General features: G+C 31.3%; 2 protein-coding genes and 1 long non-coding RNA gene across 5 annotated transcripts; all 3 read right to left on the bottom strand.

The window, feature by feature from the left end:
- Positions 1-16,857: 16,857 nt before the first annotated feature.
- LOC150031747 (uncharacterized) lies at positions 16,858-20,669 on the bottom strand. 2 transcript variants are annotated; one of them, XR_016525169.1, is made up of 3 exons: positions 20,447-20,669; positions 18,793-20,209; positions 16,858-17,367 (listed from the first exon to the last, which is right to left on the bottom strand). It is a non-coding gene; the product is annotated as an uncharacterized LOC150031747 (long non-coding RNA). The 2 variants fall into 2 exon arrangements; XR_016525168.1 differs by lacking the exon at positions 16,858-17,367 and having other exon boundaries at positions 18,590-20,209.
- A 1,739-nt stretch (positions 20,670-22,408) lies between these two features.
- LOC120092976 (protein HOTHEAD) lies at positions 22,409-27,953 on the bottom strand. The gene is made up of 7 exons (XM_039051251.2): positions 27,814-27,953; positions 27,644-27,740; positions 27,133-27,472; positions 26,182-26,483; positions 25,679-26,067; positions 24,787-25,352; positions 22,409-22,610 (listed from the first exon to the last, which is right to left on the bottom strand). Exons 2-7 carry the CDS (start codon positions 27,723-27,725, stop codon positions 22,556-22,558), a joined length of 1,734 nt encoding a protein of 577 aa, XP_038907179.1. The 5' UTR covers positions 27,726-27,740; positions 27,814-27,953; the 3' UTR covers positions 22,409-22,555.
- Positions 27,954-30,589: 2,636 nt separating this feature from the next.
- Positions 30,590-38,981, bottom strand: LOC120092975 (SPX domain-containing membrane protein At4g22990-like). Of its 2 annotated transcripts, XM_039051246.2 has the most exons (13): positions 38,750-38,958; positions 38,546-38,634; positions 37,312-37,422; positions 36,908-37,028; positions 36,487-36,636; positions 35,963-36,274; positions 35,649-35,756; positions 35,066-35,520; positions 33,865-34,163; positions 32,888-33,063; positions 32,094-32,284; positions 31,832-31,965; positions 30,590-30,891 (listed from the first exon to the last, which is right to left on the bottom strand). In XM_039051246.2, the coding sequence occupies exons 3-13, from the start codon at positions 37,362-37,364 to the stop codon at positions 30,653-30,655; spliced, it is 2,238 nt and encodes a 745-aa protein (XP_038907174.1). In that variant the 5' UTR covers positions 37,365-37,422; positions 38,546-38,634; positions 38,750-38,958; the 3' UTR covers positions 30,590-30,652. The 2 variants fall into 2 exon arrangements, with proteins under 2 accessions (XP_038907174.1, XP_038907175.1); XM_039051247.2 differs by lacking the exon at positions 36,487-36,636 and having other exon boundaries at positions 38,750-38,981.
- Between the last annotated feature and the right edge of the window lie 33,108 nt (positions 38,982-72,089).

Raw genomic sequence — 72,089 nt, 5'->3', positions numbered from 1 at the left:
CCTACTTTCAAATTTTCTTTTTTCAGAATAATAAAATATTTATTGAAAGAAATTATAAACTATGCATTTTTTTTAAAGAAAACTATGCATTAGTTTATGTTGTTTTGAGTTGAACTCAGTGTTTAGACCTGAGGTCTAATTTTGTATACTACTGATATTTTATACCCATGTTCACTAGTGCACTCAGCTCATCATCATGGATGTCTTTGTTATCGTTTTGCCAACCACCTTTGGCGACCAACTCTAGGCACCACCTCCAGTGACTAACTTGAGTAGCCACCTCTGACGGCTTCTACTAACTGCCACCTCTAGCCACATTCGACCATAATCGTCGGCAGTCAATTCTACCAATTTTGATGACCATTATTTTAACTTAGTTTATAAGATTTTATAATAGTCTTTTATAGAGATTTAATATTAATAAAAATAACATATAACAAACCAAACAAATTTGTATATAAAAATATTTTTGAGAAAGAGTTACCGAACACATGAATTCTTATTTTAAACAGTTTTTTTTAGTCAAAATTGTTTAAATTAAAATGTTTTTTTGGAAAACATTTTTTTCCAAGTTCATGGCAAAAAGACAGGCATGAATTGGAGTATGGGAGATTGAGAGAAGTTGTTGAATATATATATAGATAGAAGATTTGGATGATTATTTATTTATTTTTGTATAAGTGGACTTGCAATTTGTTGCACATTTGTTGTGCCAACTATATAACATGGTCATTAATATATATTAGGGTCATTATAGTATAATTAAAATTTGAGGACATTCTACTTATAATATGAATCCAAATTTGTTTTGTTCCAATGATATAATTTTATCCAATTTAACTAAAAACGTCACATGTACAAGTTTGTAAATTTGATTGCTTAAATTTTTTTTTTTTAAAAAAAGTGTAGAACCAAACAATGGAAGGTTTTATGAAAATCATTTATTAACAAATCAATTTTGTTAAAATCACTCCCAAACATACATATAGTAAGTATACAAAGAGAGTTCGTTTTAGTAAACCAAAAAGCAAGTAGAAGAATGTTATCATCCCAAATTTGAACTCCACTTTTATAGTTGGTCTTGAAAATATAATTATTTCTCTCTGATCCACATATTATATATGATAGTAATCTTAATGTTAAAACGTATATTTACTGCATTATTGTGCTTGTTCAATTTTTAGAACTCATAAATTGTAAAGTTGAAACAACCCTAAGCTTATAATATATTATATACATTATAACGATGTGAAAATATTTCCATCTTATTTAACTATAGTACAAAATTATAAACTATAATTGTCCAATAAATCTTTGGTGACTACTAGAAAATTGGGATTTCATGATACTTGAATTCAACTATCATAATTAATTCTTTAATTAGCACCAAATTGCATAGGCAAAACATTGAAAATAGACTTTTCAATAAATAGTCACCAAGTCTTTCTTGATTGATGATTTTATAGAGATGGGATTAGAAAAAACATCATATTTCTTTTTATCTCCTCAAGGAAGAACATACCATTTTTAGAATTGACTTAAATTTTCGAGTCATTTCATCTTTGAAGCTTCGTTGCTTTAAAATTTTTATTTGAAGAAAAATATTCTTTTAAAGTCCGTTTGGATCTCAGACATTGTTTAATGGGTATAGATTTTAAATGTTTGGAATGATTAATATCTATATTTAGATATATAGGATAATTAATGTCCGTAAGTTAAATATGTGTGTTAAATTTACCATTTTGTATTTAGGAACTAAAATTAAATAACAAAGAGAACAATTATTATAGTCATCAAATAAATTTAGTATTATTTAATCAATAAAAATAAAAGCAAAAGGAAAACTTTTATAAACCTTCATTAACATAATTAATTAAATTATTCTAAATTAATTAGAATATTGGTAATGCATAATAATAATTTATATTAAATAGTTAAGATAACATAAAATCTTAATCATAAAGGTATTAGTCGAAATTTATTAAGTCTAATTAATGTATTTATATTTAATAATTAATAAAAATTAATAATGATGAGTAATTGATATTAATTTATTAATTAATTAAACTATATTTTTATTGGTCATCTCCCAAACATACAAATCCAACACTTTTGTATGTATTAAGTGTGAGGTTCAGTTTATGGCGTGAGGTTCAGTTCCTTATCTAGAAGCATACCTAGATATATACGAATACTGGCTTCCATACCTATCTCCGGTAGAGCTAACCGTAAGTAAGCTATTTTTTATCCGTAGATTGATTGTGAGTGAGCTTAATGCGGAAGGCTCATCGTGAGACCTTGAATGTTAGATGAGTTTTGAAGTTTTCTGATCAACAATATCTTGAGTTTTAAAAATTGAAATTATGTGAAACAAACAAGGATATTAAATGTTTGTCCCAAATTCTAGGGGAAAATCTAGGAAATAAACAAGCCTACCCAAAAAAATATATATTTATACACTTATTAGAAATTATTTCACATTCTAAACATATATGACATACCAAAATCTTATAAATTTTAATCTAAACGTTTGAAAACTAAATTAAAAAAACCATTATAGAGAAAGAAACCTTTGGGTTATAATAAGATAAGATGTACACATTATTGAAATATTAAGTTGAATATAGTTGGAAATACAATTAAGTTGAATATAGTCATGTACAGAAAAGCTTGGCAATAAAAAAATTCTCTGCAACGACCAGAAAAAAATTGTTGAATCAAACATAAAAACCAGAAAACAAAGAGGAAAAGTAGTCTCATTGTACCTGCGAGTACTTCTCAATCCAACAAAGATTTGAATGCTAATTAGGCTTTTGAGTGTATTGCTCGGTCTCGAAACACACCGTCTCCGATCGTGATCCGAATCCTGGACCTGGAGCGAACCTACGTTGCATTTATTAATAAGAAAAGATTTGAAGGCAAAGCAAAAGTAGATGAAGGGCAACTCTCCTTTGGCAGGACATGAAAGGCTAAGCCATTTTGCCTGCCAATGGAGAGAAGCCCTTCAGCTAGTTGGCTTAATCAATAATATATGAAATTATGCATAGTTTTGACTTTGATTATATATATACACTTTTATGCAGCGTCACGATTGAGAGAGCTTTAAAGGAAACTCAAGTTTTGTGGGAAGAAAGAATATTGGATCATAAGCATATGCCATTGGATATCCTTTTCTTTCCTTGCATTATATTCTCTTTCCTTCTAAAAAGCTCTAATTTCTCTTATAGATTCTTCTTCTCATACTGATTTTGACCTATCATCATTCTCATCTCTCTTCCACCTGAAAATTTAGCGGCTAAAGTGGGCAGCTGCCAAAAAGAAAGTTATGGAAAGAAGATAGATGCTTTTCTTTACCTCTATTAACCTTGAATATCCTATCTCATATTCTTTTTCCTTTCCTCCCTCTTTTCACCTTTCATATTCCACTCAAAATTATCTTGTTTTTTTAATGCTAATGCTCCATGGTTCTTAACATCTTGTAAAATATTGTTTTTGGCTCGAATGTTTTGGTTCTCATCCAAGTGATTTGTTATTAACTACGAGTTTAACATATTGTAATTGTAATTTCAAAAATCGATGTGGTTTAATCCCACCTTGCAATTATTGAATCACTAGTCCTAGATACACAAAGAACATGCTCTGTTTTACCTTCATGTTAGTAAGTTGCAATTTCTCTGTATATTTCTTACTTTGATCATGGTTTGTTGGGAGGAGGTCATATGTATATTAGCTCACCTATTTATTGCAAACAAGGAAGGAAAGTCGAGGAATAGGATGAATTTGCTTAGAAGAACTTGATGATATTATTAAGAGGAATACCAGTATTTATACAGAATGAAATCCCTTGAAATGGGAGAGCAAAAAATAATACAGAATATAAATCATAATACAAATGGTACAAAATGATTGATATGCAACAGGTTTTGTTATTGGATATTCTCCTCTTGGGCTGATGTGGAGTTTGCTCGATGGACTTGACTTGTATGACATGGACGTGCTGAGTGTGTTGGTTTTGCTGACATGGTGTGTTGTCTTCTTATCCTTGACATCCCTCTCAAACTGGAGAGAAGAGCTATGACTCCAAGTTTAGACCGTAATAGAAAGAATTGAGAGTGAGTCAAGGTCTTTGTTAACAATCCGCAATCTGATTGAATGAAGGAACATATTGCACATCAAGCTGTCCTTTAAGAATCCGATCTCTTACAAAATGAACGTCAATCTCTATGTGTTTCGTTCTAGCATGAAATATGGGTTAACAACCAATGCACCAGCACTTAAATTGTCACACCAAAGTGTTGGAACACGTTTTCTTGGAACCCCGATCTCACTGAGTAGTTGCTGCAAGCAGATTATCTCACTTGATGTGTGACCTAAGGCTCTATGTTCAGATTCTGTACTTGAGCGCGCCACAACCGACTGCTTTTGGACAACCACAAGACAAGGTTTCCTCCAATAAACACACAGTATGCAGCTATTGACTTTTTGTCATCAATGTTGGCTACCCAATCTGCATTAGAGAACACTGAGATGGATATATCGAGGTTGGCTTGTATGTTTAATCCATAGTGTTAAGTTCCGATAATATACCGTAGAACTCTCTTGACGGCTTGCCAGTGTACATCAGTAGATTGCTTTAGATGCTAACTAAGTTGATTCACAACATAGGTGATATCGGGCCTGGTGTTTGTCAAGTATTGTAATGCACCAATTATGCTACGATAGGTAAACAGATCCCTAAGAGGTGTACCATAATTGAGAGACAGTTGTCTGCCTACTATACTTGGTGTAGGTGCTGCCTTCAGATCATGAAATCCAAGCCTATGAAGTAAATCATCAACATATTTCTCTTGGTTGATGATAACACCACCATTGAAGTAATGTATTTGAACACCCAAAAAATAGTTCAAGATACCCAGATCTTTGAGAGCAAATTGACGATCAAGCACCTTAACTAAATCAGATTCCAAGGACTTATCATTCCCTATGACAATCATATCGTCTACATACACTAGCATTAAGATCAAGGAAGAACCATTGTGAAAAATGAAAAAGGTGTTGGATTTTATGTCCTAGAACTTGTGGTTTGTAAACAATAAATTCAATCTGTAAATCAATAAATTTGTTATTGAATGCAGAAAAACTCATGGATATGTGATACCTAAGGATGGGTATGTGATACATAAAAGAAAAACCATGGGTATCTGATGCCTTAGTTTACTGCATTTCTCCGTAAAACTAAAAAACCCAGCATTATATATTCATATGTAGGTTACCACTAGAATTTTCGTCCAAGTGAGAGTTTGTCGGGTTTTATGTCCTAAAACTTGTGGTTTGTAAACAATAAACTCATTCTGTAAATCAATAAAGTTGTTATTGAAGTTTGATTCAACAAAGTTGTATTGAATATATGAATTACTTATTTCGTTTTAGAAATAAATCCAATAAACTAAAAGATCCATGACTTGAGTACTTGAACTTTATATGGAGACATAAGAGTGGATCAGGTTCGAGTAAATAGTCTAAATGATCTATAGTATATGAAGAAGGTTGGGTGCCTTATTCTGGTAACACTATCCGATGCGGCCCACTCTGTAGTTGTTACAAGAAGTTGTAAAGTGCTACAGACGAAGCGATCCTGATTCGTACATGTAGTGATATGAAGAGTGGGGGTGTCATGTGTAATGAGTTTGCACAAGATCGGACCAAGAAATAAGTCACTCTTACTTTATAACATTGTTTACTATTCAAGATTGACTATTTCAAAAATGATGACCTAGGTAACTTGACTTTAATCCTGAGCTAACTATGAACCACTGTTTATTCGGGATTATCCTTAGATTTTCATAGGTGAGGGTTGGCTCAACATCGCCGGCCCAATAAGCCTCCCACACTTCAGAGGTAAGACTGGGTAGATAGCTGAGGACATAGGGTGCAAGATGGAATTCACTCCTACCCGCTTTCAGGAATAGTAGAGAGGTTGTTCCCTTAAGTGCTGACTCCGGGTCTGGAATAAGGGGCCCCACCCTCTCATTGACCCGAGAGGGACTCAATTTGATGATCGGATCACAAACTAATTGTTCATTAGAGGATCAATGGGACTTAAGGAATAAGAGGTAATCTCGGGGGGTAAAACAACCATTTGACCCAACCGTTATTACGAACAACCTGTGAAAGGTTAACTTACTAATCATGGTTACATCGAGTGGACACAATATATGAGGGGAGTGCAACTTTGGGCTTTAGTGGAGTGACCCAGTAGTTAACGAATGGGGGTTAATTCGATGTAAAGAGTTTAGCCGATTAATCTCGTATCGTTGGAGCTCATGATCTGTAGGTCCATTAGGTCCCCCTACTAGCTCATAAATGGATTAGCCGTAGAATAACGTGGTAAGTTGATTTGAAACGTTCGAATTAGAATTAAGAAAATTAATAATTATATGTGATATAATTACACGTTTAATTTTGGAATTAAACAAAATTGGAGAATTGGTTAATATTTAAATGTGATTTAAATATTAAATTAATGAATAGGGATTCATGGTAGTAGAATTGGTGATTAATTAATTTGATATTTGATATTAAATTAATTAGAATTAAGTAAATTATTTAATTAATTATTAATTATTAATTTTATTAGAAAAATTAATTATTGAATTAATTTTTGTAAAATAAAAAAAAATAATTTTAATTAAAGAATTAAAATTGAAAAGTTAATTTTAATTTTAATTTTGGAAAAGTTTCATAATTGAAATAAAAATTGGAAAAGTGGAAAAGTGGGAATTTCCCACTTCTTCACCTAGTAGATCATTCACGGTTCTACTATTTTTACAGCTCAAATTCTCAAGCTTGAGCTGGAATTCATGTAAAAGGTTTGTTGCTTGAATGTCATGCAATATAAACTTCAGTTTTGTAGTGGAAATGGGTGATGCATTGAAGAGATTTTTGTTGAAAAATCTGGTTGAAGAAAGTCTTCATTCTATTGAAAATCTGAAAACCTTTCTCCTCCATTTTCCCAATTCAACCTTATTTTGAGTCCCATAGCTCAATCTAAGGTATCAAGAGAGTAGTAGGGAAGACCTTGTGATGGTTCACATTCAAAGGAAAGGAGGATTGCAGCTGAAGTTCGTGATTCAAGAGGTACTTCAAAGGTTAGTGTTGAAACTCTCTTTCTAGTTTGAGCATGCTGAATTTGAAGCAAAAATTAATGAATTAGAATGCTTAATGATCATATTTTCTTTCGCTGCTTGCTTCTTTAATACAATACTCGATACTAGATTTTCAGCCACTACCCAATACTCGATGCTCGATGTCCCATACTCGATGGTTTTTTGTGAAAAACTCGATGCACGATGCCATACTTGATGAGCAACTCGATGGTATTTTGTGAAATACTCGATGCACGATGTACTCGATCCTGATCCTGATGTGGATTTCCTTAAATCCTTATCAGTCTGAAAATCAGAGTCGGTCTATCCTGTAAGGATCAAATCCTTAGCACCATACACAAGCATATAGTTTCTCGTTCTCCTAAGATACTTGAGAATAGCTTTAACTGTTGTCCAGTGATCAAATCCTAGATTGGATTGATATCTACTGACTACTTTGCTACATGATAGATGTCAAGTCTGTTGGGGTTGATGCCCTAAATCTCGTAGGGTCTCGTAGTTTGTAAACATCTGTATGAACAAACAGTTTTGTGATATATAATATGAGATATTTTATTCACTTTAGTCTATCAAATATGAGATATTTTTGTTGCATTAACCACAAACCAATAAACTAAGATCTCTGGTTATCGTTGTAACTCAAGTATGTATGTGGAGACATACAAGTGGATCGTACTTTAAGTGATAATCTAAATGGTCTGTAGTATATGAATAAAAAAGGGAAACCTTATCCTAGTGACACTAGTGGCTCACTTTGTAGGTGTTACAAGTGTTGTAAAGTGCTATAAATGGTATGATCCTGATCATTCGTGTATTAGACATGTGAGCGGCGATACTCTATACAAAGAAGTTTGTATAAGACTGGACCACAAAATGTTTAGTCTCTTTATATAACACCGTTCATGACAGGGACTTTCATTTCACTAAGATGACCATAGGTAACATGACCTTAATCCTGAGTGAGTTGTGAACTCCTGCCTATGAGGACGGTCCTTTGATTTGCATGGGTGTGAGTGGCTAAATCGCCGACCCAAAGCTACTACTTTGGGGATTCGTCTGATTGGGGAGCTGGGAACTCAGCTACACAAGACGGAATTCACTCCTTCCTTGAAGTAGGGGTAAGTAGATAAATTGTTCCCTTAAGGGCTGATTCCAAGACTTGAACAATGTAGCGCCACACCTTCTCTTAACCCAAGAAGGGTTTAGTTAGTGGGACTATGATGTATTGTTCATTAGAGGAATCAGTGGTACTTAAAGAGTTAGATGTAACTGTAGGGGCAAAACGGTAAATTGGCCTATGTTGTTTGTCAAAAACTTGTTGCTTTGCGACGGATGCAATGGCATCACAAAGATTGATGATATGTTATATGCGTTATTCAATGCAATATCTTAATCACGCTTCCAGATAATATATGCGATACTACAAAATTCACTGTAGAATGCGTTCATGTAGTTTATGCGTGTCACAAGTTTTCTTGCGTTGAAACCAAGTATAATTCCACCGCAAGTTTCTCAGAGTGATCCAAGGTCGAACATGGGGATTGCGATGTTAATGTGACAATGATGTGATATATGCGACTGTAATCAAATTAATATTGTGAGGTGTTGAAAAGTAAAATGCGCTGATAAATGAATAAACAGGTAAAGAGTAAAATGCAATGGTAAATAAATAAGCAGGTAAATAAATCTGAAGTTGTGCAAAGTGTGTGTGAAGCAATGCGATGACAAGTCTTGTGGATAGAATCAGAGTGAGAATGGGTTGGGGAAAGAACATCGCAAGTTTGTCAATCCTGTTGAGGACGCAACTAAGGTTCCGTCTTCCCTCAGCTTACACCTCTCGGTGATCGCCTGCATCACCATATCTCTATGATGATCAGGGATGAATGTTTGTGAACGTAAGGTTGTTTCCATCTCTAGAAATACTTCTTGCTTTAGTTAACGCATTCTATCAACGTTCTTTGAAAAGGTGGATTAGCGTCTTCACTTCTGCTCTCACAGGTGAAGATGCCATTGAGCATGCGTTAATTAAAATTAGCTGACTTCTTCAACATGGATTGACTCACTCATTCAATCCTTCCCCCGCAAACTTGAGGTTTAATTACTCATGGTGAGAGAAATGGAAGATGAATGCGTTAAGGTGAACAAAGAGATGAACATGAACATGATAATGATATTAACTGGTAAAGATAAAGCGTTTGTTACAGAGATATGAATAAAAGACAAGAAATGAACAACAATCGATGAACGGAAAGTAAGAATAAATAAGAGTAGCGTGTCAATGTCTTGGCACGGATCCCAATCGGAGCTATTTTGCTTGGCGGCGTGATGGAGGAATGAGGTGGAGAACTTCCTTCTTAGGAGAGTTCTCGAGGGAAGAGTGTCTCTTTTTCCGTGTGTTTCTTTCTCTATTTTCTCCCCTATTTTCTTCCCCCCTTCTGAGTGTTAATGTTTCTATTTATAGACCTTAGCACCTCCTACATCAATGGTCCCACTCTGAAAAGTTACTTTTTCCTGTCGAGGCTTGGTGGGAATGTCCACTCTACTCCACGTTCAATTTGTCAGGTCGTACATCAGAAAAGTTGTACAATTTCAGAAATCCCTGAAAATGTGTTGCTCTTTTTGTCCACGAACAATCGTCGCATGCGGTGATACAAAATCCCCGAGAATGCGTTGCTCTTTTTGTCCACGAGAAATCATCGCATGCGGTGATACCTATTACCTGCAAAACAAAGATTTGGACATCCTTTTTGCCATCACAATGCGGTCAACGGGTGTGTTTCCGATACTTTTACAATCTTTGCGTTTCTAAGTCAATTTTAATATGTTTGACACAACTTTTTCTTCCTATTGCCGCATATTCTAAGTAAGATGAAATAAATAACTTGTATTTCTACAAGTTATCAGCCTAGCTGTACTTACGAGCGATTTGTGAAAAGTTATCGTACTGTTGATTGGTTATATTCAATGGATACAAAAATATATTTGTAGTGCGAAGAGTGCAGCTGTCAATCTTTAGTGGAGTGCCCGATAGTTAACGAATGATGAATATCATGATTAAAGAGTTTAGTCAGTTATTCACGTACCGTTGGAGCTTCAAGCTACAGGTCCGTAAGGTCCCCTTGGTAGCTCAATGGATTCATGTTGAGAATCAGTTTTTGGGTTAGTTTGAAGTGTTCAAATGAACAAGAAGGAATTTGATTATATATGATATATTTCAATTAATTCAATTATATGTGATATAATTGATATAATATATTTGATACATTATTTGATTGGATGATGATTTATATTAAATGTCATAAAAGAGAAAAAGAACTATGGTTTATATGTTACATATGATGTAATATTAAAACTATAAGTTATAAATATAATATGATAAATTAGTTATTATATTTATTTAATTGGTTTTAGTTTTTTCCTCCAAATAACCACCTTAGTGGGAGGTTTTAATTAGTTTATGGCTTTTAATTCTACGCGAAAGAGGATTAAGTAATCAGATTACTTGTTGAGAGAGAAAACGATAAGAGTGTCGAGTAATCTATACGATAGTTACTTGCTTGTTAAATGACCGCGTACTCAAGTCGATACGATAGGCTTATTCCTACTCCCACTTACTCGATCGTCCAGTTCCTCCATACCTCTACCCAAAACCATATAGAGCCCACACCTCCTGGATTTTCACACCAAGAATACTAAGGTAACCGAGTGGTGGTGTCAAGTTTCCGTTCGAGGGTCGAGGATCGAGTTTTACTCGATTGTGATCGAGGATTTTCCAGTGCGTGTTGTTTGCTGAGTTTGCTCATTGGGTTCGTGCTAATCAACACGTTCGAGTTTGACTGAGGAAATACTAAAAGAAAGGGTTCTTCAAAGGTATGTTTACTCAATCCTTTGTATTTAACCTTGAAACATGCTATAATTTTATCTTTGATGCATAACTATTCTGTTTGATTGTAAATGTTTATGTTTTTTCACAATGGGATTTGGAACGATCTGTTTCCACTCACTGATTCTCTTGATTTAGAGTTTCTTCATGGTCTAGTACACAATATGGCATACATAAGGCTACCCACTGCAGATGTATAAGGAATCTGTCTCATCTCCTCAAACTCTTGTGGTATCTTAAGACACTGTTCCTTAGACAAGATAATTCCATACCTGAAAGGTAACAAACACTTCTTGGAATTTTGCATCGAATATCTGATAAGCACTTTTCAAAGTAGGATACTTGAGACAAGGCTAGTGATTTGTTCTTTTGATCCCTTATAATTTGGATCCCTAGAACAAATTGTGCTTCACCCAAATATTTCATTTGGAATTGAGTAGCTAGCCATTCTTTAATGGTAGTTAGGTAACCTATATCATTCCAAATGAGTAGGATATCAACCACAACAACACAAGAAAAGTTACCACACTGTTGATGATCTTCTTGTAAATATAAGGCACATCAATATTTTGATCAAAGGCATAAGATTTGACTACAACATCAAACCTTATATTCCAAGATCGAGATGCTTGTTTCAATCCATAAATGGATCGATTAAGCTTGCAAACCTTTTACTCTTTTCCTTGTTTAATGAATCCCTCTGGTTGAGTCAGATGGTTTCATCAAGATTACCATTCGAAAAGGCATTCTTGACATCCATTTGTCATATCTCATAGTCATAATATGTGGCAATAGATAAGAGAATCTGGATAGACTTAATCATAGCAATAGATGAGAAAGTTTCTTTATAGTCTACTTCAACCTGGTTATAACCCTTTGCTACTAGTCTAACCTTAAATGTTTGCCTTTCCATCTACACCCAGTTTCCTCTTATAGATCCATTTGCAACCTATGGGTTTAGCTCCATCTGGTTGATCTAAAAGTTCCCAGACAGAATTGGAGTGCATAGACTTTATTTCTTGATCCATGGCTTTGATCCATTTATCTTTGTCAACATCAACCATTGCTAAGATGATGGATCCTCAACCTTATCATCTAATAAGATAGCTTGAGTTTTTGTCAAACCCAAATAGCGAGTAGGTTGGGTTACAATTCTCCCACTACGTCAAGGCTCTCTCAACACTTAAAAATGATGTGTTTGACTAGATGAAGCAACATCAACAAGTCTTGTTGAAGTGTTCGCCTCTTCAACAACTCTTGTTGAAGTTTCAGTAGTTTCTTTGAAATTTTCATTTAACACAATTTGGCTCCTTGGCTTATGTTCTCTATGTGGTTTTCTTCTAAGAAAGTAGCATTTATCGATACAAATACTTTGTTTTCTTTTGGATTGAAGAATAGACCACCTCTCGTTTATTTAGAATAAGCTACAAATAGGCATAATTTTGAATGTGGTTCCAATTTCTTTGAATTTTCCATAAGCATATGTGCTAGACATCCTAAAGTTCTGAGATGTCGTAAACTACTTTTATGATCTCTCCATAATGCAAAAGGTGTTCATGTAACACTCTTTTATGGAACCTAGTTTAAAAGGTAAGTTACAGTCTTTACTGCATAACCTCAGGATGAGATAGATAGAGAAGCATAGCTCATCATAGAGCGAATCATGTCCAATAGAGTTCTATTTATCCTTTCTGATATACCATTTTGTTAAGGTATACCAAGTACTGATAGTTGAGATGTGATAACATGTTCTATCATATAGTTCTGAAATTCAATATCCATGTACTCTCCACCTTGATCTGATCAAAGTTTTTTAATCTTTTTACCTAACAAATTTTCAACTTCAGCCTTATACTCCTTGAACTTTTCAGTTGTATCAGACTTATGTTGCATTAGATAAACATATCCATATCTTGAATAATCGTCTGTAAAAGTGACAGAATAGTCAAACCTTTTTCTTGCTTTTACACTCATCGGATCACAAAAGTCTGAGCGTATAAGCTCCAAAGGTTCTTTGACTCTATAACCTTTTCCAGTAAAAATGTTGTTTTGTCATTTTTCCTCCTAGACAAGATTCACAAACAAGTAAAGAATTTTCTTCTAACTCGTTTGGAAGTCCATTCTTAACCAACCTTTCAATCTTTGAGATTAATGTGACCTAGCCTTAGATGCCAAAGATGAACACTATCTTTAAGCAAAAATTTTATTTTCTTAGTTTTAGTGGTTGCAGTGTTGAACGTTTCAATATTGTGAAACATTTTAGATACTAACGACCTTCGTACATATAAGTTACTTTCTTTTGTTGCAGAAGAAATATCAATACTATTTTTTGAGACAAACACTTTATCCCGAATAAAAGATACATTAAAAGAGTGTTCTAACAAATCAAGTTCCTTTTAAAATTAGGAACATAGTAAACATTGTCTAACAACATAAACTTTGATTAAAAATATAACTTCAAACTTCCAACTACAACCGCCGAGACAATCTCTCTTGTTTCAACCCGTATAGTCATCTCTCTCGCTGCTAGCTGTTTCCAAGAACTAGTTTCCTACAAAGAAGTGAAAACGTGGTTAGTGGCTCCTGAATCAAGTATCCAGGTATGGTTATAATTTTCCACCGAATACGTTTCCATAACTAGTAAATCATATGTACCTTCTTTTTCCTTCTTTTTCTCGATCAAATATTTTTAGCAATTTCTTTGCCAATGCCCATCTTGGTTGCAATTCTAACAGGTTCCTTTTACAACTTTGATCTTCTTGCTCGTTCAGGCAGCAACAGTAGTGGTGGCTTTATTCTCCTTTCCATTTTTCTTCTTTTTTCACTTCTTCACACCAGATGAAGAGGGAGGCACAAATTTAGTTCTAGAGGTCGAACCTTTAATGAACTTTTTTTTGCTGGAGAAGGAAACATTTACCTCCCCATTATTTTTTTTGGCTTTTATTAAAGACTCAAAAACTGTAGCTCGTTAAGGAGGGTGGTGAGGTTGTAGTCAATTTTGTTCACAACACAGTTGCTACGAAATTGCAGAAAGTTGTCCGATCGCGATTGCATGATAAAGCTCACTTGACTGGGCTCGTTTATGAGACTTCCATTCATCTTACTGTATTGAAATGGTTCCTCGTGTTAACGATATGTTCCCTAATAGACGATCCTTCAACCATCCGCGCACTGAAGATAAACTAAGAGAATCATGCATGGCTTGTGAGGAAGGTTTTCCAAACATATCATGCAATGATTCCATGATTTCCGACCTGTGATCATGGTCTAATGCTTTTTGGCCAGAACCTCAGATAAACCTGCCAAAATATAGACCTTTGCCTTATCATTGGCCTTGTTCCACTTCTTATAAGCATCATGAACACTTCATGATGTGTTGTACCCAGGGGCTAGAGGGCGTTCCTACGTGAAAACGAATTTGAGGTCATTCATTACCAAAATCGTATTCCCAAGTTGTATAATTTTCTCCAGTTAATTCTTTGACACCAAGCAAAGTAACGATTGAGCTAGACATGTTGATACAAAAATAAATTACTTATATTAGACACTTGTGCAAAAATTCATTTTTCAATTTAATCCAATCAGTTTAGCAAAAATTAATGAACCATAACATCATTGAATTTTTCAATGATACATTTAGTGATTTGGAATAAATGAACCCTAACATCATTGAATTTTGCAATGATACATTCAGTGATTTGGAATAAATGTCACCTCATGGTGTATAATTATTTCTATCACTGAAGTGAGACACTCTCAATCAAATATTATCCCATAATAACTCCTTATTCATATAATTATATATTCATATAATATTTGTTCTTATGTATTCATATAATATTTGTTCTTATGTTGTTTTGATGGACATATGTTTTGTTGTCATTTCTGAAATGTAACTAAGATCGCTTTTACTAGTTAAAGTCATAGTTTATTGTGCCACTAAGTCGTATTTGCATAATAACAAGGTTTTAAGCAGGTTTTATTGGTAAGTTGGACAGTAAGTGCTAGCAAGTAGGTCGGTAACTGCTGCCTTCACATCCCGATACGGTTTAAGAGGGTAAACTGGGAGGGGAGGTGTGACAGTGAATCTGTGAAGAGTTTTCAACAATTGATAGCAAAATGGTCGTTTATGGCCCACTCTTTTGCAATAGTGAAAAATTCATCTTGGTCTGTAAATTCTATTAGATTCCCGAGTTGACTTTGGAGGATGTACCCGTAAAGCCATAAGACTCTGGATTTTGAGCTCTAACGAACTCAATCTTTTTCTTTCCTTTGAACTGTGACTGTTTGTTATGCTGACTTTCACCTTTGGAAAAACTTAGCCCAAAATTATCATTAGTTGTTGTTCTCAATATTTTCTCCAGAGACTAGGTACTAGTATTCAACATTTTGACATTTTTGCATACAAAGTCTTTCTCAGCTCTAACCTGATTAAGTTCTCGCCTCAGATCTACAATAGTAGACATAAGTCTGTTATTGTCAACCATCAAAGTCCAATTCTCTCTTTTTGCACATCAAGTACCTTCAAATCATTTTGCCATTTGTTAAAGAAAGCTTGATAAGCATGATCAGCAGATACATGTTCGGCAATGTTGTTAACATTTTCTAAATACACATCATATTCAGAGATCTAACATGATGAGGTGTAAGATGAGATGTTAATGATAAGTGTTTTGACATCCTCTTGTAAGTCACTACTGTTTTCAAATGCATCATCAGATAAAGTTAAAAACATAACTTTTACCTTGTTTCTTCAAGAAATTAGGACATTTTTCTTGAAAGTGTCCATAGCCTACACACTCTCTGCATTTGAATGACTTTTCTTTTTGAAAATTTAAAACCCCTGACTTGTCAGCTTCCTTCCTACTACTTTGATTTTTGACTTGCTTGAGAGGAAGATAATCACCAGACTTATTATTTTTAGAATTAAAATTTTTAGACTTCTTTCCAAATAATTTAAAAACATGATTGAATTTTGAAAGCAATGAAATAGATTAAGTAAGGGATTCCTCAGACCCTCTGTCCTAATCATCATGCTCTTCAACTGAATCCTAAGACTCTCTATCTGAATCATCATGCTCTTCAACTGAGGACTTCACTGCAATTCCTTTATTCTTCTTCTTGGGCTTACCATTCAAAGACATCTCAATTGTGAGCAAAGAGCCAAATAACTCATTTGTTTTCAACTTTGTTATGTCTTGAGCTTCCTCAATGGCAGTAACTTTCATGTCAAATTTCTTAGGTAAAGGTCTAAGCACCTTCTGAACAAGTCTTTCTTCTGAAATTCTCTCTCCTAGAGCAAATAAATCATTTATAATATTCAGTAATCGTACATTAAATTCAATAATTGATTCATCATCGTGCATTTTAAGATTCTCAAACTTCAAATTTAACAATTACAGCCTTGTCATTTTGACTTTTGAAGTTCCTTCATGAGCAACAGATAACATATCTCATGCCTCCTTAGTAGAGACACATGTATTAATCAATTTGAATATGTTGTGATCAACACCATTAAATATGGAATTCAAGACACGAGAATTTCCTAAAGATGCTTCGTCTTCAACTTCAAACCATTGTAGTTCAGGTTTCAAAACTTCCTTTCCATCATCAATTTTGGTCGTTGGTGAGACCAACCAGTAACTACAGTCGTCCATATATTTGCCATCAATCAACTTTAGCAAGGCAGACATTCGAGCTTTCTAGAATGAATAGTTTGTTCCACTTAGAATAGGGGGATGAGTGGTAGAGCTACCTTCTTTGATTTCGTTCATGATCGAAGCATCTAAGATAAAGGTCTCACCTTAATACCAATTGAAAAAGCTATAAGATGACTTGTCATTCGAAACACAGATGTTAAATAGAAAACACAGACAAGCACTATAACAACAAACTGCAAGAAGTTAAATAAAGACACACAAGAGTTGGTAACCCAGTTCGACGATAAACGGCCTACATTTGGGGTGGTAATATGTCCAGGAAAGATAATCTACTAATATTAAAGAGTCAAGCAATTACAACGAAGTGACTCACATAGAGCCTAAGTCACAAGTCACCTAGGCTCTCCCTAGACATGAGACTCCCTCTCGATTGTACTTAGACTCCCACTAAGTGTGATAATATTAGTGTTCAACACTTCGACTTCCGACAGTGTGTGAGACTCCTCTTCGCTTGATTATATTTCTTGTAATTCAATGAACTTCCTTCACTGACGAATCTTAGGTCCTCCTTAAGATGGAGAAATCCTTCTCGAGAATGAAGTCTTAAGCTTCCCTAAAACTGAGAATTCCTTCTCTTCAACGATGCCTTAGGCTCCCCCTAAGATAGAAGTTATCTTCAAGTTCTTGAATGATTCAAACGATGAATTTGCACAGTGAAATATAATGAACAAAGGTCAAAACACTATGTTGCACAACTTGGCCACCAAGAACAAAGACACACTCTCACTGCGAAAGAATGTGGTAGCCCTAAATGAAAGCCATTATTCTTCTTTTTAAAATAGTGGCCAATTAAGGAAATAATTTCCAGAAATGATTTCCCCTTCGGTCAAAATATAGGAAAGAAAAAAAGATATTTTCCATATAATTTTCAGATTAGGAAAGAAAAATATTCGGTAGGAAATAGTATTGTCTGAAACAGACGTTAAAACTTCATTTGTGACAACAACAAAAACCACCATAAGCTACCTTAGAAAAAAAAATAGTTATATGAAACTCCATTATTTAATCAGCTCCAAATTCTGATAGAGTTACTTAAAAAGTGTCAAATAGAAAACAATTTGATTGTCGCGCCTAATTTGGCTTGAGTTTGCAAAGTTAAAAATACAAAAGAGAAAAAAAAAGAAGAATTGCATATTTAGTTCGTAAACTTTCAAGCTTAAAGTTTATATGAAATTTAAAATGTCTTTTTAATTTCTTAAACTTTCAATTTTACATCTAATATATAATCTCCAATATATTTAGTTTTTTTTAGAAAACATACTTGATCTTTTTTAAAAATTAAATAATATATTAGATAAAGATCGAAGTTTATGTATTAGTATTCAAAATTTTCAATTCAATGTTTAATAAATTTGTAAATTTAAGAAAAAAAAGTCGAATAAGTTAAACATTTATTTAACACAAATTATAGTTGAAATTTTAAAGATTTATGGAATACAAAATTATATTCTTTAAAATTCACTTAAAACTTTATTAAAGTTGAAAGACCAAATAAACTCAAATCTAAAACTTCATAGACAATTTGTAATTAAACCTATTAGACACTTCTCATTTCTTTTCAAATACACAACATACAATAAGTATGTTTTACAATATACCTAAATTTGATTTTGATTTTTATATATGTCATTGTCTTTACTTAAAAATTTTTTGCCCTTAAACTTTTATAATAGTAACAATTTATAGTTCTTGAAATTTAATTTGTAATGATTTAGTCCTTATGCTTTCAAATTTGTAACTTCGTAGTCCATTAACTTCAATAAATATCAATTTAATCATTATTATTTACCATATGTAACTATTTAGTCTGAAAAGTATTATTGATATTTAATAAAATTTCTTTAAAATGTAATTAATAAATTGATTAAGGGTCAAGTTTCTTTATAAATTATTATAAAGGTTTATGTAACGACCCGAGTTCAAGAGGGATACATGAATGAACCGGTATCACATCCGAACGAAAGAGATCATGAGGACATGAAAGTATAGTTAAGAAAGGCTTAAAAGAATTCAAAGTTACTACCTATACTAACAAGGTGCACCTTCCTTTTCGGTGGCTCAATTATATGAACTCCAAAGTTAAGCGTGCTTAGCCTAGGATGCATGTGAGTGAGGACAAAGCATGTTGAAAGGACCCGTGTTGGTTTACAACTTTCACTTCTAAAGCATTCAAGGCAAGGGAAGAAGGGAGGATGACATAGCCAGGTCGCACAGGAGATGTAGAGGAATGCCGCGACCATTAGGGGCCAAATCCGGATTTCGAATTCTGGGTGATTCCGAATTCTGGGTCTGGGACGTTACAGTTTAGTTGTTACATAACCAAAATTGACAATTAAGTATGACGAGATCTTTCATAATAAAGACTAAATTATAATAAATTTAAAATTATACGGTCTAAATTGTTAAATGCTAAAGTTGAAGGATTAAGACTCTATTTGGAAACCATTTTGTTTATAATTTTCTGATTTTAAAATTTATGGTTATTTTCTCCCAATTTACTTATTTTAGTTTTCACTTTCTTTGAAAAAGAAAAAAACAAACCATATTTCAAACACCAATTTCCAAAAACTGTTTTTTAGTCCCTTCTGGTAACCATTTGATTTTAGGTTCCGTTTGGTAACTATTTGATTTTTTATTTTTAATTTATGAAAATTAAACCTGCAAACACCTGTCACCTCTAAATTTTTTGTCTTTATTTATCTACTTTGTACCCATATTTTTTAAAAAGCAAAAATTTGGAAATTTATAAAAGTAGTTTTTAAAAACTTGTTTTTGTTTTTGGAATTTAATTAAGAATTCACTCTTGCACGAAAGATGGATGCAAACCACTATAAGAAAATGTGATAAAATAGACGTAACTTCCAAAAACCAAAAACCAAAATAAAATGGTTAACAAACAAGATTTTAGTTTTTTTATTTATGAAAATTAAGCTTATAAACATTATTTCTACTTCTAAATATCTTGCTTCGTCATCTACTTTTTACTAATGTTTTTAAAAACCAAACCCTACCTTAGAATGCAAAATCTAAAACAAACTAATTTTAATCTCTAAAAGACACAATCTTACTTTTTTTGTACTTAGCTGAATTAGTCACTCTTCATACAAATTTAAGTATCAATATACAATAGGCTCAACACCACACTAACGCAAGTATATCTTATGCAAGTCAACTTGAAGAATATCAAGACCAGACCACGAAGAAGTGGGCTGGAAATCAAAGACACCAAACTCCTACAACAAAGTCCAACGTGGACGAGATCTAGATACCAATAATTACCATTGTAGAATTATTTATAACTTACACATTGCCATCATCCTTAATCAAGTAAAGGAACGGCAACCCCAAAAAATCTCGCTCAATTAGTTGTATGATCAACTTCTTCTCCTCTATCTAGTAGTTTATCCATAGACAAATTGACAATTGTCGTAAGAAAATCTCTGCAAAGGCCAGAAAATTAATAGATCAATTAAGAAAGATATATATATATATATAAGCCCACAAATGATTATTAAATCCATTATAAAAATCAGAAATCATAAAGGAAATTCTTCTATCTTAAAGACAACCGACATTAAAGGATTTTAATAACACTATCAACTGACGTTAAAGCCCTTTAATGTCGATTTAAAACCGATATTAAAACCCGAAATTCTTCTCGTGTAATTTCATTGTACCTGCTTGGTTGTAGCAGTTCAAGTCCAGGATGATAGAGTCTCAAAATTAGGAAAGTTTGTTGGTAAAGCAAAAGTAGATGAAGGGCAACTCTCCTTTGGCAGGACATGAAAGGCTAAGCCATTTTGCCTGCCAATAGAGAGAAGCCCTTCTGCTAGTTGGCTTAATCAAATAAAACATAGTCTTGAATGTGTACATATAATATATATGAAGATGAAGAAATATCGAAGCTTATACATTTATGCAGCGCCACGGTTGAGAGAGCTTTATAGGGAACTCAAACTTTGTGGGGGAAAATAGAATATTGGATCACAAGCATATGCCATTGGATATCCTTCTTCTTTCCTTACATTATTATTCCCTTTCCTTCTAATAACACCTCATTTCTCTTATACATTCTTCTTATCATACTGATTTTGACCTATCATCATTCTCATTAGGGTGTTCAAAAAATCCGATAACTCAAAAAAAATCGATCAATCCAACCCAATTCGTGCAGTTTGGATTGGGTTATTAACTCATTTGGGTTATGTTGGGTTCAAATAAATGAAAACTTTATGAGTTGGGTTGGTTCATAGGTTCACCTAATATAACCCAAAACAACCTGAACCAATCTGAATTTATTATTAACTTTAAAATATATTTTTTATTACTTATAACACAATTATATATACATATATTGATTTTAATTTTATTTAATTCCAATATTTTTTTAATAATTTATTCTTCAACAAGTCTTAAAAATAGTTTCTTTGCACTTTAGAAAGAAAAAAATTCACTATATAAATTGAAATTGAGTTGTCAATCTTAATTCAATATATTAAAATAATTAAATTAGATTTTTAATATTTATGTTTTGCCTCTTTTTAGAACAAAATTTTAAATAAATTATCTGATTAACCTGAACTAACCCAACCCAAATATTCCATAGTTGGGTTGGGTTGAAAAACTTTTTAGACCCAATCCAATCTATGAACATCCCTAATTCTCATCTCTCCTTCTCGTGAAAATGAAGGGGGCTAAAATGAGCAACTGCATGAAAAAAAAAAAATAAATAAAGAGAAAATAGATGCTCTTCTATATCTCTATTAACCTCGAATATCCTATCTCATATTCTTTTTCCTTCCCTCTCCTTTTTCACCTTTCTACATTCCAATCAAAATTATCTTTTTTTTTTTTTAAGCTACCACTCGAAATGATTATTGAAATCTTGTAAACTGTTTTTGGATTCAAGTAATGCTTTGACTATCATTCAAGTAATTTGTTATTTTCTAAGAATTTAACATATAATTAAAATATGTATTATTATTCTAAAAGTCGATCATTTAATCCATTTTATAATTACTAAACTAATATTTGAGAGTATTTGTTCAGTTTTATTTTAGACCACAAATAGACACACCTAAAGAACATGCCTTTTTTTTTATAAAAAAAATTTTGATCTCCATGTCAGTAATTAAGTTGGAATTTCTCTTACTTTGATTATGGTTTGTTGGGAGGATATCATATGGATATTACCTAGACTAGTATGAATTCACCTAAATATAGTTTATAATATTGTATCCAATGACATATCCATAATTTTATGTCATGACGATAGAAGTTTATATTAAATTAGAAGTATAAAACAAAAATTTCTAGATTTTTATCGATATATGGTTCCTAAGCCTTAAAAGTAAGTTCTTTAATAGTGCTATGAATTCTCAATTTTCGTATCTAATAGATTCTTAGCATATCAATTTTTCACTTATTAAATCTCCGACATATTTGAAGATGCTAAATTTTTTTGTCTAATACAAATATCATTGGACATCTTTTTGTCTATTTGGTCAAAGCTTACTCTTCTGATTTCGATTTTTCACTAAAAACTTACTTATTTTCATATGTTAGCCTAAGGTTTAAACATTAATTAGATACATAGACATCTAAATGGTTATTCCTGTTAGAAAAAGAATAAATAGAACTATCTTCTGAACTTGATCTCAATAATTTCATAGACTTGTGTAATGTTTCAAATGTGCAAGAAAGTTACATCAAATGAAAAGCAAAAAGAACAATGTAATATAAATATATATATATAAGCGTTGAGAAATATAATATTTTCTCTCATTTTATTTTTGGTGGCTGCTTTCAAGCCTTTCCCTCAATATTCTAACACCCACGTACCTGCAACATTAACAACATTAACAAATTAATCAGGTCTAAATCATCATTTTTGACCCTTTAATTGCCATTTGACGAAGACGATTATTATTATTATTATTTTATTATATTTTTAGATAGCAGAATTCAACTTTCAACTTCGACGTTTATGTTAGTGGGATAATGTTCATTTCAGTTATATATTTTATAATTATTTTTCTTTTTTTAAAAGATATATCCTATATTTATTATTAATATTACAGTATCTATGGTTTGACCTTATTTTTAATTTGACCTCTAATATGTTAAATTTTAGTTTTAATTCAGTATATTTGACCTCTAAATATTTTAAATGATAGTTTTAATTCAATAGTATGATTGGGTTAAACTTCACATTTTTTATGAAACTCCGTCATTTTTATTTCTTTTTTAATTATTTTTTACTCATCTCCAAATCCTAATTGAATTACTAATCAAATGTCAAATAGAAAACACTATTTTATTGTCACGCCTTTGAATTTGGCTTGAGTTTGCAGAAGTTTAAAAAACAAAAGGAAAAACAAAGTTAAATTGCAAAATTAGTTTATGAATTTCAAGCTATATTTTTAAAAAATTAAATTAAATAATATATTAAATGTAGATTGACATTTATCTCTAACGAAATTCTAAACTTTTAATTTAATGTCTAGCAAAGTTTGTAAATTTTGAAAACTGTGGAATAAGTTTAAGATTTATTCAACCCACACTAAAATTGAATTTTCATAGATTTATAGGACACAAAATTATAAGTTTAAAAATTTATCAACACTTATTAAACTTCAAATATCAAATAAGCTCAATTCTAAAAATTTATATATAAAACTTATAATTAAACCATTTAAACACTTGCCAAAATGAACATAGTTCAATTGACATAGTGTTTGTACTTTTGACCCATAATTCACACATTTTCAAAATAAATAAATAAACATATTAGATACTTTACACAACGTATAAGTATGTTACAATATACCTATATTTGATGTCATTGCCTAGACTTTATGAATGTTAAAAATACTTTTGGTGCCTACTTTTTTCTTTTCTTTTTTTTTTTTTTTAAAAAAAAACTACATTTTTCATAGAAATAACAATTTGGGGAGCGTTTGGGGTAAGGATCATCCTAAGACTATAATAACCATCTCTTGCTAAAGTGAATATTATTTTGTATTCCCCAATTAGCTATAGTCAATACTATTTCAAACCTCATTTGTTACCGTATTTATTATTTGTTACAGTTTTTATATCTTACATTCATCATTTTTTTATTCTTTGATACAGTGTTTACTATTTTCTTCTCAAACTAAAATAGTTTACACGTCAAATACATATTACTATAACCCAAACTCAAATAATATACACTCAACTATAATAACATAAGACTATAATAACCATTTTCTTGTCTCAAACATCCCCTTAATCCTTGAAGTTTAATTTGTAATGATTTAGTCCATAGATTTCCAAATTTGTAACAATTTAGTCCATAACTCAAATAAATATCAATCTAGTGCATAAACTTTAATAAGTATAAATTAAGACTCTATTTGAAAACCATTTTATTTTTAGTTTTCTGGTTACAAAATTTATGATTTGTTTCTCTTATTTTCCTTATCAAAGAAACAATTGAATTCTTATTGAATAACAAAAAACAAAAAATAAAAATAAAAAAAAGCAAAAAACAAAAACAAAGACCAATTTTCAAAATCTAACTTTAAGCCCAATTTAGGGATAATTTTGTTTTTAATTTTGTATTTATGAAAATTAAACTTATAAACATTATTTACCTCTAATCTCTTACTTTATTATCTATTTTTTACAAATATTTTAAAAACTAAAAAAATACATTAATGATTTAAAAACTTATTTTTATCTTAGATTAAGAATTCAATTTTTTTGCTTAAAAAATAGGTAAACCATAATAAAAAATCGATATAAAAAAAACTAACATAATTTTAAAAAATCAACTTTAATTTTCAAAACTGGACTTATTTTCTATAACATCGATAGAAAATAAACTGAACATACCTATAACTATTTTGAAAAAAAAAATTAAAAAGAAAACAACAACACGATTATCAAATGAACCTAAATTATGATTATATATTTAGCCTAAAAGTAACCGATAGGAAGAAAAAGGCAATTAAAGTTTGGAAGAAGAAAGTACCTGCCCAGCATCATGACGGTAGCCTGAGGGTTAGTTCCCGGCGAATCGTGAAAAGTTGAGCCATCCACTACTCGTAACGAATCCACTCCCAAAACCCTGTAATCGGAATCCACCACCGCTCCCGTCTGACATCCGCCGTGGTAATGCCAGATCGTCATCACCGTGTCCCTGCAGTACTGCTCCGGCGACCTCGACAAGTTCCCGTGTTTCGGCAGAAGGTTGATCGGCGCACTCGCCGTCATGTTCAGCAGCGTCGGCACCGAAACGTTGTCGTATCGAAACCTAGCGAAGGATTTTGACTCGATTATGCGGCGGATCAGGTTTATGCCGGCGACGCAGCGGTGGAGGTCGGTGGGTTCTTTGAAGTAGTTGAATGTGACGGAAGGGTTGTCGTTTGGGTTTCGGGTTCGAAGCTCCAAATGACCAGAGGAAATTGGGCCCATTATCTTTTCCAGGATGAAGCCGCCTCTGAATGCGGCTTGGTCTAGCGTCTTCATTGCTTCTATGGCTTTGGCTATGGCTTCCGCCGTTCTTTGCTTCGGTGGCACTGTCGATAGCTGCCCGATCTGCCCCAAAGTTTTTACCAACCACCAAGTAGTAATTACTTTTTTTTTCTTTTTTTTTTTAACTAATTCACCATCATCAATACAGATGAAAAACAATGCAAATTTTGTTTGGGTTGGTCATTATTATTATTATGGTATAAGTTACAATTATACCCTCAACACCACATCACAGCTCTCTCAGTTTGAATTAAATGGATTACATTATTTGGGTTTAATTGGATAAATTTATTTAAGTGAAGTGAAGTGAAGTGTAATTTATGTTTAGAAAAGTTTTCACAATAGATTCCATTGCAAATTTAAAAACATAACCTGGAACGTGTGTGTACCTTAGGAGAGAACATGCCAAAGTCTCTAGTAGAAGGGCCGCCGACGAAGTTCTCGCCACTGGCGGCTTCAATGTAGGTTCCGTTTTGAGTAATTCCGACGACCTCGATCAGCGACACCTCCACCGGAACGGGGGAGGGAACGAAAACGGCGTTCATTGGGTTATCGGACACCCTCTGGCCTATCATGGGGTGGTCCAAAATGACCGTTATGTTATGGGCCTTAAGATGTTGGGCTGGGCCGAGCCCACTTAGCATCAGAAGTTGTGGGCTTCCAAGACATCCCGCTGATATGATTATTTCACTATTGGGCCCATTCTTTAGGTAGGCTCTGTGTTTTATTCCGTTCAAGTCTTCGAAGACCACTCCGTGGGCTTTGGGCCTTTGTTTACCTATTCATAAAAGGGTAAACGAGAAATAATATGAAATTGATACGAGTAAAAAGGAGAGTATTTTGAAGAGAAGAGAATAATAATGTAACAGGAAAATAGATAAAAGTAGGTTACCTTGAGTTTGGAAAATGATGGAGTGGGCATATGCGTAGAGTAAGACGGTTAAATTAGAAGGGTTGGCATAGGTCAAGAGGTTTGCAGCAGTGTGTCTATGGCCCTGATGATCGAAGATTGTACCGCCCACTTTAGTACCGTATAAGTGATCGTAGGTGAACCCATTATCAGGCTTCACACCGGCTTCAATCAGACCGCCCCTCACCGCCGACTGCCACTCCCCCATCGGCGGTTCGAACGCCACCACTCGCTCCACCCACTCGTATGACTCGTTCACCAACTTTCCTTCCCACCCCGCTTTCCTATATAACAAATCACAATTCAATTTAAAAGGTTTTTTTTTTTTTTATTTAATTCCCCCTATGTCAATTAAATTACGTTTATATTAATAATAAAAATATAACCTTTTTCTTTAAGCATTTTACTATTTAACTAGAGAAATTCTATAAAAAAATTCTAAAATATTTAGATTTTATAACCAAAAAAATGTAAAGAAAACCAAATCATTATTTAATGATCAAAATAAATATTTTGAAAACATAGATAGTAAAAGCCAACCCAATAAAAGATGAGTACTTAAAAAACAACAAAATAGACCAAATAAGTATTTAAACTTAAATTTTATAACATTTACCATCTCTTTCTAAATATTAGTTGTCATGAGTAAATTATGTGAATATTAGTGTTAAATCAACTATTTGATCAAAAACTTAAGAGGATGGTTTATAATAAATTTAATTATATCAATACTTTTAATGGTTTGTGTTATCACTTTTAATTTTTACTCTTTGATTGTATTAATTCTGGATTAGTTTTTAAACTATTTTAAAGTTCAAGTAAAGTTAAATGAAAAATTTGAAAATTGATGGACATGATTGAAATTTATCCTAAAGTTGAAGGTATTTGCATAATTATTTGAATTATTTTGTGGTTTTGTAGTAAGATGAGAACCTGACATAATCAGGAGAGGCGCGTGTGTAAAATCCGGCATTGAGGCAGCTGCCGCCGCCGAGGACACGAGCGCGTGAGTTGATAACGCCGTCCTCCGACACGAAACGTTGCGACGGCGAAGAAGCCGACAAGTCGGAAAGGGCAGCCCCGAACGCCGATAAGTTGGTGATATTGGGGTTTCCGTAGGGCGAACCACCGCGTTCTATCACCAATACCTTATACTTCTCCGACAGCGTGGCCGCCAAGGGGCATCCCGCCGTTCCACCTCCGACGATTATGTAATCGTAGTATGATAGCGCCGGAGCGCCGGTTGCATTTCGCAAGAAACCGAATTTTGGAACTGTAAAAGCAGAGGAACTATTAAATGGATTCTTATACAAGAAAGCAACAGGTTTAATAACTTTAATTAACCCATGAACTTAAAGTTTTGAGTTAAATTATGAAAAAAAAAACCCAGAAAAATATAATCCTTGAACTTTGATCACTAAAGGCTAGGGGTGTACATTGGTACCTTTTTGAGAAGAACAAAGACGATGGAAGAGAAGAAATGCAGTAAGAGCAGAAGTGAAAAATCTGGCGCAAACAAAACCCATTTCTTGTCTGTTTTTCTGGGAAAGAAAACAATAAAATGAAATGAGGAGAAGTGAAGCCCAAATTTGTTGTTTTATATAATTAGCTTACCTCTAAAGCCCGATTGCAATGGCGAGAAATTGCAGAGAATACAAAGATTTCCTTAGCATCGGAGAAATCAAAGAGAGAAAAAACAGAGAGATTTCAAGAAAATGCACACAATGTGAAATTCCCAAACACTCCGATGGCTTCGCTGTGAGAATAATTCTCTTTGAAATTGTAAGACTTGGAGAAAGAGAGAGAGGGAAATGATTGTAATAATTGCGAGTTATAATTGTGAGATGGCAAATGTTTTCTTATTATTGGGCTCAGTCACTTGGACTCATATAATATGTCAACGCAATGAATTGGATGAATATGATTTTACCATCTCTTTCTTTTTCTTCTTCTTTTTTTTTTTTTTTGAACAAAATTAACTTTCATCTATTTTATTCTAGATTCTTTCTTTTCTGAAAAAAAAACTTAATAAAATTAGTATAAAGTGTAATAAATTTATCCCACCTAACGCTTTGCTCATTATGAAGGTTGGAGTAGTAAGTATGTTTTATAAGGCCAAATAAGCTTAAATCAACTATAATTGGCACCAACGTTGAGGAGACCAAGTAAAATTGGGTATGTCAATAAGTGAATTAGAGATCGAACCCTCCGACCTCAAAGAAGAGAGTGCATGTCAATTAGACATGTACATGGGTTAGATTGGATTGATTTGAGGGTGTTTTTTATCAATTCAAAAATTTAAGTTGTTTGGATTGACAATCCAAAAACCCGAATAAAGTCACCAACCTAATTCAGGTTTTTGAGTTATAACTTATTTTTTTTTTTAATTAAAATATGTAAATCTAATCTCATAAAATTCAAATGTTAAATACTAAATATCTATGTTATTTATTACAAATTTTAAACAAAGATAAACATCATAACAATTTTAAGAAGAGAAATATTAAAAATTCCCAAGTAATTAAACTTCAAACAAAGAGGAATTTTTATATTTTCTATTAATATATATGTATTCGGGTTGGGTTGGATCAACCATCATTTCTTTTAGCCAATTCGTGACCCAACCCATTTCAACCAAAATAGAAAAAATTTAACCCAATTCAACCTTTACATTTTGGATTGGATAGTTCAAGTTATTCGGATTGTCGGCTCATTTCAATCCCTATTAAATAGATTGGACATTTTTCCTTGCGAGTTGAATAAGAGAAAGGGAAGAGAAATAACTCATCAATTACTTTTTAATTAATGTGTAAATTAATTTTAATTTATTAATTATACAATTAATTGATTTTTTAGTATAAATGCTTCAATTAGTTAAAATATTTTAATCTAATTATTAAATTTGTTTTTTCATAAGAAAAGTGTATACGAGAATTTAATTTATATTATTGTATTGGAAGAGAGTCAAGAAGTGGGACAGTGGGTACAACAAGCAAGATTTATATGTTGATTTTAAATTGTTTAATGTTGATTTTAAATTGTTCTGTTAATTTTAAATTGTTTAATGTTAATTTAATGTTTTTTTTTTTTCAAAATGTGGAAGGAGAGAAACGAACCCGAGATCAATAGAACAAGTTTATGTCAAAGTTATTGCTCATTGATAAAATAAAAGAGGAAGGAAATAATTATAGGTTGTTTGATTTTTTTTAACTACAAACATGATTTCTTTTAACTACAAACATGATTTAATTTAATAATTTAAATTTATATACAATGCATATAATTGTTGTATAAAAACAATTATGAAGACTATCATCTTAAAAGTTGATAATTCAATCTCTACCATACAATTAATGTCATATATATTTTAATTATATAATCAAAATGTAAAATCTTCTTCTAAGAGGCCCAACAAAGCAATGATCAAGAAAATAAACAATTGTGAAGAGTACCTTAAAAGGAGGTTTTAATTGAAATCAACGACCCACTAGAAAGTAGCTCAACTTCATTTTAATGTCTCGTCATTTCCACTTCTTTTTTCCCCCTTGTAGCTGGTCAGGACTGGAGACTGGACTAGCCTTCCATCCCCTTCTCATTAATTTCTAATTCTAAGAAACAATAAATGGTAGTAAGAATCTGCTGAAGTACAGCGAATTTATTGTTTCCAAGCGTGTACCTTATTAATATACATTAACAGGGGGAAAAAAAACTAATTTGATTTCAGTGAGTTGAAATATTACCTCAAGGATAATCACCATTTTCCATGAATTGTCACTTAATTATTGGAGGTAAATATTCAAGCGATCATCAAAATTGATCACAATCATCCCATTCTTTATTCATCTAAACACTCAATTGTGCATTATTGCATTAATTCTCGAATTGTAATAACTAATAAGTAAAACTTTTCATTTTTCTAATACCCAATTACACTCTATCAATGTAGTGACCGGACTAGCAGTACAAAGAAAGACGGTTCCTTCCTCATAAGACGCAAAATAAATTTCATTAGCATGAGATTACAGTTTGGAATCCCTACAACAATGGCAGCCTCCAGCCAAATTTGGACCTATTCATATGCATTTTCTACTTGCTAATTCTAAAACGTAAATGAGTGGTCCATAATCTCTCAGGGCGATTTTTCAATAAGCAGGACATTAAGGCATATGGAGGAAGAACAATAAACTTTAAACAAAATCTCGCAAATCTACCAACATAGACGCGCAAATAAATAATTACTTCTACTAGGACGAGAACCTCCCTATCCCACATGTAAGACATATCACATACCAGGGGGACAATAAATTTAGAATCAAATAGACGATCTAAACGAGTGAGATTTCCTGCAAGACATAGCACTAGCAAGTGCAAAAAAAAAAAAATGGAGGAATTGACGCGGAAAAGAATCGAGGATTTTGACAGATAGAAGAAACCAAATGATGAGTTGTGACTATCAGTATAGAGAGTTGTAGGTGTAGCAGGTGGAAACAATGGAGACTACACAAATAAGGAGGGAGGGAATGAGTGTAACATTCAAGAGCCTACTACGGCCCAAGTAACCAGCAAGGGTTATAGTTCCATCTGCGATCACTCGTGCAATAGTCCCGGCTTCTGTCGATAATAATCCACCATTATACGTACCACGAGAGAGTCGAGATGACATGACTCGTGAGAGAAGTGCGAGGTTCACACCTGTGTTAGACATGATCAAATGAAAATTTGTGTCATTCTCAGATGAAAGGAAGGAAGAAAAAAAAAAGGTCATCCTTGATGATACAACTTTTGTGTGATTGACTTCTATGAAAATAGCAAAATCCTAAACCAAAAGAATACCATAATCCAAATAAGATACATGAGTTTCCAGACAGAATTCAGTTAATAAGAGACTTTTTTTTGACATGTGCCATGTTCATTGTTTTCTCGTATTGGACGCCAATCCCTTGTATGTTCTATCTTTTTGCAGTGGTTAGTAAAAAGACTCCAGTAAATATTTTTTCAGCAAGTGAACAAAATTCCCAGATTTCTTCTTTTCCAAATTTAGATTGCAAGGATGAGTTTGAGAACTTCTCCAAGTTCCTTGTATAAAGATTCTCCTCACTAGTTTTTTTTTGGAGTGTTTTCTAATAAAAGAGAAATACTTGGTGCATCTTGAGCTATACCTATCTTTTTATAACCCACTTTAACCACACAGCAGAAAAAGTTCAAAAATATTTTATAAGAAAAAGAAGAGTTTGTCACCTAGCAAACTGTGGTAGGCTGCAAAAACAATAGGTTTAGTCCAAAATGCACCATGTATATTTCTTTCTAAAATGTTTTAGGACCTGTTTGGATTGACTAGAGAAAAATGTTTTTCAAAAGTCATTTTTATTTGAACTTTGTTGATTAAAACAGATTAAAATACACTGTGAAAGTGTTTCAAAAACTATTTTAAGTAGTTGTCAAACACTTAATTTTTTTTCCCCTAAATGACTTATTTTCAAAATTACACACTTGAAAAATTAAACCAATACACCCTTAATACGTCACCTAGTAGCAACTTTTATGGCACAGTCAAACATCAGTAGCAAGTTTTAAAATGTTTAGAATTAATCGGTTCTATAAAAACTTGAACAATTTTTAGTAAATTCCTCACCTTCCAGCACTTCTGCTGACACAAACATGATAAGTCCAGAGCCCACATATTGAACCACGGAGTATGGAATTAATATATTGAAGCTTAAGAGGATGCCTATCAAGACGAGAACTTCAGATACCAACAGTATTTGCCTGCAAGGGAGACATTAAAACAAAATACGTGAGAGAAATTCCAAGAGAGAGAGAGGACACAGTAGTTCAAGGGAAGAAAATTTAAAATCAAGAAAACATGTTCCCCATAATCCCTTTGAAGTAATTACCTATCTTCAAACATGTTGCTAATGTAACTACCAACAAAGATATTCACTGGGAGAACTGTTAGGCCAAGGCATGCCAGAAAAATTGCCACAGAGCTCGTGGACCAACCGAAGTAGTATGTTGTAACAACACTAGACTCCGAAAGCAGGATTTCCATAGCATATTTGAGCATGAAATAGATCAATAACTGAACCTGTTGACATCAAATGCTCAGTTAAAATATGATGACAGGAAAACAAAAAAGAAAAAGTTGTGTAAAGGAAAACGAAAAACTCATTTTAAAACAACATGGCTACTAGATAGAAAGGTTATCTTAAAAAAATATTTAAAAGAAAAGAAAAAAGAAAAAAATGGTGTCATTGAAAACAATAGTAATTAGATTGTTATATGTACTTTACGATGAGAACTACATTGTTCAGTAGTACAATCCCACGGGATTTATTAACAGTTTCAGTTTTAGTGTTAAACAGTACCTATAATGAATGGAAATGGCAATTTGTTTGAGAGCGTTTCAAATTTGCTACTTCAAAATGCTCCCAAACAAATTGTAACTCTTAAACTTCATTACCATAAAGAAATCTTGGTGTCCATAAGAAAATTAAACCACAAACAAAACTCATGGAAAACCATTGTTGGTATGGGAAAGACAGGCACTCTAGTCATCCAATTTTCAATACGTGATTTGAATCCCCAAGGCTAAAATTTAACCATGAAGACACCAGATATATCAATCAGTCAATCTAATGACAATGAATGATGTGAAACTCCCAAGTACTTTCTAGTCTATAGCAGGTACCTTAACAGAAGGAGTGAGTAGTCTATAAGCTGAGCCAATAGAGGTCACTGGTAGGCGAGATTCCTCAGGAGCTTCTTCACTATCATCAATTTCTGGGTCATCTTCATCTGATGGCTTCTCTAGTGTAGTAATAAGCAACGGTTGGTGAAGACCTTTCTCAAGTGTGTCGTTTTGAACTATACATTGAAATTGACATGATATTTAAATTTAGAATGTTTTTGATAATTTGTGAACAACTGACTCAATGACTCTGAACGGTCCATATACTTTCAATTTTGAGTCTAACCTGTTCTTGATTTAACATATTTTAAAACTCATTAACCGATTAAACAAAATTGAAAGTTTAAGATTTTATTAGACACAATATTAAATTTCATGTCAATAGATCCATTCATTTTTAAAAAATGACCAATATGTCAGAGACCTATTAGACACAAAATTGAACAAAACATATTTTAAAAGTTCAAAGATTGAGGAACTTTCAAAGTTCAGAGACCTAATAGAACAAAATTAAGTTTGAGGGACGTACAAGGTACTTTTTGAAGTTCAAAGTACCATAAAACACAAACTTGAAAGTTTAGGGACTAAGCTTATAATGTTACCTAAAACAAAATTGCTACTCTCTGGAAGAAATATGCAATTAGATGTCCTAGAGACGTCTCTAACCTGATACCAAAAGTATTCAGAGCAGTGAAAACTTGCAACTGGACTAGTTTTGTGGTAACTCATCGATAAGGTGTTTGGAGTTTTACTCCCCTATTTCATTTATCTCTTTATCTAAAAAGAAAAGTTGCAATTGGACCAGATAAAGTTAATTCTTTATTTTCTAAAAACACATCAAGGTAATTTGTGGACACCAAACACGCACTTGACCAAACCGTATGGATGTTCCCACCAGAATAATAGATTGATAAATTAAAATGTAATGGCATTCATGTGAACAAGTACAAGATTGAAGAAATACCAAATAAAATTACCTTGATGTGATTCTTGTGGTGTATTCTCTTCATTTTCCCGTGAAGGTTCACGAAATGAGATACACAACCATATTAGATATATTAGCCACGCCACAGCCATAACCCAACCAGGCAAAGTGTTTTGATTAAAAGTGAGCTTGTAAATCTTAAACTTCGTTTGAAGTAATCCTGCCAGAGCTGGGCCACAAGCCATTCCTAGAGCACTGGCGCTAACAAATCCTGCTGAAGCTTGCATGCGAATTTTTAGTGGCACGCAATCACTGATATAGCGCCTATTGACAGCTCGAGCAGAACCCAATCTGTATTAGAAAATTACAGTTCTGTCAAACATCATAAGTGCATATTAACATTTCTCAACTAGTGTCCCCACTAAAAGACAAGGGAGAGTTCAAAACCATTCAAGATTTTAGAGTCTCCTCTGAATATTTGTTCCACACAATATAAGAAAATAGTGTTCCCAAAAAGACTCTCATTTTATGTAAGACTGACGAAGGTAGATAAGAGTGACCAAGTAAGTTTTCATGATTAGGCCAAATCCACGGTTAAACATGGAGAAACCTCCAAAAAGAGAGATAACTCTAATTCTTCTAATTTATCAAGTGTAAAAGCTCCTAAACACAATCCAAGGCATGGCTATTTAGACCTTGCAAGAAAATGAAACTAAAGAATTTTGAAGCACTCATTATCAAATTAAACCTGACTAAAATGATTAACATAACAAAAAATAAGCCAAGGTATTAAAATTTATTCCCTACACAAAAAACTAATAAAATTTATTCCCTACACAAAAAACTAACATCATTAGAAACAGCACATCAGCTTAGAGACATAAGCATCCTTAGATTATGGGCACTCAGATGCCACAGAGCACTGTGGATGTATATCTAAATGAAACAAACCATATATGAAATAACAAACAATTTAGGGCAATTCTGTGCAATCATTTTCTTAGTGGCTCCAGTTGGCGGTTAGCAACGTGCCTGGAAGAAATTTATGGACATGCAGATGCATAGAGTCCAAGGTCATATGCGGTTCCTGAATGCAAAAGAAAAGGACACCCCAAAAAGACAGTTTATATGGAATTCTAGAACACGTTGAACGTGACGAAAGATAAAAATATGAACATCGTAAGACTGTAATCTAATTAACTATTCAGTAAAGAAAAAAATAATAAATTAAAAAGATAAAAGAGATTCCCTACCCACAGCAAAGGCGTCCAATCAAAAGAACCCAGAGTGATTGAAGATCATAAGCAACAGCATATAACATGTTCCCGAGAAAGAGAGCTACACTGCTAAATATTAGAGGTCTGAAGTAAGATCTATTTGACCATGCACTAAAGTAAACTGATGAGAACACTTGTGCAACTGCCATTGCTCCAATTACAATACCACATACAGTCGCTGCAGCTCCAAGGCTCATGGAATAGTCATCGGCTGTTGGGACGACAATATATGTATTGACCATGTATAGGAAGGTATTTGCTAAGTTCAAGAAAAGAGACATGGAGTGATAATTGCTATCATCAACTTGTTCCTCCATGGGAGCAGGCAATTCTTCTCGCATAATGAGGGCATGTTGTGCCAAAAAGTTTAGGAAGTTTGTTGAGTTACTTAACCTGTCCACAGCAGCTTTAATTGAATCGATTACAGGGTCCTGCATATGGGAATTGGAATAAATAACATAGCTGAAATAACTTTTTGAGTACTAGATTTGTTAGGAAGTCCATGGGAAGTGTTAACAACTAGACCAAGTAGCAACAAAATGAGTGAACTCCTACCCACCTGGAGAGGAAGAACAGGCTGATCATATATTGATAGATAGCTTCTTCCTTGACGGTCCTGGAGTTCATGCAAGTTCCGTGATATGGCTCCAACAACAGCTCCTATTCCCTACAAGTTCATTTTCAGCTGGTGAAAATTCATGAAAGTTAAATCTACAAGTTGTTCTACATGCAACCACTACACTCGTGCAAAAAATCAGACATGCAACTAAGGATGTAGAACAATATTGAGTGTTCCAAGACTTCATATTTGAACTCCCTTGAAGTATTATGAGACAAGAAGAATACAGAAATAAAAATCGGACGACATATTACCACATGTTTGAAAACTTGCTGCAGCTGTGAGTAAGGATGGTTTGCACGTGTTTTGACATAGTAATCGGTAAATCTATAGCCAAACCGCTTGTCAAACTTTTTCAAAATTTTACGCAGGCCAATTGCATTTATCTCAACAAAATATAGAAGCTTTAAAAGATCTTGACCAGCTTCTCTGTAAGCTTCTCTCAATTCAGTTATCTGGGATATTTCGGGTTCTTCTTGAAGAATGTCAAGCCGTTCATCAAGTTTGGCTATACGGCTGGCAAGAAGGCCTTGTTGCTCCAGTAGAAAAAGTACAATCTTCTCAATCTGATTTGTCAGAAAATGCATATTAAAGTTGTTAATGGATGCAATCATAACTTCGATTCCACAATTGCATAATATAGAAAATATGCAGTTCCAAAGCAGCAAAGAAATAGTAAAAGTGATTTTCAGCTCAGAAAATAATGCCAAAACCTAAATTCATGATTTGTAGTCACAAAAGTATTCCACCACTTCAATTAGAAGGAAAGGGATTGTACATGGTTGAGTACATACAGCATGCTATAAAAACACACAATTCCAAAGAGAGATGGGGAGCATTTCCTGAGCCTCCAACGCAATTGCCACACAATTTGTTGCGCTTTGCTTCCTGTCAATACATAAAGTTTATCTGCATGTGTGTGTGACTGCTGAAATTGATGGCATGATGGCACATTCAGTTCTTATGGGCTTACAGCATAAAGGACAATAATCTAACAAAATTAGAAAATTCCTAATGCTAATCAGTTAAATTAGAGATCAGGATCTATAACAATGAACTATCATCTACTAAGCAATACAATAAATACTAACAAATTTTCAGGTGACAAAGCATGACAAAGAGATTAATCGATCACTTGCATCATTATTTATCAAAGCCTTAATGAACTCTTCTGCATAAAAGGGATATGCAGTATACACCTGGTTGTCCAGCATTCTTGAAAAATCCTTGAGAACGTGCCGACGATCTTGTGTTCCAACTTCCATTTGTTGAGCATATTGTTTTACCTTCTTCTTCATAAGCTTATAGTTGATGTAATATCTGCACAAAAGCAAATTTGTGAAACAGAATAACAGCAGTAAAAGCATAATTAATAATTCCAAATCATATTTGGAAATTAATATTTAGGTCTTTTTCCTTCCCATCTAAAATGCAAGGACAATAAAAAATAAAAAATAAAAACATATTCCATTTTAATCAATCTACTTTAGCTGTATTCTTAACTCAACTTATTTCTCTTTGATCAAAAGACTGGCTACTAGCACACTCAACCAAACAAGATAACTGAAAGAATGCAAAACAAATATTGGTGTATCACACTCACCCTTGCCATTCTTCAATCTGTCTTTCCTTTAACTTCTTTCCAAAGGCAACCATATCTTGCTTTCAGAATTTTAGTACTCAAAACCAGGCCAAGAATACACAGAGATACAGCCTGCAAGAATAACAAGAAGTTATTGATAGCATCACACAGTGACATGCCTATTTTACTAAGATCGGTTTCTTGAACTCTTCACAGCACTTCATAACATAAAGTGACCCAAATAGTTAGGTGAGATTTCATTGTCCCAAAAATAGATGAGGCTAGCACCTTGTAAGATCGGTTCCCTATTACAAACTGACAAATTATCTGCATCCTTGCGTAAAAATATTGAATATATAGGGCATACAAATTAATATAGTTTAATTCACTCACAGAAATTAATATATAATTTGAAAAACAATGGACATCTTTTATAGATATATAAGCCTAACTAGTCAATTCCAAAAATGCACCCAATACTCCCCCGTATAATTTTAAAAATAAATAAATAAATAAATAAATATATATATATATATATATATATATATAGCCATGTAAGCAGAACTAATCAGTCCTAAAGATACATCACATACTCTCCATCTAATAATATAGAAATACAAAAATCAATTGTCAAGTATCACGGGAAGAAGTTGAAGTACATGACAGAGACAGTAAATGCTTAGACTTACTACCCTAGTTCATATGCATACAAAGAGCTTCGAACGGAAGTTCCAGTTCATTTCAATTGATATAGTAAGCAATCCATTTTTATAATTAAATACAATTTTGCGAGAGAAACCTTTGCCAAAATAAAAATAAAGGTTTAAGAAATTGTTATTCCCTTAGATCGCAGTATCTCATAATTTCAAGATTAGATCGACATATTGATAAATACGCCAGGCACCAATGAACCAAAACTTGTGTGAAGTCAAGATAATATAAGAAGCTATAGTTGAAACAATGCTTAAATATCCAACGCCAAAGCTGAATGAATTTGAAGTTTACCTAATCTCTCCAAACATATTCTCTGTTTCGTTGCATAAACACTAAGAGAAACAGGCTTATTCATAGACAACAATAACAGAGTACTGAAACAGACGAAAATGAAGGAGGAAAAAGAAAGTAAAATCCACACCTACAGCAAAATTCGTTATCTCCTTTCGCCTTACGAATTACCAGCAATCAAACATTCAACGAACTCCAACGAGATAAATAAAAATTGAAGAAGAGAGATAAAAGGAAAGAAGCAGCTTACCGAATAAAGCTTAAAGAAATGAGAAAAATCTCGAAACTGGAATTCAGAAACAGCTGCAAACGAAAGCTTAGATGACCGTGAACGAACTCCTAGAAATGGAAACAAAACATAATAATCAAGTAAAAGGTGAAAGGAAGCAAGACGAAAACAATCTTCAGAAGCATGCAAAACGAGGAAATGGCAGCGAAGAAGGAAAACGCATACCTGAAGGATGGATCAAGACAGCCCGAAAATCGCACACAGAATCCTTCTCGAATAATTTGATTTTGTTTTGATACGCTTTCCTTCCGGCGATTTAGAAATTTTGAAAAAATAGCGAATCAAGAGGAGAAAATATTGGGAAAATAAAGGAAGCCACCGGGATGGGGATGGGGATGGGGATGGAGATGTATGTTATGGTATGCTGTCACCAGGGCTTGGATTTATGGCTTTCAGTAATAAATAAATTAATCAGACGTCAGAGATATAATTTACTTATCCATCTGTAAATCATGAGATTGATTAATTTTTATTAATCATTCAACGTGCACGAGTATTGCTCCTAAATTATGACTCCCTTAATCCTTACATATTAATTTTGGATGCATTCATCCTTTAATATCATTACAATAAATTGAAATTGTCTTATCTTACACATAATTTAGTGGATAAGATATTAATTATATCGATTTAATTTTGTTCATTATGTAATTGTGGAACGAAATAGGTATAGAATTGAAATTAATTCCATTATGTAGTTCTTTCTATACTTGGTAACATATATAGATATATTTCTTTTCATTTTGATCATTAAAACTTGTTATTTATTTCCATTATTGTGGCATCTAAATGACATTATTGTTCACGAATTTTCGTTTGTAATGATTTATACTTTCTATTCTGTTTGATTGTTTTTATTTTTGGGTTTTTTTGTTTTTGAAAATTAAGGTTATAAAACTATTTTCTCACTTGTGAATTTCTATTTTTACTGATGATTTTATAATCCAAGTCAAAGTTTTAGAAATTAAAAAATAGTAGTTTAATTTCTTTTTCCTGAAATTTGGTTATGAATCTGAATGTTACGTTAAGAAATATGAAAATTTTTGTCAATAAATTGTTAAAAAAAAAATCAAAGAGATCAAAAACAAAAATTAAAAACAACTTTACAAATTTGATCTGGGCTATTTTTAAATTTACAAAATATAACAAAATTTTAGAACTAACACTATAGACACAAATAGAAACGATAGAAGTCTATCATTGATAATTCAAAAAAATTGTTATATCTTGTAAATATTTTCAACAGTATTTACCATTTAAAATAATTTTTCTTTTAACTATTTAATATTTAAAATATTGTTAAGATATAAGGAAATATCTAACCGTTCGTTAAACTAATTAGAGACCAAATGTGTTTATGAATTAGTAAGTCATTAGATAATGAAAATTGACACTTAATTTTGATAAAATAAATTTATAGATTGATACGAATTTAAAAATATAAAAATTAAATCTTACAAGATTGAAAGTTAATAGACTATAAATTAAATTTTTGCTTTCATAAAAATTTAGGTCAAAAAGTATTTGTATAGGAAAAGTCTCATTAAAAACATGTTTAAACATATCATCACATTCACATTATGAATTATTGGTAGTAGGAGATGGTTGCATTTCCAGCAGTACATCAAGTTGGCAGAATCATGTGAGTAATTTTTCAATGATTATGACTCTTTTTAACAGAGCTTGGAAGGAAGTGCCATTTTATGTCTACAATAGAAAAAGATAATAACTTTTTAGACTAAAAGTATAGAAAATCACTTTGTATCTTGTTTAAAAAATATTTTTCCATTCATTTTTATAAACGTTTCAAAATTATATTTTTAAGTATAAATTCTTTAGATTTTTTAGGAAGGAAATTAGGATAATTAGTATATTTGGCCTAATACATTATTTCGCTGCATCAAATTCAAATATAAATTAAGACTTGCAATGGTGTGAACAATAATTTAAAATAGTGTGATGAATTGAATTTTTGTTCTGAATCACCTACCACACCATTCAGGTCTTAATTTACATTTGAAATTCTATAAAAACTTACACTTCCAGTGTAGTTTTACAATGTTTATAAAAATTTTGAAGTAATATCACGACTTTCGAAAAGATACGAATGACAAAACTCATAAATATTTTCTTTATTAGTACAAATATGAAGATTTCTATTGTCCTAAGATAAATGAGATTGCCCTGCTACAAGCAACACTTCTTTGACTTTGATACATGAATTCACTCTATATGTGTCATTTCATAGTTAATGATTTGAAAAACGTACTACCATATTATTAATTATTGTTTATATAAACATTGGACATAATGTCAAACTAAATATAAATTAGTGGTTGAAATATCTCTATTTATTCTAACGAATTATAGGTTTTAGGATTCACACAAATTATATTTATAAATCATAAATATAATATAATATAATATTATTTTCCTAAATTCACTTCAAGAGTGAAAATCGAATCGTCGACCTTAGAAATAATATTAGTGCCAAATTATCTTCAACTAGACTCGAAATTGATAATATAAAGTAATCTTCTTAATAAAACATTAATAATGATAGTCGAGCCTTCACTTTTAGATTAGATTTATCTAAATAGAATGTAAAAAAAAAAGGTATAAATTGATATATCTATAAAATTCAGTACTTAAATTGATATAATTATTAATTTAGTATTTAAATTGATATAATCAAAGTTTAGGAATATAAATTGATTTTTTTATAGGTTATAAAAAAATTTAAATAATGAAAAAGTATAACGACTTTTGAAATGAAGGATCCATTAGGTAACTTGGCTGGGAAAAAAAGAAATAATAAAATCCAATTCCACAAGTTGCAAGAAGTCTCTATCACTCTCTTTATCTTATTATATAATATTGAGGAAATTGGGACCTCCAAATTTCTAACTATAACAAGCTTCCCATCGCTGTAATCATTTTCATCCATTCCTTTTATAATCCTTTTAACTTTCCAATGCATTATAATTTCACAATCAGAAAATATTTTTTTTACCTTTTATTTTAAAAAAGAAAATCATCCTTATAAGAAAGATAGTTTTTTTTTTTCCTTTTTGTCAAGTTACCCAAAGAAAAAAAACTACAAAATCCAACAATAAATATACAAAATAGTGGATTAAATTATTTTTAAAAAATACACCTAAACTATAGGATTTGTTTCAGTTATACCACGACTATTGAAGTTTGAAGTTTTGAAATTTTATTATTAAATTCATAGATAAAAAAAAACTGTATATACTTACGTGAACAAATCTAAACATATATATAAAAATAGATAAATAAAAAAGGTACATTATGATGCATTTATGAATTAACTTATTTGAGTTTTCTTCATTTTCAATCCTATGACCGCATTTTTTTGTTTTCTCGTTTTTTTTTTCTTTATAACCTTTAACATTCCAAATTTATTTTTGATATGTGTTTTGATTTACATAAGCAACACATTAATTAAAAAAAAATGTCCATGACTCTAACACAAAAACATTAAAGAGTTGTTTTGAAAAGGAAAAAAAAATCAAACTTCAAAGTTAAAATGAAACTTATTTGAAACTAACTTTATAGTTTGATAATTTTTAATCTTTTTTTTTTTTTTTTTTATCTTAAGAACTTTATAATCAAGACAACTCAATTGACTAAATATGATCAATTCAACAAAATACAATTAATTAAAAAAATAATTAACATGTCTCAACGATTATCTTATGGAATTGAGACCATTGAAAAAAATAGTATCATACCGAATAAGATACAACTAATTAAAAAATAGAATAAAAAATTTCAATGAGTTGAAAATGGTACATATATGTATTAATATATTTATGTGATGAAATTTAAATAGACTATTATAAGGATTATGAAAAATCAGATGGTATCATATTTGACAGTCACTATCAATATTATATTTTTATTATTTGATCATATTTTCCTAACAATTTGAGTTTTGCCCCATTTTTTTAAAATGTAAAATTGGAAAATCATTGGCCCTACAAAGTACAAATAATTTATTGGAAGCGACCATTATGGACGGATTAATTGGTGACCAAGTGAGTCAATTCACTTTCTTTATTAATTATTATTACCACGTTTCTTGGAATTTTATCAATTAAAAATATAATTAGTTTATTGTTTGGATTTTAACTTTGAATAAATTAAAAATTAGAATATCTAAACACAAACGAAACCCATTTTTATTCGTGTATTTTATCCAATCCTAATCGTAAAATCCCACCTACCACTCGAAACTGCTAAGAAAGAGCCACTTGTAAGGTAAATGTTGGATTTGAAAGAAAATGGATAATTTTTTATGTCATATAATATTGGATAACAATTCTATTTTGAACTTTCTAGCCCCACACAAATAAATACGGTCCAATATATATGGAAAATTTCACCGATAATAAAAAAATATCAAACTATTTATAGGGATAACAAAAAAAAATATTGATCTAATGACATCTACAATATTTTCTATTAACCTCTATAAAAGAATATTAACATTTTACTATTTTGGATAAATAATTTCTTTTATTTTTTTATTTTTAAAAATTCTCTTTTATATATATATATATATATATAATTTTTTAAAAAGATATTCCAGTTTAAATTCAATTAATATATATTACTTTGTTGGAAAAAACCAAATAGAATAATAACATTATATTCATTTAAACATTATATTCATTTAAATTTAATAAATATTTTATATAAGTTCAAATCATATTAATTTAATCATAAGTTAATGAATAGTCGTCTCTTGACATGTAAATTTAAGATATTTTCAAATAAAATTCTTATGAAATAAATATGTTCGATGGTTCCTATATATATTAAAAAAAGAAGAAGAAGAAGTGGGTCAATGAAAAACATCTTGTCTTTATGTTTTTTTTGCATTAAATACGAGAAGCAAATTAATCATTCATTAACTTTTTGTCGCACCTATTTCAATTCCTTCTTCATTGAAGTGGCAATCCACCCCAACCATTTCTATTTTTATTGAACAACTTCATCTTTATTTTTATTCAATTTCAATATCAAAAGTCACATGCTTTATGTAATCTTTATTTATGAATACTAAAGTCAATTTTATGATTGTAAGGCTTACAAGTATACTAAATATATTAGATCTCAAATGTGAATGAAATTGAAAAAAAAAAAAAAAAAAAGCAACTTTGACCAATTATATATAATAATTATTATTATTATCATTATTATTTTATATAGAAATAGATTTGATTTTGCCAATTTTTTTTTTTTTTTTTATAATAAGTTAAATTGCTACCGACTAAAGAAAATGGCTATCAACTTCAATGATTTCCTTCTCCTATTTTTCTAAATGCGCTCTAATTTCATTATTTTTGCCATCACAATTTTTTTTTTTTTTAAATACACCATTAGTTCTCACAAAAATTTGTTCATTTTACATGCCTTAATTTAGTATTCATCATAAAGTTGACCAGAGAAATGTTATTAAAATATTACGCATATGAAATTCTGAGTAGTATTAAATAATTACATGCATAATTCTATGCAAGTTGTTGAGACCATATTAAGTTGAATGGATTATATGATTTGATGGATTCTTTTTTTTAATCAAATTATTATATGAGATTTTGAACCAGTAATCTCTTACAATAAGTAAAATATGTCTAAAATGATTTTCTAAAAATTTAAATCATCGAGTATTTAAAAGTTCTTATCAAATAAGCTTTAATCAAGTCTTCAATGTTAAATTAAGTTGATGTTAACTATAAGTTTTGATAACTAAAATACGACATCACATGTGCATTTACATATTGTGTGTACACAACAATTTACTTATCGTACTAAATGTCTTATCATTTATATTTTTTTAGAACTATATATTGTTTATTTTATTAATTGATCAAAAGGGTAGAAGTGCAATCATCGAGTTTAGTATAAATTGTGGATGAGAAAAAAAATTTATTGTACACAAATTAAAAAACGACTATCAACTAATAATTTAAATACCTTATAAAAAGACTGAGAAGTATTTTATTGAGACAATTATATTCTATCAAAATATAATGAATATAATTCTAACTCACATCAAATTTGAACTATCAATTTCAAATTTAATTATCCATTCTATATATTGTTATTTGAATAATTGAATTTGTAAGTAACATAGTTTGATCCATTAATATAGATAAATAAAATCAATTAACAAAATATACTTATATGATCTTATAAATATCACATGAAAGTATAGATATTTCATTTGTTTTTTAACTTTTAATTTGTCTCTTTTTGTCCATAAATTTGGGAAGAAGGTTACATTAAAAAAATTAACTTTTTCATATATTCTGACAAAGTTGATTACTTTTAAATGCATTTCTCATCATTGGAGTTGAAGATCGAACTATTAATCTTTGAGATAATAATTAGTATCTTAATCACCTAATCAGGTCAAGAAATTATTAATTTTAAAAGTTTAAAAGTATAACTACTTAAGTTAATGGTAATTATTCTTTTCAAAAAAAAAATTATAATAATTATTTTATTACTTCACATCCCTTAATCTTTTTTTACAACATTAATTATTTTATTACGTCATATATCCATTACTTCATATCCATTAATTATCAATACGTGTTCTAGACGACTTTTAGCCAACTTACGTTATTATATATCTTTAATAATGTCAAGATCAGTATAATATATCATTGACATGTTATGAACATATTAAACAATTAATTAAATATAACAGATCAAAGCAATTATATATTTTACAAAAATAATGGATCCTAAGATATTTTTAAAAGGAATTTCAGAATCTTTTAAATTTTCACTATTGTTGGAAGTACAATACTGCTGTTTCGTCCATTAAAATTAAAGTGTGTGTTTGTATTGATTTTCTTAATATTTAAAAATGTTTTTAAACCTTTCAAAACTAAAAAAAATATATTATGAAATAAAATTAAAAATATATCAATTATATATATATATATATTTATAATTTTATTTCATAAGGTTGTTATATATATATATATATAAAGCTACTGTTATTATTATTTTTTAATTCTTTAAATTTTTTTCATAATATAATTAACTTTAATTTTTTTATTAAATTTTAAAATAAAAAAATGTTAAAATATTTTTTTATTATTAAATTAAATAAATAAAACAATAATAATACTAACTTTTTCCTTAAAAAGTGTATCATTTCAATAGAAATACAAAAAAAAAAAAATGGTTTTAAATAAAAAAAAAGTAAAAAGAAAACTAATGGGCGGGAAATTTTTTCCCGCAGGACCCGATCCCCAAACGGGGATTCCTTGACCCCGACCCCGACTCCTCAAAATGGGGAATGGGGCGGGAACGAGGATTAAAAATCCCCGTGGGGAGGGGACGGGGAGTACATCCCTGGCCCCGCCCCGTTCCGTTGCCAACCCTAATAGGATTGCTCTATCATAAGCATACCTAACTTTGGAATTTTTATGATTGAACCACCGAAAAAGAAGGTGAATATTATTGGTACAGGTAGTAACTTTCAATTCTTTTAAACGTTTCTTAACTATATTTTTATGTCCTTAATATCACTCTCATTCATATGTGATTTCGATTTATTCATGTCTCCCTTCTAAACTCAAGTCATTATAGTTAAAAACTACTTTCCATACTCTCAATAAATCTTTAAATATGTCATTTTGAAGTTAATTGATGTATCAAATTCAGTGAAATAATAATAATTTGCATGCAATAAAAAATATAGAATGTGAATATATTTCCAATATTTTTAAATATGTCATTTTGAAGTTAATTTATGTATCAAATTTAATAATAATAATTTGCATGCAATGAAAAATATAAAATGTGAATATATTTTCAATATTTTTAAAGACGGAAGCTATAGAGACTATTTAAAAATAAAAGACTAATAATATGGACCGTTGGGGTTTTGATTTTGCACATATGCATTTGTGATCGTCCTGGGTCCATTGTGAGCTTGATCTTTGTCTAGCTTCTCCTGGTTGGTAAAGTTTTTCGAGTCGACATGCGTAAAAGATCTATATACTCGTATGGTGTTAGGTTGTCATACTTTAATACTTAAATTAGTACATGAAAGCTCAGCTAAGAAAAAAAGTAATGTCAAAGCTCTCATTTGGAGATTATTTACCCATTTTCCTTTTGAGGTCAGGGAATAAAGCTATTTATAATGCTCATTCTGTGACAACCATACGTGATTACATGCAACTCTAGCAATGTTAGTGTAGTGTATGATGCTCAAGGTTGTAGGACACCATACCAAGTGTAGCTCAATTATTTTTCGATCGATATATATTTACTAGCTTGGTTGGTTTGCCCAAAATCTAAGTCTTTGACTTTTCTCTTTTGGAACACACATTTTTCCATGTCACCTCCGATTTCTTTTGAACCCGACTATGGAACTTTTGGCCTTACTTAAGGTAAGTCTTAATATAGACTAATTTTAAATTTTATTGAAAGTATAATAATTAGACTTACAAAGATTAAAATAAAATGAAATTGAAGAGAAAAATCAAAATAGTATTGCACACCAAATTATTTATAAAAATAAAGATAACGGTGTAAACAAAGAAGTAAAAACTTACGGTTACTATGAAACTTCTCAAAAGAAAGACCATAGTTAAAAATATTGAGGTATTAATTTTATAAAATTGTGGATGAAAACATCACTAAAATACAGATATGAATAGATATTTTTAACGCATTATAAAAAGCAAATTGTAAAAATATTTTAATAAATAAATAGATATTTTAAATAGAATTTAAAGATTACATTCATGGTAACGGGTTATTTTTTAAAAATATATCTATACAATATATTGTAAAGGTAAATTAAATGGAAATTAGAAAAAATATATATATATATATGTATAGACGTGTGACATTGTCAAAAAAAGATTTAAGGAGGAAAGTGCATCTAAGGATTTAAAGAGGCGACAAATAAATGCGAGTTCGTAAAATCATACGTGGAAGATAGGTGGCCGTTCAAAGTTGACCAGTTGTAGCCACCCGAAAAGCTGTCAGCTGCCATCATGGGACCCACATATAACACCTGTCGCAAAACGGTGCCTCTTTATTCCAAGTTCCGACACGCGGCACTGCCGCCATACCTTTTCTTTATTTAGTATTAAAATTCCGAAAAGAAAATAAAAGAAATCAACCACAATCTATTGCCGATTAGAAAATTAAAAGGAAAAAAAACCCGGCAAAAATGAACTTAACCATAATCATATTATTAAATTTCATCCATATTTGTTCATTTTCATGGATTCTTTTTATTGCAGCGTAAAAAAGTCCATGAAATATAAATAAATAAGTAATAAAATGTCCCTAATGTAAAAATAATATAAATAATAGATACATTAATTAACTTGTTTATGAATCTTTAAATGTTTATTTACTAATTTAAATTTAATTTTTTTTTTTTATTTTTATAATTTTTTTAGAAATAGAAATATCAATTAAATATAGCTATCGAAAATGAAAAATTATTAGATTTGAAATCCTTGTTTGTATTAATATCCTCTTTCCTTGAATTAGTAGTGGGACGTATATAGCAAAAGTTAAGTGTGAAATTTGAATGAGAAGATTATTTCAAATTAGTAATTGAATTTACTAATTGAGGTCAAAAAAAAGAATTTGTATCTTTATTCCAAGTTCCGACAATGCCGCCATACCTTTTCTTTATTTAGTATTAAAATTCCGAAAAGAAAATAAAAGAAATCAACCACAATCTATTGCCGATTAGAAAATTAAAAGGAAAAAAAACCCGGCAAAAATGAACTTAACCATAATCATATTATTAAATTTCATCCAATTTGTTCATTTTCATGGATTCTTTTTATTGCAGCGTAAAAAAGTCCATGAAATATAAATAAATAAGTAATAAAATGTCTAATGTAAAAATAATATAAATAATAGATACATTAATTAACTTGTTTATGAATCTTTTGTTTTCATATCAATTAAAATTGACATTATATCGATATTTTCATCAAAATTTTTGTAAAATTGAGGCATCGCTATTTCCATTGAAATTGACACTTGACCATAATTAACATCATCTTCATTTCTAAAATTTGAAAGTTCAATTTTCATCTTCACGGTTTGTGTACATAAAAAAGTAAAAAAAACAAAAAATTGAAAAAATGCTTTTTGATTTCAATATTTAGCTCTAAATTATAAAATGTCTATACTTTTTATCTTTAAAATTTGATTTTAATTTCAAGTTAATCTCACATGTTATAATTTTACTTTTACTTTTTATTTTATTTTAGTCCTTATTTTATTTTTATTTTATTTTTACTATTGACATTAATATCTATTAATTAATTTAAAACAAAGTAATTATTTTAAATGACAAAACAAAACTGTTAGAAATATTTTTAAACGTAGCAAAATGTCACCGTCTATTAGTGATAGACAATGATAGATATCTATTAATATCTATTATGTGATAGACACAGATAAATGTCTATCAATGTCTATAGATAGACAGTGACATTTTGGTATATTTATAAATAAGTTTGTTCACCTTTCTATATTTGAAAACAACCTTTTAAATTAGTTATTAAGTGAAATTTTAAAATTAAGATTAATAGTGATAAAAAAATGAAATTTAATTAATTGTAATTCTTTTAATTTTATTTAATTAATATACATTAGCATTAAATATTGAAAGTGAATATCTAGTAAAAAAATCAAGGTTAAAAATATAAAATTTAAAATTTACGAACCAGATTGAAACAAAACTCAAATTGTAACATCCTAAAACCTATGAACTAAGACTATGTTTACTAATACATAACTAAAACGGCCACAATCATAATGGGTTTACATTGTAATATGCAAAGAGAATCTAAAAAAATTATTGTTGTTATATACTTTCATATGAAAATGTAATGAAAAGGGCAAATGATGAAAAGTTAGTAAAAAATAGAGTATAAGTCCCACATAATTATTTTGATTACAAAAGAGCGATAAACAACCACAAACATAATGAATTACATTTACAAGAAGGTAAATATGACCTAAATTAAAATTAAATACGAAATAAAATGGAAATTAAACCTCAGAACGACATTTTTTTTTTTTTTTTTTTTTGTATCTTTTTCCAATATAAATAACTAAAAGACAAGAAGAATAAAAGAACGTGTATTACTTTACTAATCCACCTTTTGCTCAGATCTTCTTTCTAATTATTTCTTAAATACCTGTTTTGTTTATTAGAAAAGCCCCTTAACTATTTTGCTAAAAGAATTATTAGTTTTTTCCCTAAGTTTTTCTATCCGACAAACTAAAAAGGAGGTTAATTCGTTGCATGTGAGGATAAGAATAATGCGAGACCCCACCCTACGCTCAAAACTCAAAAGAGGAGATCATAGTAATCCAAATCAAAAGGTTCAAAAATGTATTAAGTGACTATTTTGTTTAAGGTTTAAGTGGGTTTCACGGTAGAGTTGAACTTAGTTGAGCGGATAATAATTATTTATATTTAAAAGGTAAAATTGAGCTGAATTAGTAGTCTCATCTGCATTTGAGGTACAAAATTGAATTGAATTGAGTTAAGTTATGAATATCTTGTGCATGTTTTTGTAACTTAAAAAATCATGAATTTTTTTTTGTTTTTGTTATTTTTTTCTTACCTAATACACATATTTATCCAAATTCTTTATTCTTATTCAAGATGTGAACTTAATAAATAAAAATATATTTTACATTAAATTTTCTATATGTAAGTATTGCAATTATAGTAAAAAGTACTATACAACTAATGTAGACAAAATATTACTATTTATAAAATCAACAACCATTAAACATACATGAATGTTCGTGGAACGTAGTTTTTTTGGGCTATGTGACATGTAACTTTATAAGAATGACTCAATCATCATCATATAATCTCTCAATATAAAATTACTATAAAGAATGTCTACTATGACTATAAACTAATTAGTTCTTTTAATTATATGATCGCTCAAGTTGGTCTTTAGAGTTGGTAATTGGAGATGAACGACAAAGTTGGTGGTTGGAGTTGGTCGCCTTAGGTGATCGATGGAGTTAGGCACCAGAGGTGGTGATCACCGAAATTGATCATTAAGGGTAGTTTTCGTTGGAGTTGATTATCTAAGGTGAATGTCGGTGTTGATCGTTAGAGAGTTGTTGTCACCAGAGTTGATCACCGGAGGTATTTGTTGCTGGATTTTGTCATTGGAGGTAGCTGTCAGAGTCCGAAGTTGGTCGTCGGAGTTGACTGCGTGAAGGTGGTAGTCAGAGTATGAGTGTGGTAGCAATAAACACCGATAATGGTTGAAGGGTGGAGTTAGTGAAAACATTAGATAGAAGAAGAGTTAGGTTGAGTTAGAGTGAGTTGGTAAAAATAATCAACTCAACTCCACTAGCATTTGAAGTTTAAATTTTAAATTTCAAAATTTGTGATGACTTAGGTAATTTTAGATAATCAAAAGCATTTTATGTTAATCTTAATAAACAATTTTTTTTAAAAGATTAATTTAAAAGTCATTTCTGAAGAAACTATGAGAAATACATTATCAAAAATAATTTTTAAGTATTAACTCATAATGTTAAAAAATATACACTACTACAAAAATAATGTTTTTTTTTTTTTTTTTACTTTTTTTAATGTCAACTGTCATTGTTTTTTACGTCTTTAAAAATGTCAAGAAATCCTATTAAGAATGTGGATGTTTTCGATTAGGAAAAAAAAATGTCAAGAACAGTGACACTTGACATGTTTGAAATGTCAAGAATATTAACGTTCTTGACAAATAAAAAACGTCACGAATAATTTTACTTGATATGTGAAAAAAATGTCAGGATATACTTTACTTGATACTACAAAAATGTCAAGAATATAGGTGTTCTTGACAAGAATAAAGTGTCAAGTGCAAAACTTCTTGACAATTTCCACTTGTCAACTATATCTATATCTTGACACGTATAACGTGTTAGTATGTTTGTGATTTTTTTTTAACTTTAATATGGATGTTTACCGATAAATTGTTCTTGTATTATGTTCCAACAATCACATATGATATATTGACAAATATTCATTCAACCAAATAAATAATTAAACACATTTTGAATCTTATGAACCAAAATTTCTTCCAATACCTTTGAGAAAAGATCACATTCTTCAACATTGTCATTATAAAATTTTATAACATTCGGAAGGATGTTCTAAGTTAATTAGAAGAATATGGACAAGACTATACGAACATTCCAAAAAGAAAAGAAAGACCATAATTCCAACAATCAACCCTATACAAACAATTTAAAAAATTACATTTATGAAACTTCTATCAAAACTACTCATCATCTCATATTAACAAAGGAGAAAAATGTCTAAACCTCTTCCCAAGTCCATGCAAAAAGATCCAAGAAGCAAAATAGATGTTGATTTACCCCTAATGTAAATTTGAGGCATGATATTAGACAAGCACAAGGAGGTGGAGTTATGCTCATACTACATATGCACACTCTAGCTCCAGCCACATGCTACAACATCCACACCACCACCTGTTGCCACATTGCAATACCACAAACAATTAGATTGGAAGGAGTTTGAAAATAAGATAAAGATGGGGGCTAGTGAAAGTGTTGCATTTGGCTCTACCTTAAGCAAATCATTACACTCCATATTCACAAAATGTTGGACTTTAATTCTCCTAGAGTCAAACCCAAATTGATTGAATTTATTACGTTTTTTCTTTTATGTTTATTGTATTTCCTTTACTCTTAAATGCTAATTGGCATCTTAAAAGCTTCCCTCGTAAAGTTAGTTTTAAATGAAGGAACTGTGAGGTCCATTATGAAAGGAGAATAGTTTCCAATTTCCAATTTTCACATAATTTTCAGAACAACAAAATTATGCATATACAAAATTTACAGCATGTTAAGGTGGGAAAGGGAGAAGGGTTAGAAACAAACTTATCCTTGAAGAACAACTTCTTCATGAATCTCCTTCTCGATCAGGCACGAACAATTTGAAAAACTCCCAAGATCGTAACAATCCAAGATGACCACCACTAAAAAATCGTCCTCGGTATTCTCCTTAGGGTAGGATGAGAATATCAGAAGTTGTGGGCTTTGAATCTTTTTGGGAGAGGGAGATGATTTTTTTAGAGAAAAAGAAAAAAAAAATCTAGGAGAATTCGTTTTAAATCACTCATAGACTTTATTTGTAATCTTCTGTGAAGAAGATGAAAAATTATGTCCAAAAAACCACTCCCACTAACACGTTCTTTTTTAGAGAGAAAAATAGGGGAAGGAAGTTATTTAATTACTCACTCCTTTTAATTTTAAATTAAAACTAAATTTTAATTTAAATAATAATATAATAACTAATTTATTATATAACTATATGTTATATCAAAATATAACAAATAATCTATAGTTTATATTATATAAAATACAATATAATCTATAGTTTGTATTTTTTCTCAATAAATCGTGGTATTTAATATATATCAAATCTATATTAAATTTAATTATATGAATACAATTCACATTATTAATATTTGAATCATATTCAAATATTTAATCCTTCTAAAAAAAACTTAATAATATAATATATCAAATATATTATATTAGTTATATCATATATAATTAATTCTCTTAATTAATTTGAACAATTCAAATTAATCCAAAATTAATTCTAAAAAATCTCAGTTGCACTATAGAAGGGACTTTATGGACCTGTAGATTGAAGCTTCAATGAAACTTGAATAATTAATTAAACTTCTTTAATTAAATTACTCAACATCCATTAACTGTCAGTCCCTTCACTAAAGACCGACAGCTGCACTCTTTATATTTCTGTGTCCATTGAATATAACCAATTCACAGTGCGATGACCCTTCACAAATTTCTCTAAGTACAACTAGGCCAAAATTACCATTTTGCTCCTGTAGTTACATCTAACTTCTTAAGTACCATTAATCCTTTTAATGAACAATAAGTCATAGTCCAACTATGACCAAATCCATTTTGGACCAAGAGAGGGTGTGGCGCCACATTGTTCAAGCCTCGAAATCAACTATTAAGGGAACAATTTATGTACTTACCTCGACATCAAGGAATGAGTGAATTTTTTCTTGTGTAGCTGTGTTCCTAACTTCCTAATCAAACGAATCTCCAAAATGGTAGACTTATTGAATCGGCGATCTGGCCACTCTCACTCATACACATCAAAGGACCGCCTTCATAGGCAGGAGTTCACAACTCACTTAGGATTCAGGTCATGTCACCTATGGTCATCTTGGTGAAATGTAAGTCTCTATTATTAATGGTGTCATATAATAAGACTATTTATTTCGTGGTCTGGTCCTATACAAATCCTTTTGTATAGTTAACCCCTGCTTACATGTCTCCACATGAATGATTAAGGTTAGATCATTTGTAGTACTTTACAACAATTGTAACATCTATAAAGCGGCCCTATTTGTAGTGTCACCAGGATAAGATATCCAGCCTTATCTATTTACTATAGACCATTTAGGTTATCACTTAAACATGATCAACATGTATGTCTCTACATACATGTTTAAGCTATAGAAGATAACTTTGGATGTTAGATTATTAGTTTTGTGGGTTAATGCTACTAAATGTAATATCTATATCTTCTTAAATAAATAAATCAATTGTTCATTAGATACTTGTTGTGATAGATTTGTATGGGGATGCTGCATATTTATTAGATTCAATTCCAAAGGCTACTCGTGATGAAGCTAAAAAGTCTTGTAAACATGTAAATAGTTTAACTTTTTGTTATTATATATACATAGGTCCATATTATGTGCATCTGTTTGATTTTTAATATAGGGTCATAAAGATATTTAGATCTGAAGTGAAATTAAAAGGAAGGAAATAAATTATTTGGAATTCTTCTATTAAAGTAAGTAGTAATTTTTTTTTTATTATATTGATACAGTTATCTCATAAATTTATATGTTTTCATATTTTAATGTTTATTATTTATATAGAGCCTTCGTCAACCTGGATCTGTAGAATGTGGATATTATGTAATGAAATATATGAGGGATATTGTGATGGATCAACAAATCAATTCTCTTAAGGAGCTGGTATGATATGAGTTATTTAACACTCATTTGTTTTATATATATCATGCATACACACACGAACATACGAATAATTTCTCCTCTTTTTTTATAGTTGATTAGAAAGAAGACATATTCCTAAGAAGAGATTGATGAAGTTCGCAATGAATGGCGACAACATCTACAACAATATATAGTTGTACAAAAATGATGTCTAGTAATTTTAATTTGTGACTAAATTAATTTGTATTACATTTGAACGTTAATGTTTTTATGTATCTTTTATGTATTGAAATTTGGATAGGTTGTAGTTTATAAAATATGTATTTGAATGAGTGGAAGCTTTAGATTAATTAATTGTAATTTGAAAAAAAAAATTACAATGTGACTGTCGTCCATTATTGTATAAACTACAGTACACTCAAGTGAAGCCTATTGTTAAAAAGCCACATAAAATGTCATATGTTGTCGATCTACATTAACCATAGTGAATAGTACATGACTAGGTTGATATAAGTGTGGTTTATCAATAAAAATCATGGTTAGAGAACTAATGTGAACCGTGGTGTATACGACTATAAACCACGGCTAAGGTTAACTATAGTCTATAATATAAACCACGTTTAACATTTTTCGTGGTCTATGACAATATAGACCATGGCTAACGTTAACTGTGATCTATAATATAGACCATGCCTAATGCCAGTCGTGGTATGTACTATAGATTACGGCTAACGTGTAAAGCTCGAACCCTAATTATTTTAAGTAAGAGAAAGTAATGAGACGTCTCTTAATGAGTTGAATGAAGCCATGACTTAGGAAGGATAGAGGGTGGAAGCATGAAGAAATAAGCTCGTGTAAGCTAAGTGTAAGCCCCAAAATCTAAGTTCCTAAACAAGTATGTTTCGCCAAAGGAATGATATATTAAATATCATATAAGTGAAAATCCATGCAAATTATAGAGATTGAGGAGAAAGGAAAAGAAAAACATATTAAATAAAGAAACTCACTTATTGGCTTGGGCTGAGTCATTAGATATAAGTTGACGTGGCGAATTATCCTTGAATTTGGGAGGCGTAGGAAGATTAAAAGGGAAAAGGAACTTCGAAAGTTTGGTTTTGGAAATCTACATGAACAAATTTAGTGAAATCGGTGCCATTTGAAAGTTGAGAGAATCTAATTTTCAAAGTTTTCTTGCCGGAGAAAGATGGCAGGAGAAGAAGAATGGAAAGTGATGAAATTACAAGAGGGACAAAATCTTGGGTTAATCAGGGCCTGAGATGAAATTGGGATCTCTAGGACAAACTATAAGGAATTTGTGACTGAAATTTTAAGGTAAGAAAGTAACTCAATTTTAAATATGTTTGTAGAAGGAAGTTTCTTCAAATGAGGTCTGGATTTTGAGTTATGAATTTTTAAAGTTGTAACAGAGAACCTGTGCATAAGTAAACAGCTGCTTGGGAAGAACAAGCAAACAGCTCACAGTGGAGAGTATAGCGAGAATTTGTGAAGAGGATCTCGCTCTAGAGGGGAATCTTGCTAAAAATTGGGCAGGTATCGCTGGTGAGTGGGTATCACTGGTGTCGTTGGTGATTGAGTATCGCTAGTATCGCTGGGGGGCTGAGTATCACTGGTGTCGCTAGTAATGAGATCTCGCTTAAGGTGATCTCGCTGGTGTCGCTCAAGGTGATCTTGCTGGTGTTGCTCTAAGGGATCTCGCTGGTGCGGCTCATGGGGATCTCACCAGTAGAGTCGTCTGTGTAAAATTCCTTTAATAAATGAATTAATTAAGGTATTTTACTAGGAATTCTCAGTGGTTTAACTGGGAAATATGTCCTTTCAGGCCAAGAAGAGCTAGGAGAAGCATGTAACCCGTTAAGAGGCCAACAAGCTGTGAGTGACTATGTGATGAATTAATGTTTTTAATGATTAGAAATTATGATTTCTTTAAAGTTATTCGCATGCTAAGTGTATAGATGAAGTGCCAAGTAACATAACTGCGGAACTGTCTATCATGCTATGTAAAGCATGTTTTCCATGGAATTGATATGATTTAAATATGTTATCTTTTCCAAATGCTTTTAACATGTTTAAGTAACTTTATTTTTATGATAAACTAGTATGATGGATGAATTAGTATGATGATTTGAGCACTAATCTTTAGTGTTCAACTGAATGTTGTGACTAGTTATGTGACGGATACTGAGGGACAATGAGAAGGTATCCTTTCAATTAAATGTTTATGACTAGTTTTACTTAAAACAAGGTATCGAAGGACACTTGAGAAGGTACTTGGCCAATTTGATACCGAAGGATTTTTGAGAAGGTATCCGACCAAATTGATACCGAAGGACATATGAGAAGGTATCTAACCAATTTGGTACCGAAGGACACTTGAGAAGGTACCTGGCCAATTTGATACCGAAGGACTTTTGAGAAGGTATCCAGCCAAATTGATACCGAAGGACATATGAGTAGGTATCTTAGCAGCTCGATACTGAAAGATGTTTGAGAAGATATCTGAGCAGAAGTACCTGAGGATACTGAAGGATAATGAGAAGGTATCCTAGTCAGGTACATAAGGTATGACGATACTCAGTTATAACCACGTGCACGTAGGTAATACGACGTCGAGAGATTGAGCATAAGATTTCTCCCCGACTAAGGTTGACGTTGAGGGTTAGAACTATTAGTTCACTCTCAACTAAGAATAAGGCAGTCATATATTCTTTTAGGCTAGAAGGATAGTTTGAAATTTCTAATGCTTGTGAATGTTTATCAACGCTTGATGTTACTAATGTATGAGTTTTCCAAGTATGTTTTTCATGTCTAACGCATGCTAGTGGTTTTACAAGCTAGTTTAATATATTTTAATCCAACTTATTTCAAAAAATATGAAGCATATGTTAGGGTTAGCTAAGGTTGAATGAAGCTTGACGTACTATGTTTTAAATACCTAAAGTTGCCAAAGTACATGCGTTGGTATTTCTAAACATAATGAGTAGGGATACTGGTAGGAAAGGTATCTGAATAGATGTACCTAAGGTGTTGATGGTACGTAACAAACTCCATGTGTATGTAGGCAGGTCTGAATGAGAGGCCGAGGTATAGGTCTTTTGGCCGGTAATAGACGGTGGGAGCTAGAGTAGTGTATGCTCATTCTCAACCAGGATGTAATGATGATTATTGATGTATAAAAGTTATTATCAACGTTTATGTCTTAGGAATATTGCTTGAGATGCCATCGGTATATTTAAAGAGATTGACATAGGGATCTCTTCTAGCCATAGTTTAATATGAACAGGTTGAAGTAGAGGTCTCATCTGGCCATGGCTTGACGTTGGGAATTAGAGCAGTGAATGTTCATTCTCAACTAAGATTCAGGTTTAAGATATATTGGTTTAAAAGGTTTTAAGTACACGTCTGCTTGGTATACTTTAAGTTCCAGCATTATGTTTTCAAGCTTTCAGTTTAAGTATGAGATTTACGTTTTATTAAGTCACTCACTGGACTTCTAGCTCACGTTTTTAAATGTTTTCTTTTCTAGGTAGCGGTCAGTTCCTAGAAGACTTTTCTGTTGCTGCTTTGCCACTCGAAGAAACAGGTTGAGAGAAGCGTAATTGAAGACCTGTATTAGCTAGTACACATGTGTCTGTCTAGTGACTAGTATTCCTGATGGGGCTCACTAGATGGTAATATCCATGTATAATCAATGTTACGGAACCCTGTAGTGTAAATGTATTAAGTTATGAGTTAATATGTATGTATTCAGGGTTTGAGTATTAGTTAATAAGTAAAATAGGCAGTAAGTGCCAGCAAAAGGGTTGGTAACTGCTGCAGTCACTATTCCGTCCAGATTAAAAGGGTAATCTGGTGCGGGGTGTGACATAACGTCAGTCGTTGTCTATGTCCAAATAGGCTATGGTTTATAGTCAGCGTGGTATGTAATATAGACTACGGTTAACATTAACTGTGGTCTATATTATAGACCATGTCTAACGTCGATCGTGATCTATGGTCATATAAACCATGGTTGACGTTATGCGTAGATTAACGTTAACCATACTCTATACTATAGACTACGCTGGAGTAGTCCACGGTCACAAAAGTGTGGTCTAATCCAATAAACCATGGTCATGTGACCATAGTCAATATTAAAATATGTAGTAGTGTCTATAATTAAGAGAGAAAAATATTTGAATCAGATTCAAATATTAAAGAGATGTATACATATAAATATGTGATAATTATATTTTGATTAATTCTATATGAAATATGATTTAATATAGTAGTTTAATCGATTAATTAATGGTTAATTAATTAATTAATTATTTTTTTAGAAGTAGAGATAAATAAACATGTGATGTTTATTTATTTATTTATTAATTGTATATATTAAATTGGATTTGATATATATGGTTATTTAATTAAATTAGAACTAGAGTAGGAATAGAAAATGCTAGAAGAAGGGGGTCACCATCCTCTTTATAAATAAGTCTTCATGGACCATGTTTGTGACAGTTGAATTATGAATTATGAATCTTAGTCTCCTACTACTTCTCTCAAAATCTCTCTTCTTTTCTCTATTACTTCTTCCTCTTCCAAGTCTTTGAGACCACACATCCAATTCTTTGGATCCTAGAGAATAACAAGGTTTCACTTACAATAGTGTCCCTTGATCATTGAAGAGAAGTTCTAGAGAAAATGCAGAGGGAATTTTAAAGAATTTGGGAATCTACAAAAGTAAGGTTTAGCTCTTTCCTCTTTTCTTCTCTTAAATGCATGCTAATCTTGATTGTTTATCCATTATGTTATTATTGTTATACCGTATTTTGTTTATGTAAAATCGAAAAACAAAATTTCAAGGCGATCACACGCTTCCGCTTAGGATTCAACCTCTTCAACATTAATCAATCCCAACATGGTCTAGTCCACATGTTGCCTTCATTCCCATCCTATCATAGCTAACTCAATAAAATAAAAAATAGTCATCTTTACCGTATCCTCATTGCTTTCAAACTGATAATCCAGGAAATCATTGTCCAACTCAGTCTCATTCATGTTGGACCTATCTCCCAAATACACCTTCCTGAGCCTAAGAGCATTATTCTGAACAAAATCAACTTCACACCTAGGGCTATATCTCAAATCTATCACATTATCAAACTCGTCCCGACCAAAAGAAACCTTCTTCATTAGCAATTTAAAACTAATAACGTCTTCCCTATCCTTTTGTACCTCCCGCAAAAGAATATAATGGCACAGAGGCCCATTAAAAACTAACTTCACATAAAAAAGGGGTAAAAAACAGTCTACCTAAACATATACAACTGCCTAGGTGTTAACTTCTTCTTAGTATTCGAGGCTATTTTCCCCAAATGAGAAAACAAGTTAGATTTGCCGAAAAATTATAAGAAGTACAGATCTTAGTCACCAATGCTATCTGTCACATAAACCATAAGCCATACATTCAACTCAATAATCAAGTAGGCAAAACAACAACAAAATAATACACATAAATCTAGAATCTAGCTTAAATCTTGGTGAAGAACTCGGAGGAAAATTCGCCAGAAATTGTGCCCTAATAATAAAGAACTCGGGCTATTTACACCGGAGTGCCACAAAATTAGGATTTTGCTCCCATTCTATATAAAATCTCGAGGATGAGCTCGGGCTACATTTATCTCGAGATGGTATACAAAATTTCCAAAACTCAAAGGTATTAAACCTAATTTCGGTACACATCCAAACGATCTCAGGCCCACTTCATCGAATCTCGACTGAGATTTAAACAAATTCAATCAAAATAGCATGGAAAAATTTTAGAAAATCATCAATAACATACTACATACACAAAAAAAAGGAACAAATATTGCAACATACACAATCATCAAGCCATATTTCATTGTATATAAAAGGCTTAGGAGTTTTGATTTATATACTTTAGATACATTAAAAAACCCTAACAAACCTCTGATTAAAAATGAAACTACTTAAAGAAGGAAGTACCTCTAAAATAAGTAAGCTTAATGATGCAAATAACCATGGGGAAGGAAATTTTCGTAAATAAAGCAGGAATATCTCAGGTGAGTTGAGAAGCTGGATCATCTGAAGGGTTTCTGTGTATAAAGGTCTTTTTTTTAAAAGTAGGGGTATTTTTGTCCTTTTATACGGTTAGATAATTTGAATTCATTACGTTTCAAACACAATCCTGGGCCCGTTCTTGCCTGAGAAGGCCCAAGAAAAGCCAATTCTACAAGATTTCAGAAAGCGTGCTATTTTTTAAATGTGTAAACTAAAGGGAGTTATTTTGGACCCATGAGGGCTCATGTATAGGGCTAGTCAAAATTTTAGAGAATTGAGATAATGAGGAAATAATTTCTATTTACTTTTAATATCCTTGACATTTAAAACATATAAGAAAACATAGATTAAACTTGACATTTTTAAGATATCAAGCAATGTGTCAGAGCGATTTTTTTTTTTTTTTTGGAAGAATGCACCACTTCTACATTTTTTAAAAATTTCTCGAAGTTTTTCTTTAAAATCACCTATTACTTGATCTTTTTTCATAAAAATATCAAGTATTTAAAATTGCAAACATCAAGAAATTTGTTTTTGTCGTAATGATGCATAAGAAATGAAGATATATTATTGTATTTAATATTAATAACTTTTTTGTTTACAAAAGAAATAAACTTTTATTAAAGCCTCAAAGGGTTATAGTAAAGAGATACATCCCTTTCTGCTATATCAATTAAATGGGGGGGAAGTGGTCTACCAAGACACCAACAAGAGATTTTTCTCTAGCGACTTAGCAATGGAATCTACAAGAAGATTGCAAGCCCTAGGAAACATGAATAAAGGAAATAAATTCAAAACTTTTTACAAAAGACTTAATTTCTTCAATCCAGCATCCAATTTCATTCAAGGCTTTGGTGTGCCCATTAATCAAGGATATGGTTTGTTGGCAGTCAGATTGTACAATAAAACGAGAAAAATTCAGCTCAATATAGTGGTTTTCATCCCTTCAAGCACAACAAGAGTTTCCAATAGAAGGGGCTCAAGATGAAAGTTAAGGTTAATGTTGTAAAAGCAACTATCTTCCCATCCGAATCTCGAAAAACAGAGGCAAAACCTATTGTTGGAGAAGTCGAGGTCCAAGCAACATCTATATTCAAAGCAATCACCCTGAGGGGGAGGTGACCAGCATAATCTGTTCAAATTGGGTTTTTCCCGTACAGCTTTACAACAAGTTCCTTTGTTTTCAGAGGTACTTATAATTTCCTTGTAGTAATCAAATACCCATTTGCTTTTGATATTAGGGGGAGCAATCGTTCTTCCATTGATAAAGGAATTTTTATCATTCCACAGGGACCAGTAGGCAATGGTAATCAGCTCAAGATTTTCCAATGTTGTCCTAGATAACTATGATTCTCTTGTTAGCAGGCCCAAACTACTCAGCATTAACGATTAACTTCACTTCAAGACTCAGGGAAGACTGTATCCTTTAAGCTTCAAAACTCTTCAATCGTTTACATGAATGCAGCTCAATCGTGTAGACGAAGCTCTGAGGAACTAGACGGTAGTTCAACTATGTAAACAATATTAAGAAGCACTAGATGATCGTGTAGACGATAGTTGTGAGGAACTAAATGATCGTATAGACGACAACTGAGGAACTAGACGATCGTATATGCGATGCAATGCGAAGCTAAATGATTGTGTAAATGATGTAAGAGGAACTAAACGATCGTGTACAAGATACTTAAGTAAAAGCTAGATGATCGTAGAGAAAGAAAGAAAGAACACAAGTATTTAAGTTACTCAGCCAAAGGCCTACGTCCACTGTGCAAATCGGGAGGGTCTCTTTTATACTTCTTCTTTAAACTTCTTTACAGAATGAATGCCTTGCTCTCTCTCTTTTTTCGTTATTTTCTCATTTGTTTTCTTTTTATACAGGCACTCATTTTCAACGAAGAAGCTCTGGTGGTTACAAAAAACATAACAGAAAGAGGCGACAAAGATAAACTGATTGCAACTTCATTGTCTTTGGTACTTTCTATAACAATCTCCACCTTTGTAAACATCCAGAGTACCATTCCCTTTTTGCTTGTTGAGCTGACTTTGAGCTAACCTTCTTCAGGTAACTCAAACACAAGGAGGTCCAAGCAATGACCAATCTTGCTTTAAGGATCTGTCTTGGTTAGCATATCAGCCGCATTGTCTGAGGTATGTATTTTTACTATCTCACCTTCCCCTTTCTCAATCTCCTGTCTGATAAAGTGGTACTTGATGTCAATGTGCTTGGTTTTGCTGTGAAACTGTTGGTTTTTAGACAAATAGATTGTGCTCTGATTGTCACAATATATTCTCACCTTTGTTTGTGTAATGCTACAATCATTTAGTAATCCCTTCATCCATAAACATTCTTTCATAGCCTCAGATAGAGTTATAAACTCAGCTTCTGTTGTGGAAAGGGCCACAACATATGGCAGACTTGCTTTCCAACTTATCATATTGTTTCCCTATAGAAAAACATGACCAAATAGTGAACGCCTCCTATCTAGATTCCCTGCATAATCAGCATCAACATAACCATACATTTCATCATTGAAGGGGTCATTCTGTCTATATAAGATTCAAGCTTCCTTTGATGAACAAAGATACCTCAGTATTCATTTAATTGCTTCCCAATGTCATTTACCAGGATTGGCCATGTATCTACCGACTAAACTTGTAGTATAGGACAGATCTGGTCTGGTTGAAGTCATTAGATACATCAAAGATCCCACTACTTGGGAATAGGGAACAACCTTCATATGGTTTATGTGGTCTTCATCTATACTCTTTTGACTGTTTGCAGCTGAGAGTTTAAAATGAGGAGCAAGTGAACTGCCAACAGGCTTAGCACCATCCTTGTCGAATCTCTGCAGTATTTTTCCACAGAATTCAGCTTGACTAACATACAATCTGTCTTACTTTCTTTCTCTGTCAATTTCAATGCCTAGAATCCTTCTAGATTCCCCTAGGTCTTTCATATCAAACTCTTTCTTTAGAAGAGCCTTAGCTTGCCCCAACTCTTCTTTGGATCTTTCAGCTAACAACATATCATCTTCATAAATGAGTAAATACACTAGTTCTTTGATGCTTTTTGAGTTAGTATACACATACCAATCATAGGAACTTCTCTTGAATCCCATTTTAGAGACCACTTCATCAAATATGTCATACCAACACCTTGGTAACTGCTTGAGCCCATAGATTGACTTATTTAGTAGACACACCAAGTCTTCTTCTTCTTTCTTCATATACCCTTGAGGTTGCTTCATATAGATAGTTTCATTCAACAATCCATGTAAGAAAGCTATCTTCACATCCAATTGGTCTAACTCCATGTCCTTTTGAACAACTAGGGAGAGGAGTAGCCTAATGGATGTGTGTTTCACCACATGAGAAAAGACCTTTGTATAATCAATCCCTTCCTTTTGTGTGAACCCCTTAAAACAAATCTTCACATTCAATTGGTCTAACTCCAAGTCCTTTTGAACAACTAGAGAGAGGAGTAGCCTAATGGATGTGTGTTTCACCACAAGAGAAAATACCTTTGTATAATTAATCCCTTCCTTTTGTGTGAACCCCTTAGCAATAAATCTTACCTTGAATCTAGACTTTTGAACCCTTGAAATTTTTCTTTGAACTTGTATATCCACTTACATGAAATAAGTTTGTACCCTTTAGGCAAATGTACTATTCCATGTATCATTTAGGTTGAGAGACCTCATGTCATCATTCATTGCCTCAATCCACTGTCTAGCATTAAGGCTGTTAGTTGCTTCCTCAAAACTTGCTCCACTTAGTGAAGAAGAGTGTGTTGGCCCCTATAAGTCAGAATGCACATATTTAAGTGTCTTCTTGGAGGTATGTTGTCCTTTAGGGAAGCCTTGCCTAGTTGCCTTGTCAAGGATTCAATGTTTCAAGCTTTCTCCAATCCCTTTAGGAAGAATCCTCTGTTTTGAAAGAACTTGCAACCCTTTCACACTAATATGAGATAGCCTCTTGTTCCATTGTTCATATTTTATGGGTTCTTCATCTGTAGCCATTAAGGCTGAATGTGCCATTTGCACATCTTTACTGACATACAAGCAATTAACTTTAGTAGTCACCAACACCACTTTTGAGTCTTTAATCATCTCAAAAGTGCCTCCAACTCCTCTGTATTCACAATCAATGGAGTCAAGCATCCCTAATGATAGATATTTCTCTTCAATATAGGAGCGTGCCTCACATTCCTGATCAACTTCACTGAAACTTCTTGCAACTTCAAGGAAACAGACCCGATGCCCCCTGCAGGTATTGTTATTTCCCATGTAGATCAGCCCTCCATCCCACTTCTTGTAGGAACAAAACCACCCTTTAGATGATGTCATATGGAACAACCAAAATTTATCACCCAATCTTGAGTCTCCATAGAATTCTATTCACCACACTCTTCAATTGCTGCTAAGGCATTTTGAATACACAAGGGAATTTTCCAACACAGCAGCCTCTGTCCATTTTCCTCCTTTGTTCTATTGGTTCAGTTTCCTCTTCAAGGCATAACAGTCTTTCTTCATGTATCCAAGTTTGTGGCAAAAATGACACTTGATTTTAGACTTGTGACCACCATTCTGCTTACCCTTCCCATTGTTCTTTGTTTTCCCTTTTGAAAACAAACCCTCTCCTCCTTGCTGATCTTTCTTACTCATCTGTAACTCTAGTTCTTTGACTTTGATTGCTGAAATGATTGCTTATATAGTGATTCGTTCTTTACCATACTTCATGGCTGTTTTAACATCTTTAAACGATTCTGGTAAGGAATCAAGTAAGATAAAAGCCTTATTTTCTTCCCCAATGTTGTCTCCTATTGATCTGAATTCTGATGACAGTCTCTTGAATTTGTTTAAATTATCATTGTGGGACTTTGCAGCATCCATCTTGTATGTGGAAAATCTTTCCTTCAAGAAAGCTTTATTAGGCAAATCTTTGTTGAGATAAATCTCGTTTAATTTGTTCCAGAGATCATAAGCAGTAGGCTGGTCAACTATCTACCTTAAAACACTATCTGTAACATTCAAGACAATAGTTCCATAGGCATTTACCTTTATTGTCTCTTTCTCTGCATCTGTGAGTATTTCAGGGTATTTTGTTGGGTCTGTGATGGCCAGAAGTGCCTTCTATTATCCCAAAACTTCCTTATTCTTTGTTTTCCATGATTCAAAGTCTGTCTTTCCATCAAACTTCTTAATTTCATACATGGTTATAGCCATTCTTGAACTTCAAGATTGACTTGTCTGAATCTTTGTATGCAAGAATTCAAATCTTGGACCTGTCTTGAGTTGTTCTCTGAGCTCTAATACCACTTATTGCCCCAGATAACTGTGATGCTCTTGTTAGCAGGCCCAAACTACTTAACATTAACGATCAACTTCACTTCAAGACTCAGGGAAGACTGTATCTTTTAAGCTTCAAAACTCTTCAATCGTTTACCTTAATGCAGCTCAATCGTGTAGACGAAGCTCTGAGGAACTAGACAATAGTTTAATTATGTAAACGATATTAAGAAGCACTAGATGATCGTGTAGACGATAGTAGTGAGGAACTAAACGATCGTATAAACGACGGCTGAGGAACTAGACAATCGTATACGCGATGCAATACGAGGCTAAATGATCATGTAAACAATGTAAGAGAAACTAAACGATCGTGTACACGATACTTAAGTAAAAACTAGACGATTGTAGAGAAAGAAAGAAAGAACACAAGTATTTAAGTGGTTCAGCCAAAAGCCTATGTCCGCTGTACAAATCGGGAGGATCTCTTTTATTACTTTCTCTTTAAACTTCTTTACATAATGAATGTCTTGCTCTCTACATAATGAATGTCTTGCTCTCTCTTTTTTCATTATTTTCTCATTCGTTTTCTTTTTATACAGCGCTCATTTTCAACGAAGAAACTCTGGTGGTTACAACAAACATAACAGAAAGAGGCGACAACGATAACCTGATTGCAACTTCATTGTCTTCGGTTCTTTCTGTAACATCCAACGAACAAACAACATCAAGAGCATACCATCTATCTATGAAACTATCATTAAAAGCGGCAAAAATCTGACGGATGTTCGAGGACAAACACCATACTTCTTTTTCTCTTGGACAGGTAAAAAGCTATCATTAATAACTTTGCTTAAAATGATATTATAATTACTTTTGAATATGTTGATGTGCAACTAAAATAATTTATTGTTTAAAGTTTTTGTTTTAAAGGAAAGATATGAAAACAATTATTTTCGAAAATATCCTTTTAAAAAGTGAACTAGAAAGTAGTATGACAATCAAACCTTCTTTTTAACATAAGTAAATCAATAAACAAAAAGTCAAAATAATAAAAGAGAGGGAAAAAAATCTCCACCATAAATCAAGATATTGAGTAAAAAAGAAATTTGATGGAAAAAAGAAAAGAAAAATGAAGGGAAAGAAAGAAGAAGAGAAAAGAGAGAGACAATTGACGCACACCCTCCTCCCCATGAGCTCATTTTAGGTCTTTTTCATCTTTTATATAAGCTCTAAATTAAGCAAAATTGTAAAGAGCTTTAAAATAAAATTTAACTACCACTACTGATATTTGTTACACATGATGTTATAGTATTTTCAAGAACAACAACGATAAGTGTAGAAAATTGAAAAACTAGAAAAGAATACAGAGTTTGTTAATCCAATTTAGTGTAATACCACATACGTCTAGGGGCAGCGTACCCATGAAAAGATATTCATTAATATAAAGTCAAGCAGTTACAACGATTTACTTATTTGTAAATAAGCGACAATTAAAGTGACACTTGAATAACCTAATTAGAGAATGATCATTTAGATTCCCTCTAAATGTGAATCTCCATCTCAATGAAACTTAGTCTCCCCCTAAGTGTGAAATTCTCTCACCTTTAACATATGTAGCCTCCCCCTAAGTGTGTGAGATTCTCTCTCACCAAGACTTTTATCTTTTCACCTTCAAATGAATATCACTCCACTTGATGAACTTAGGCTCCCCCGAAGTTTAAGAATCACTTTTATCAAGTATTATACTTAGGTACAATAATTTTGGTTTTTGTACTTTCGTTTTCATTTTATTTTAGTTCTTATACTTTCAAATGCTCAATTCTATTTCTTGTATTATACTTTCAATAAATCTTAAAAATATTCCCTAAAGTTAAATATCAATTTTTTCAAAATAAAATTAGTTTCGTTTAACATTCCCTTCACAAAATTTGGAAATATATCTACATAGTATCTTCTCTTGCATGAAAATTCATCATCATTATTTAACTAATTTCAATATAAAAAAAAAAAAAGACTAAATTTAAGATTTATGAAAAATACACCTACTAAAATGTGATAAAATTCAAAGCATTGGACAAAATAACATTTCTAACATTTCAATACCTACTTTGAGATATTATTTTTGACCCCTTAGAACTTTTTCTTTTGTGGTTTAAGTTTAGACCACATTTTCTTGGCCACATGGATTTATTCATTCTTACTATTTTTTGATAGACAAAATAGGTGAATATTAATTAAGACACAATACATGAAGCACACAAAATTATAAATAAATTAATAAATAAAAGGTGAATATGAAAAGGAAAAGGAGGATAATAGAAGGGATTGGTGTAAATAAGGCAGGACAAAAATAATAATTGTAAGAATGTGTGGGCCAATTTCTACATGTGGATGCCAAAGATTTGTACCTGCCCCCCTTAAATCCCCCACCAATTTTAATAGATTGATTAATGAAAACATTTTTTCCCCTTTGTTTAATTATTATAACAAATACCAATAATTCAACATCTCAACTTTAATATTCATAAGCACAACAATTTTGTAACATCCCATTTTCATACCCATGAAATACAATTAGGTCGAATTTGATCATTCCCATGTTTTGAAGCTGTTTTTAACAAAACAATTTCTTTTTCTCTCATTATTGTTTTTTTTTAATTAAAAGAAAATTGTTATGGTTCAAATGAGAAGAGCACATAAAGTTAATCTTTATTACTCCAAACTAATTCTTAAAACTAATTGGAAAGATAAACTTGTTAAATAAATTTTTTAAATATATCTAAAAAGCAGTAAAAAGGCATCAAAATAAACTCAAAAGGAACATTAGATTATAATATATGAGATTCGTTTTTCATTGTTAATTAAAGCATATATTTTCGACAAAATGCTAGAAGTTCTTTTCATATCACTTATTATTTTGAAGTTGTTTGTTTGATATAATCCCACGAAATAAGGAAATAATAATAAAATTAATAGTCATTTTTAGTAAAATTAAGAATTCGAGGTGTGTTCTCAAATTTAGGATGCACCCACATTTTATTCTCATATAATTGAATAAATTTAGGTGAATCTAAGTCTCAAAATTGTTTTTAAGAAAACAAATTTTTTGTTTAATTACTGTTTTTTACACTTGTTTTTTCTTAGAAAAAATGATGTCAATGTTCAAATAAGAAAGGGGACATTCAAACTTTTAACATATAAAAAAGAATATACAAATCTTTTATTGTCGATAAAGTCACTTTTCTTTTAAAAAAATTCTACCGTTTAAACTTTATTACTCTAAATCAATTCTTAAAAGTTAAAAGGTTAAAATTCCAATAAAAAAAAGATAGATTTGTTAAACAGATTTTTAAAATATAACTAAAAGGGTAGTAAAAATATGTCAAAATGAACTCAAAAAAGAAAAAAAAAAAAAACAATAAGATAACAAATTTTGAGATTTATTTCTCATCACTAGTTCAAAACTTATACTTTTAATTAAAAGGTTAAAAGTTCGTTTATCATCACTACTGTTATTGTTATTGTTCTTGTTCATTTGATAAAAAGAAAAAGATTGAAAAAGGTGAAAAGAGAGATACAAGAGAAATATTGTAAATTATACTTAAAAAAAATGCCGTTGGTCTCATGAAATACGAAATGAGAAATATGAATGAGATTGATCATTATTTTAAACAGGATCAAGAATCGGAATGTAATTCCTAAATTTGAGATGGTCCCATATTTTATCCTCATTCATAAATTTGGTAAATGTCGTTAATAGAATAAGGTGGGAACCCCACATTTTTTATTCTCATTCTCTTTAGTAAACCCCAACCAGATGAAATGTCTTGTCACTCAAGTGTATTGCTGTATAAGATTTTCGTTAAATACAAAACATAACATTTACTCCACACATTTTTTTTTAATAAAATAGATGGATTAATAAATATTTTCATATATAAATACTAAAATAAAATAAATATAAAAAATCAAATAGAATTTGGTATTTTAATTAATATTTTTTAAAAAACCTTATTTGACATATAGAATTGTTTTGAAACTTATTATTTAAACATTTTAGTTTCACTGAACTTTTTACCCATCGAAGAGAATAATTATTCTTTTTTTTTTTTTTTTTTTGAAAAATAAAAAGAGACAGAGATGCATAAAAATGTCAAAACTGACATTTTCCAGAACTTTTTTTTTTCCTTCTCTTATTTGTTATTTTACCTTTTTACATAACGTACTTGCAGATTTTTTTTTCTTGAATATTAGTGTTCGACTTTATTTAGTCTTATAAGCCTCGTTTATAAGTATTTGGTTATTATTTTTTTTTTTTAAAAATTAACTTTTTGGTATATATTTATATAATTAATGAGCAGGTTGGAGTGCATTTTTTTAAATAATAATCATAATAATAATAATTAATATTATTTTATTTTATAAATTCTACACGAACACACCATTAATAGTCCATTGTTTATATCAATTGCATGACTGATATTGAGCATCTCTTAAATGTTGGGGACTTATTCATTTGATTTTAAAATCTATGAAATAATTTGAATAAACCCAAACTTCAAAAACCAAAAGTATAATTTACTCAATGTTTAGTTTTGTCTAGGTTTGGAATCACAATATACATAAACTTAAAGTTTATGGATTAAATTTTTAATCTAACCTCTCCATTAATTATTTAAACATATATTCGAAAAGTTGACAAGGATAAATTAAATTATAATTATAATTTTTTTAATTATTAATAAATTTAATCATGAGTTGGGGATGTTTGCAATAATTCTTAATTTTTTTCAGTTTTTGCTAGCCTTCAGTTCCAAACCCCAAATTTTGGTACGGATCAAAATTTTCAATGTTTCTGTTTGTTACGCGGGACGCCCAAAGCGGTTTAGCTATTGGGGCTTGAAACCCTCCAGCTTTCTGGGCCTAAGAGATTTTGGACATTTAGGGCCCAACCCAACTTCTTAGCTTTTAGTATATTGGGCCGTCTTTAGAATTTACTATTGAGCCTTTTTTACTCTCTTGTTTATAAGCGTGGGTGTTCAAAAAATTCGATGACTCAAAAAATTGATCAACCCAACCCAATCCAACCTATACAGTTTGGATTGGATTATCAAATTATTTGGGTTTGGTTGAGTTCAAATAAATGAAAATTTTATGGATTGGGTTGGTTCATGCGTTCACGTAATATAACTCAAACCAACCTGAACCAACCCAAGTTTATTATTAACTTTAAAATATATTTTTCTTATTACTTATAACACAATTATTTATACATATATTGATTTTATTTTTATTAATTCTAATATTTTTTAATAATTTATTATTCAACAACTCTTAAAAGAAATTTTTGCTATATAAATTGAAATTAAGTTGTTAATCTTAATTCAATATATGAAAATAATTAAATTAGATTTTTACATATTTATGTTTTGCTTCTTTTTAAAATAAAATTTTAAATAAATGACCCGATTAACCCGAACAAATCTAACCTAAATATTTCATGGTTGGGTTGGGTTGGGTTCATTTTTTAATAAGGGTTATTTGAGTTGAAAAAATTTATAAACCGAACAACTGGATTGGGTTTAAAAACCCAACCCATGAATGGATTAGGTCGAGGGTGTTTTTTTGGACCAATCCGATAATTCGGATTAGTTTGATTGGGCAACGCAAATGACCCAAATAAAATTTCCAACCCAATCCAATCCAACCCAATCCGAATTAGGTTAGGTTATCGGGTTATAATTTTTTCCCTATTTTTAATGAAAACTATGTAAATTTACAACACATGACTAATTACTAGGATCTCGTAAAATTAAAATGCTAAATACCAAATATCTATGGTATTTATTGTAAACTTTAAACAAGGATATATATCGTACCAATTCTAAAAGAAAAATATTAAAAATTCACAAATTAATTGATACAAAATAATCAGACTTTAAATAAAGAGGAATATATATTTATATATATAATTAATATATATAAAATTCGGGTTGGGTTGGGTCAACCGAAATTTTTTTTAGCCAA

The sequence above is a fragment of the Benincasa hispida genome, chromosome 12 (assembly GCF_027475165.1).
Source record: "Benincasa hispida cultivar pf3 chromosome 12, pf3_genome.v1.1, whole genome shotgun sequence".
Lineage (NCBI taxonomy): Eukaryota > Viridiplantae > Streptophyta > Magnoliopsida > Cucurbitales > Cucurbitaceae > Benincasa > Benincasa hispida.
The sequence above is the reverse complement of the archived record's forward strand: the minus strand, read 5'-3'. Positions and strand labels throughout refer to the sequence as shown.

What these genes read in the sequence shown, in the direction of transcription:
- LOC120092976 (XM_039051251.2), bottom strand. Translation starts at nt 27,725, where the DNA reads ATGGGTTTTGTTTGCGCCAGATTTTTCACTTCTGCTCTTACTGCATTT. An exon ending in CATCATTTTCCAAACTCAAG is followed by an intron (nt 26,068 to 26,181) that starts GTAACCTACTTT and finishes TTTTATGAATAG; the next exon opens with GTAAACAAAGGCCCAAAGCC. An exon ending in ACCGTCATGATGCTGGGCAG is followed by an intron (nt 22,611 to 24,786) that starts GTACTTTCTTCT and finishes TTAATGTTGCAG; the next exon opens with GTACGTGGGTGTTAGAATAT.
- LOC120092975 (XM_039051246.2), bottom strand. Translation starts at nt 37,364, where the DNA reads ATGGTTGCCTTTGGAAAGAAGTTAAAGGAAAGACAGATTGAAGAATGG. An exon ending in ATTGGACGCCTTTGCTGTGG is followed by an intron (nt 34,164 to 35,065) that starts GTAGGGAATCTC and finishes TTTCTAATACAG; the next exon opens with ATTGGGTTCTGCTCGAGCTG. An exon ending in TACTCACTCCTTCTGTTAAG is followed by an intron (nt 32,285 to 32,887) that starts GTACCTGCTATA and finishes TGATGTCAACAG; the next exon opens with GTTCAGTTATTGATCTATTT.